The sequence below is a fragment of the Acipenser ruthenus genome, chromosome 55 (genome assembly GCF_902713425.1).
Source record: "Acipenser ruthenus chromosome 55, fAciRut3.2 maternal haplotype, whole genome shotgun sequence".
In the NCBI taxonomy this organism is placed as follows: domain Eukaryota; kingdom Metazoa; phylum Chordata; class Actinopteri; order Acipenseriformes; family Acipenseridae; genus Acipenser; species Acipenser ruthenus.
Genome location: NC_081243.1, coordinates 7,116,119 through 7,188,207, shown reverse-complemented (window position 1 = coordinate 7,188,207; position 72,089 = coordinate 7,116,119). Strand labels below are relative to the sequence as shown.

Here is a 72,089-nt window from a genome sequence, read left to right as displayed (position 1 = left end):
ATGCTCCAGCACTGGTGCCAGCATTTAAACTAGGAGACCCCACAAGCCCAAATATCTCCAGGGAGGGGGCATCCAACATAGTCAATCTATGTAAATACTTCACACCAACAGAGAGTCAAAACAGCCTTTTGAGCAAAGGCCTCTCCTTCATACCCACACCGCAAACTGAAGCAAAACAGAAGCAGACACTGCGAGCAGAAACACAAGACTACCATAGGAGGCTAAAAATCGCAACCTTCTTTGAAGAGGAAGGAGACTCAAATCACATACCCTTCCTACCCAAATCCAACTGGGAACCAAATAACAACCAAGTTCCACAGGAAATCACAGAGATTATTCTTGAAGATCTAAAAACAATACACAGCCTGAACCCAGGTAACTACAGAACAGAAGACAACCTAACAGCACCAGAAAGGATTGCACTTAAGGAATTACAAAAACATACCGACATCATTTTCAAACCAGCAGACAAGGGAAGTTCAATAGTAATAATGGATAGAGAAGACTACATCTTTGAAGCCAACAGACAACTAAATAATCAAGAACACTACAGGAAATTAGACGCACCAATTTATCTTGATTCTGCTCAGGAAATTAACACAATAATACAAACACTAACAGACCACAAAATAATTAGTAGAAAACAGGCACACTATCTCAAGGGGGCAGACACACCCAGAGCACGCATTTTTTACATGCTACCAAAAATACACAAATCACCAGACACATGGACTATCCCACACACCATACCACCAGGCAGACCGATAGTATCGGATTGCAACAGTGAATCATATAGAATTGCAGAATACATAGACCACTTTTTAAACCCCCTATCCACCAAACACACTAGCTACCTTAAAGACACATATGACTTCATAGACAAAATTAAAACACTCAAACTACCAGAAACAGCTTTTCTCTTCACAATAGATATAGACAGCTTGTACACAAACATAGAGACCAACGCAGGCATTGCAGCTATCAGGAAATGTCTAAATCTAAATCCGGATCCAACCAGACCAGACGAGGAACTGATCAAACTCCTGGAAATCAGCTTAAGGAAAAACGACTTTGAATTCGACAACCAATTCTACCTCCAAACCAAAGGAACAGCGATGGGGAAACGCTTTGCTCCATCATATGCTAACATCTACATGGCCGATTGGGAAGAAACAATCCTCCCCAGATGCCCACACAGACCAACTCACTATTTCAGGTACCTAGATGACATTTGGGGCACTTGGACACATAGCATGGAGGAATTTACACATTTCATCTCGTTACTTAACACACACCACCAGTCCATCAAGGTAAAATACACCACACATAACAGCAAAGTAAACTTTTTAGACACCACCACTTACAAAGGACCACATTTTTCACAAACACACCAACTAGACACAAAAGTATATTTTAAAGAAACTGACACACACACTCTACTACACAAAACCAGCTATCACCCTAAACACACGTTTAGAGGTTTAATAAAATCACAACTACTCAGATTCCACAGAATTTGCACACAACATACTGACTTCCAGGCAGCTACCAAAGTTTTATTCACAGCACTCAGACAAAGGGGGTACTCCCGTTCCTTCCTCAGAGGAATAAGGAAAACCTTCTTAGAACAAAAGCCTAGAGACAACAAAAAGATTATTCCACTCATAACTACCTACTCACATTTTAGTGTGGCAGCTAATTCACAGATAAAACAAAACCTAACCAACAAATTACAAGACACCAACCTTCTTACAGGACACAAGATCATCTCAGCCTACAGAAAAAACAAAAACTTGACCAACTATTTAGTGTCCAGTAAACTGCCTTCACTTAATCGCAAACCAACAAAAGCATCACGACACTTCAAGCAACTTTCCTCCCTCCGGAGCCAATCCACAGGCATCACATACAACATTCCACAAACCTTTACACAAAACAGCAGGAACTGCATCTACGCAATACAATGCGATACATGCAAAATCATTTACATTGGAGAAACAGGCAACACTATCCGAGTAAGACTAACACAACACATCTATAATATCAAACACAAAAAAGAATCACAAACACCTCTAGTAGCACACTTTCTACAACACAACTTGGAATCTCTGAAAATTACAGGGCTGGAGAGGAACCAGAACTGGACAATCGGAGAAAGGAAATGGAGAGAAAAAGACTGGATCAACAAACTACAAACAACTTTCCCGCTAGGCCTGAACATTAGAATCTCCACGATAGACCTACACTAGAAAAGGAGCTCCAAAACAAAAAAAACAAAGAAAGAAATCCAAAAAGAGCCAGATGGCCAGTGCATCTTTCTTTCCCTGAAAAACCAACCAAGTGTGGAGTTCTCAGGGAAACAAAGTTCCTACCTCAACCTAACCGGCCAGCGCCTCTGACTCAGGAGAAACAGAGGTAAATTTAAAATGTGTTTTTTTAAATGTTTATTTTTTATTTTTTTGCTATAACTTTATTTTCCCACAGAGCTAGACCACAAATTCCAGAGTGACACACACTGAACAAAGGGACTCTGGAAGGTGACCTTAAAAACAAGTAGGGCAATTAGCAGCCATTAGCAGCCATTCAAGGCAACATAATCACCCCCAGCAACCTAATCACCCTCATTAAGGACAGAACAATAGGGGCTTCTAGCCCAGCCCAGAGGGGGTGGAGCCACCCAGACTGGAAACGCATAATACTGCAACCAGCTCATTCAGTTTTCAGAACACCTGATGAAGCCTAATGAAGAGGCGAAACGTTGTGTACACCTAGAAGAATTAGAAATTGAGGAAACCAACAGAGACCAAGGCAAGAGATCCAACAGGACAGGATTCTCTACCATCTCCTGGCTACCCCAACCATAGATTAAATAGGAATTTAGGACTAAACTCATTTTTCTTTTTCAGCAAATAACCTTTTTTTTCCTTTACAGCAGCTAACCAGAAAAACATTTCTCTCTTTTTAGGATATCTTGCAAAAAAAACTAACCCCTTCCTTTCCCAGCTCTTAAATACTGCCGTACCAACTCAGCACTCCGGAAGGGTAAGTATTGATTGTGTTTGTAGTGGAAACCTAACGGTGCCAACATAAGCTACAAACCAATCACTTGCCCACCTCCCATCCCACCTACACAGCACTTCGGAAAGGTAAGTATATATTGTTTTTGTAGTGGAAACCTAACGGTGCCAACAGAAGCTACAAATCAATAATTCTCTCTTTTTTCACACCCACATACACTCCAGGAACACTACAACACATCATCCTAACCACTCTTTCCTTTCAGCATGATGGAATCCTCCATACACCCAGTAAAGACCTTCTACAGAATGATCCAAACAATCCACCATTTGGACAACGTTAATGAAGCTATCATTAACAACAAAGTACCACCAGGAATGCTGAAACAAACCCACCACTTACAATTCTACATCAAACCAGCCCTGCCAACTCCAGCCACGGCAGAACTCTTAGCAGCCAATGCTAAAAATTGGATGCACACAAATCTTCAAATCCTGCAAATACATTACGAAGATACACTCTCCAGAATACAAACAGACCTGCACAAAATACCAACCAGGAACTGGCAGGAACCATTTCAGAAGGCAAAAACTTGGGCCTACAGGAATTTTAGGAAGAAGATCAAGCAGACAACCTTCCAGACAGCCTTTCTAATAGCACAAGAAAATCTGGAGCCACTGCAAGCAACCCAGCAACCCCAGCCGAGCCTTAGCAACAACTCCTTCGCAGTGCTGGCAGACAATGAACCTCTGCCCCAGAGACCTCTACCCAAGAGGCCCAACAAACCACACACCAGCAATGTGGCCACCTACATTTCAGAGGACATAACCAGGATCTCAACCAACCAATCGCAACCAAACAACAACACCAGACAGAGGAGCACCTTAGACCAACCAACAGAAACAGATGAAGACTGGCTGAACGTCAAAGCCCTTACATATGCTGCCCAGCTCAACACACCTACTGGACCCTCTGAACCAACCTCCGACTCCAACCAGACTCCTCCTCCCAACCCTAACCCTAACCCTAACCCTGACTCTAACCCTAACCCTAACCCTAACCCTAACCCTAACCCTAACCCTGACCCTAACCCTAACCCCGACCCTAACCTCAACCCCAACCCTAACCCTAACCCTAACCCTAACCCTAATCCTAAACCTAACCCTAACCCTAACCCCAAATCTAACCGCAACCCTAACCGCACGTCCATCCCCAACCCCTACCCCCGCTGCACCCCCACCTCTAACCCTAACCCACACCACACCCCGACCCAGAGACTACCAGAGAACCGACGACTCAGCAACAGTCCAGCAACACTGCCCAGGAGAACCTACCAGGTTCACAGACACATCAACACGGACAAAAAGAACATAGACTGGAGCCTGCAAACTAACAAGAACATTCTCATCATTGGGGACTCCAATCTCCACAGAATCCCGGACCACACCCAGAGCCAAATACAGATTGAAAGCTACCCCGGAGCAAAATTCCTACATGCAGCCAACCTTCTGGACAAAGCCAAAACAGATAGAGGAGTGACCAAAGTGATCCTATCATTCGGAATCAACAACAAGGACCAGAAAGTCAAAGAGACAGCTATCAAAAACCTACAAAGGATGTACAGGTCAGCAAAGACAACCTTCCCAACTGCAGAAATCAAAGTGCCACTGGTGAACTTCTCACGAGCACTAGACATGCAGGCCCAACGAAACTTGGAAGAACTAAACGGATTCATCTCAGCCAACCTACCACACATACCGCTATTACCAACTGAGAAATTTCAAGCTGGCGGAGACAACATCCACTGGACAACCAACACAGCCAAAGATATGCTCCAGCACTGGTGCCAGCATTTAAACTAGGAGACCCCACAAGCCCAAATATCTCCAGGGAGGGGGCATCCAACATAGTCAATCTATGTAAATACTTCACACCAACAGAGAGTCAAAACAGCCTTTTGAGCAAAGGCCTCTCCTTCATACCCACACCGCAAACTGAAGCAAAACAGAAGCAGACACTGCGAGCAGAAACACAAGACTACCATAGGAGGCTAAAAATCGCAACCTTCTTTGAAGAGGAAGGAGACTCAAATCACATACCCTTCCTACCCAAATCCAACTGGGAACCAAATAACAACCAAGTTCCACAGGAAATCACAGAGATTATTCTTGAAGATCTAAAAACAATACACAGCCTGAACCCAGGTAACTACAGAACAGAAGACAACCTAACAGCACCAGAAAGGATTGCACTTAAGGAATTACAAAAACATACCGACATCATTTTCAAACCAGCAGACAAGGGAAGTTCAATAGTAATAATGGATAGAGAAGACTACATCTTTGAAGCCAACAGACAACTAAATAATCAAGAACACTACAGGAAATTAGACGCACCAATTTATCTTGATTCTGCTCAGGAAATTAACACAATAATACAAACACTAACAGACCACAAAATAATTAGTAGAAAACAGGCACACTATCTCAAGGGGGCAGACACACCCAGAGCATGCATTTTTTACATGCTACCAAAAATACACAAATCACCAGACACATGGACTATCCCACACACCATACCACCAGGCAGACCGATAGTATCGGATTGCAACAGTGAATCATATAGAATTGCAGAATACATAGACCACTTTTTAAACCCCCTATCCACCAAACACACTAGCTACCTTAAAGACACATATGACTTCATAGACAAAATTAAAACACTCAAACTACCAGAAACAGCTTTTCTCTTCACAATAGATATAGACAGCTTGTACACAAACATAGAGACCAACGCAGGCATTGCAGCTATCAGGAAATGTCTAAATCTAAATCCGGATCCAACCAGACCAGACGAGGAACTGATCAAACTCCTGGAAATCAGCTTAAGGAAAAACGACTTTGAATTCGACAACCAATTCTACCTCCAAACCAAAGGAACAGCGATGGGGAAACGCTTTGCTCCATCATATGCTAACATCTACATGGCCGATTGGGAAGAAACAATCCTCCCCAGATGCCCACACAGACCAACTCACTATTTCAGGTACCTAGATGACATTTGGGGCACTTGGACACATAGCATGGAGGAATTTACACATTTCATCTCGTTACTTAACACACACCACCAGTCCATCAAGGTAAAATACACCACACATAACAGCAAAGTAAACTTTTTAGACACCACCACTTACAAAGGACCACATTTTTCACAAACACACCAACTAGACACAAAAGTATATTTTAAAGAAACTGACACACACACTCTACTACACAAAACCAGCTATCACCCTAAACACACGTTTAGAGGTTTAATAAAATCACAACTACTCAGATTCCACAGAATTTGCACACAACATACTGACTTCCAGGCAGCTACCAAAGTTTTATTCACAGCACTCAGACAAAGGGGGTACTCCCGTTCCTTCCTCAGAGGAATGAGGAAAACCTTCTTAGAACAAAAGCCTAGAGACAACAAAAAGATTATTCCACTCATAACTACCTACTCACATTTTAGTGTGGCAGCTAATTCACAGATAAAACAAAACCTAACCAACAAATTACAAGACACCAACCTTCTTACAGGACACAAGATCATCTCAGCCTACAGAAAAAACAAAAACTTGACCAACTATTTAGTGTCCAGTAAACTGCCTTCACTTAATCGCAAACCAACAAAAGCATCACGACACTTCAAGCAACTTTCCTCCCTCCGGAGCCAATCCACAGGCATCACATACAACATTCCACAAACCTTTACACAAAACAGCAGGAACTGCATCTACGCAATACAATGCGATACATGCAAAATCATTTACATTGGAGAAACAGGCAACACTATCCGAGTAAGACTAACACAACACATCTATAATATCAAACACAAAAAAGAATCACAAACACCTCTAGTAGCACACTTTCTACAACACAACTTGGAATCTCTGAAAATTACAGGGCTGGAGAGGAACCAGAACTGGACAATCGGAGAAAGGAAATGGAGAGAAAAAGACTGGATCAACAAACTACAAACAACTTTCCCGCTAGGCCTGAACATTAGAAAATCCACGATAGACCTACACTAGAAAAGGAGCTCCAAAACAAAAAAAACAAAGAAAGAAATCCAAAAAGAGCCAGATGGCCAGTGCATCTTTCTTTCCCTGAAAAACCAACCAAGTGTGGAGTTCTCAGGGAAACAAAGTTCCTACCTCAACCTAACCCTAACCCTAACCCTAACCCTAACCCTAACCCTAACCCTAACCCTAACCCTAACCCTGACTCTAACCCTAACCCTAACCCTAACCCTAACCCTGACCCTAACCCCGACCCTAACCCCAACCCCAACCCTAACCCTAACCCTAACCCTAACCCTAATCCTAAACCTAACCCTAACCCTAACCCCAAATCTAACCGCAACCCTAACCGCACGTCCATCCCCAACCCCTACCCCCGCTGCACCCCCACCTCTAACCCTAACCCACACTACACCCCGACCCAGAGACTACCAGAGAACCGACGACTCAGCAACAGTCCAGCAACACTGCCCAGGAGAACCTACCAGGTTCACAGACACATCAACACGGACAAAAAGAACATAGACTGGAGCCTGCAAACTAACAAGAACATTCTCATCATTGGGGACTCCAATCTCCACAGAATCCCGGACCACACCCAGAGCCAAATACAGATTGAAAGCTACCCCGGAGCAAAATTCCTACATGCAGCCAACCTTCTGGACAAAGCCAAAACAGATAGAGGAGTGACCAAAGTGATCCTATCATTCGGAATCAACAACAAGGACCGGAAAGTCAAAGAGACAGCTATCAAAAACCTACAAAGGATGTACAGGTCAGCAAAGACAACCTTCCCAACTGCAGAAATCAAAGTGCCACTGGTGAACTTCTCACGAGCACTAGACATGCAGGCCCAACGAAACTTGGAAGAACTAAACGGATTCATCTCAGCCAACCTACCACACATACCGCTATTACCAACTGAGAAATTTCAAGCTGGCGGAGACAACATCCACTGGACAACCAACACAGCCAAAGATATGCTCCAGCACTGGTGCCAGCATTTAAACTAGGAGACCCCACAAGCCCAAATATCTCCAGGGAGGGGGCATCCAACATAGTCAATCTATGTAAATACTTCACACCAACAGAGAGTCAAAACAGCCTTTTGAGCAAAGGCCTCTCCTTCATACCCACACCGCAAACTGAAGCAAAACAGAAGCAGACACTGCGAGCAGAAACACAAGACTACCATAGGAGGCTAAAAATCGCAACCTTCTTTGAAGAGGAAGGAGACTCAAATCACATACCCTTCCTACCCAAATCCAACTGGGAACCAAATAACAACCAAGTTCCACAGGAAATCACAGAGATTATTCTTGAAGATCTAAAAACAATACACAGCCTGAACCCAGGTAACTACAGAACAGAAGACAACCTAACAGCACCAGAAAGGATTGCACTTAAGGAATTACAAAAACATACCGACATCATTTTCAAACCAGCAGACAAGGGAAGTTCAATAGTAATAATGGATAGAGAAGACTACATCTTTGAAGCCAACAGACAACTAAATAATCAAGAACACTACAGGAAATTAGACGCACCAATTTATCTTGATTCTGCTCAGGAAATTAACACAATAATACAAACACTAACAGACCACAAAATAATTAGTAGAAAACAGGCACACTATCTCAAGGGGGCAGACACACCCAGAGCACGCATTTTTTACATGCTACCAAAAATACACAAATCACCAGACACATGGACTATCCCACACACCATACCACCAGGCAGACCGATAGTATCGGATTGCAACAGTGAATCATATAGAATTGCAGAATACATAGACCACTTTTTAAACCCCCTATCCACCAAACACACTAGCTACCTTAACCCTTTGCGGTCCATTTATTAATCGCGCGTCAGGCACGCCAGGAATAATTAATTTTCACACGCGCAGTTAATTTTATACGCGCTGTTTAAAAGTATTTTTTTTCACAGTCAAACGGGTTTAAATGGCCCTGCATATCAACAAAGCACACACTAGGCATCTCCAGCCCCTCCCCAGCCTTTTGTTTGCTATAGCGTTCAGCTGTGTAAGAAATAAATAATAATAATAATAATAGTCGTACATACCGATCGATCATCTCCAGATCACTCGTTTTATCACCAAACTCCTCAATAATGCGATCAAAGTCATTATTTTATTACTATAACATCTGAAAAAAGCTCTGCAAATATCCATGATAGTCTCAGTGCGCTGACGCACTTAGCCAGCTTGTTTATTATGGACGCCCATTATCTGATACCTGATACCATGTATGACTATTCATGAAATACGCCTTTTTTTTTTTTTTTTTTTTTTTTCCGACTTGTCTCGGCTCCTGTCGCTACCACTCGGCAATTGAATGGTTTTCTCGGCTTTTTCCGGAGAAAAAACGACTAAACACCCGTTTATTGCGTTGCTATAATGATGTCGGACCCAGTCCGACAAAGGACCTGTGAGGAATAATTGCAATGTCGGACCCAGTCCGACAATGGACCGCAAAGGGTTAAAGACACATATGACTTCATAGACAAAATTAAAACACTCAAACTACCAGAAACAGCTTTTCTCTTCACAATAGATATAGACAGCTTGTACACAAACATAGAGACCAACGCAGGCATTGCAGCTATCAGGAAATGTCTAAATCTAAATCCGGATCCAACCAGACCAGACGAGGAACTGATCAAACTCCTGGAAATCAGCTTAAGGAAAAACGACTTTGAATTCGACAACCAATTCTACCTCCAAACCAAAGGAACAGCGATGGGGAAACGCTTTGCTCCATCATATGCTAACATCTACATGGCCGATTGGGAAGAAACAATCCTCCCCAGATGCCCACACAGACCAACTCACTATTTCAGGTACCTAGATGACATTTGGGGCACTTGGACACATAGCATGGAGGAATTTACACATTTCATCTCGTTACTTAACACACACCACCAGTCCATCAAGGTAAAATACACCACACATAACAGCAAAGTAAACTTTTTAGACACCACCACTTACAAAGGACCACATTTTTCACAAACACACCAACTAGACACAAAAGTATATTTTAAAGAAACTGACACACACACTCTACTACACAAAACCAGCTATCACCCTAAACACACGTTTAGAGGTTTAATAAAATCACAACTACTCAGATTCCACAGAATTTGCACACAACATACTGACTTCCAGGCAGCTACCAAAGTTTTATTCACAGCACTCAGACAAAGGGGGTACTCCCGTTCCTTCCTCAGAGGAATAAGGAAAACCTTCTTAGAACAAAAGCCTAGAGACAACAAAAAGATTATTCCACTCATAACTACCTACTCACATTTTAGTGTGGCAGCTAATTCACAGATAAAACAAAACCTAACCAACAAATTACAAGACACCAACCTTCTTACAGGACACAAGATCATCTCAGCCTACAGAAAAAACAAAAACTTGACCAACTATTTAGTGTCCAGTAAACTGCCTTCACTTAATCGCAAACCAACAAAAGCATCACGACACTTCAAGCAACTTTCCTCCCTCCGGAGCCAATCCACAGGCATCACATACAACATTCCACAAACCTTTACACAAAACAGCAGGAACTGCATCTACGCAATACAATGCGATACATGCAAAATCATTTACATTGGAGAAACAGGCAACACTATCCGAGTAAGACTAACACAACACATCTATAATATCAAACACAAAAAAGAATCACAAACACCTCTAGTAGCACACTTTCTACAACACAACTTGGAATCTCTGAAAATTACAGGGCTGGAGAGGAACCAGAACTGGACAATCGGAGAAAGGAAATGGAGAGAAAAAGACTGGATCAACAAACTACAAACAACTTTCCCGCTAGGCCTGAACATTAGAAAATCCACGATAGACCTACACTAGAAAAGGAGCTCCAAAACAAAAAAAACAAAGAAAGAAATCCAAAAAGAGCCAGATGGCCAGTGCATCTTTCTTTCCTTGAAAAACCAACCAAGTGTGGAGTTCTCAGGGAAACAAAGTTCCTACCTCAACCTAACCCTAACCCTAACCCTAACCCTAACCCTAACCCTAACCCTAACCTACTCACATTTTAGTGTGGCAGCTAATTCACAGATAAAACAAAACCTAACCAACAAATTACAAGACACCAACCTTCTTACAGGACACAAGATCATCTCAGCCTACAGAAAAAACAAAAACTTGACCAACTATTTAGTGTCCAGTAAACTGCCTTCACTTAATCGCAAACCAACAAAAGCATCACGACACTTCAAGCAACTTTCCTCCCTCCGGAGCCAATCCACAGGCATCACATACAACATTCCACAAACCTTTACACAAAACAGCAGGAACTGCATCTACGCAATACAATGCGATACATGCAAAACCATTTACATTGGAGAAACAGGCAACACTATCCGAGTAAGACTAACACAACACATCTATAATATCAAACACAAAAAAGAATCACAAACACCTCTAGTAGCACACTTTCTACAACACAACTTGGAATCTCTGAAAATTACAGGGCTGGAGAGGAACCAGAACTGGACAATCGGAGAAAGGAAATGGAGAGAAAAAGACTGGATCAACAAACTACAAACAACTTTCCCGCTAGGCCTGAACATTAGAATCTCCACGATAGACCTACACTAGAAAAGGAGCTCCAAAACAACAAAAAAAACAAAGAAAGAAATCCAAAAAGAGCCAGATGGCCAGTGCATCTTTCTTTCCCTGAAAAACCAACCAAGTGTGGAGTTCTCAGGGAAACAAAGTTCCTACCTCAACCTAACCCTAACCCTAACCCTAACCCTAACCCTAACCCTAACCCTAACCCTAACCCTAACCCTAAACCCGAGTCGCACTAGTTTTGATGGGCCACAGCTGGAGCTGCGTGCCTGCAACGGAGAGTGGGAGAGCTTGGGAGTGGGACTGCACTTGCATCCCAGTCGGATGCTGGGCTTTGGGACGCTCCATCCTTTTCACCGGCCATGGATGCGGCCAGGGCAGGGGGATGGATGCCTGGGACACAAGCCCAGTGCGGGGAGCTGCACGGCGGTTCGCCGGGGCCCCGCGTCCCGGGTGAACAGCGATTAATACGAAACGCCAGGTGCTATCGTTTCAGGTAGGGCATTAATTAATTAATTAATTAATTAAATGCACGTCCCCCCCGGGTGCACGAGTGTTCTGAGGCCGGGTTGCAGTTCCGCGAGCTCGGGCTGAACACTTGCTCGTCCCCCCCCCCGGTGGAGCTGCACGGCGGAACAGCGATGAATTAATTAAATGCACGTCCCGTGTTCCCCCCGGGAGCACGGGCGTTATGGGTCCGGGGCGGCGGGAGCTGTCCCCGGGGCCGTGGAACCCTGCCCGGGCAAGTGGGAGCAGAGGCCGGGCTGCAGTTCCGCGAGCTCGGGCTGAACACCTGCTCGTCCCCCCCGGGAGCACGGGTGTCATGAGGCCGGGCTGGAGTTCCGCGAGCTCGGCTGAACACCTGCACAAGCGCCGCTGCAGAGACCCGTTAGAAGCAGCCCCGGAGGCCAGCGAAAATAGCCGAGAGTTAAGCCCCCCTCCCCGCCGTGGCTTCGGCAGCATCGTGCCGCTTCAAGACGGACGGGACTCTGGTCATGTCACAATCAATTCACATGACCAGAGGCCCGTCCGACGTGACGTTGCGGACGTCTGCCGAAGACACAGCGGGGAGGGGGGTGCTTAACTCTCGGCTATTTTCGAACTCGGCGAGAAGGCAGCAGGACGCTCCGTTCACGGCTAACTCCCCGCGGTCCCCGCTGACCGATTGGAGCCGGTTTAGCGCTCCAGGCAGTCGGATACTTTAGCGCCTCAGCAGCGGGGGCGACGACCTCTAACATTCCCCGGGGAGCTGCCCGAGTGTAAGGCCGGGACCCCCGTCTGCTGGGGGAAAAAAATACCTGCACGTCCCCCCCGTGTGCACGGGTGTTATGAGCTCGGGCTGAACACTTGCTCGTCCCCCCCGCCCCCGGGGAGCTGCACGGCGGAACAGCGATTAATGAATTAATTAAATGCACGTCCCCCCCCCCCCGGGTGCACGGGTGTTATGAGGCCGTGTTGCAGTTCCGCGAGCTCGGGGGAACACCTGCACACGCGCCGCTGCGGAGGCCCCCCTGTCCTTAACCCTTTCACACCTGGTGTCCATTACAATGTACATCACCTGTTTGAGCGTTTTTCGATAGTTCTAAAAACACCTGCAGTGTTTGAAATCTGATTTTTTTTTTAGCACTTCAAATAAGAGTAACAGCATTTGCGTTGGATTCCCCGGTTTCATAAATATTTTCCACCAGTAGATGGCAGCAGCCCCTAAGAAGTGGAGTCGATAACCATTCAAATACTTGAAAAAGTACATTTGGAAGAGCTTTGAAGCCGTGCAAGCAGATAGAAACACCATTCCAAGGGCTGTAGTATCAGACTAACAGCCTGTAACTGAGCCCAGTGTTTTTAGAGCGATTCCTGCACAATTCAGCTTTTTTCCCATTCAACTAAGGCGACCGCTGCTTTAAGCCTATGGGGCATTTGTAACAGCTTTGGCAGGCTCTCAAAGAATCAGCGAATGTGGTAGGTGGCTGAAAATTGCTACAGAGTACCTGTAGGACATGCAGATAGGTGGTTGAAAAGCACAGGTTGCTGGGCCTTTCGGTTCCGACGCTGCCCCTGTCCTTAAATGCCACTTCTAAGTGCACTGCAGGCCCCTCGAAAAAGTACATTTGGAAGAGCTTTGAAGCCGTGCAAGCAGGTAGAAACACCATTTCAAGGGCTGTAGTATCAGACTAACAGCCTGTAACTGAGCCCAGTGTTTTTAGAGCGATTCCTACAAAATTCAGCTTTATTCCCATTCAACTAAGGCGACCGCTGCTTTAAGCCTATGGGGCATTTGTAACAATTTTGGCAGGCTCTCAAAGAATCAGCGAATGTGGTAGGTGGCTGAAAATTGCTACAGAGTACCTGTATTATATGCAGATAATAAATCTAGAAGCACAGGTTTATGGGGCTTTTGGTTGAAATGCAGCAGCTTGCCTTAGATTGACTCATACCGAGAGATTGCAGCATATTTGATAAGCACCTTTTTAAGTGTTTCTCGGCTGTGCGACCAGATAGAAGCTCCATTTAAATGGTTGTAGTATCAGAGAATTAGTCTCTAACAGTATTCAGTGGCCTTGTAATGAATCCTGCAAAAACTGATTTATAAGAAAAAAAAAAAGATTACTGGCAGATGCAAATTCACTTCTTTTTTTTTATTTCTCTGGAACAGTATGTGCTAGAGAAACCATTCAAACAGTTCCTGCATCAGGGTAATAGGTAGCAATTGTGTACCAAATTTGAGACCAATCCGTTGAAAAACAGAGTTTTTATTCAAAAAAAGCAATTGTGTTTTGTGGATTTCAATGTTATCCTATGGGTTTTCATCAAGTTGCGGTTTGGTGCAAAATTCTTATTTTCCCTATAAATACGAAACGCCAGGTGCTATCGTTTCAGGTAGGGCATTGTTATACAGATAAGGGTGTCATCTACACAACGAGACCGTTCCTGGGTTGTAATTCCACACCTGCACTAAATGGCACGTGTTATTGTGTCTTTTTTTCGGTTTTGGTGAAAACGCCTATACGTTTCAATGGGAATCACATTAAAATTAATATTTCAATAACCGTTGGATAGGTATGATTGCAAGCTACAAAACAACACCGCACTCGAGTTTTTATTCGACTGCTACACTAAATAACGACCTTAAATATGTTTTGTTTACATTTGGCGAAAAAAAGGCCAGTTCGTTTCGATGGGAGTTTTTTTAATATTTAAATAACCACAGGTGGTATCAATTGAATCAAGGTATGCCTGGAAAGGCATTACTGCAAGCTACAAAACAAGACCTTTAGCACGGAAACGCTAAAACCCTAAACCCTAACCCTAACCCTAACCCTAACCCCAACCCTAAACACTATCCGAGTAAGACTAACACAACACATCTATAATATCAAACACAAAAAAGAATCACAAACACCTCTAGTAGCACACTTTCTACAACACAACTTGGAATCTCTGAAAATTACAGGGCTGGAGAGGAACCAGAACTGGACAATCGGAGAAAGGAAATGGAGAGAAAAAGACTGGTTCAACAAACTACAAACAACTTTCCGCTAGGCCTGAACATTAGAAACTCCACGATAGACCTACACTAGAAAAGGAGCTCCAAAACAAAAAAAAACAAAGAAAGAAATCCAAAAAGAGCCAGATGGCCAGTGCATCTTTCTTTCCCTGAAAATCCAACCAAGTGTGGAGTTCTCAGGGAAACAAAGTTCCTACCTCAACCTAACCCTAACCCTAACCCTAACCCTAACCCTAACCCTAACCCTAACCCTAACCCTAACCCTAACCCTTACCCTAACCCTAACCCGATTCTCCAGCATCGCTGCAATACAGTTTGGATAAGGAAGTCCCCAATGTGTTTTCTATCCCACTTTTTTGATTCGTTAATATGATAAATGTCAGATAAACGCAATATCACCAATCATTCTCTCATAATATTATTTGTAACTGACGAGCACTTCAGTGTGAATTGGTGACCACATGTGATCTGGTGTGAGCTGTATGGCATGTGTTTAATCACAGAATAAACAATTCCATTCATAAGAATGCTCGCTGGCACAACGATGATACAAGGGTATTTGACACCGCATATGGATATACTTTTACTGAGGGTAAAATAGTAATACACAAAAACCTTCCGATCATCGCCGCTTTGGAGAATGTTGCGCAGCATCCCGAGCCCTCGGCCGAGAGAGAGAGCTTTAAGTGGGATAGACACTGAGAAACCCTGGGGCACCCGGCCGCGGACCTAGCCCAATTGCATGTTTGTTTTGTTAGTGTGTTATTAGGTTGTTGTATTTGTGGAATATTGCAGGACAATAAGCACCCAGTTGTTAAGTAACAATGCTATTGTGTTTTGTGTTATTTAAATAACCATGTGATGCGGCTAAACAAGAAACCACCTGGTGGCAGGGCTGTTTGATTTTTATATGACAAGTCACAGGTCCACGGCCGTCTAGCTACAACAACATCTGCGACCGCGCTGCCGCGATGATCGACCACTGCCCTGGGGATTTGAGCCCGAGCTCTCCATGCCCCGGGACCGGGTCTCGCTTCAGAAAAGCAACGTGTGCTCTCACTCATACTTTGTCGTGGTCATGGTGTTTGTGCATGTTTACATTATCAATGTCATCGCGTTGCTGCTCTACGTACATTGCAACAACGGCCCCGGGGACAGCTCTGCTGTGGACAACCAGGATTCAGTTAACCCGTCCTTCGGTAACAGCGGGGCGCACCTGCTGCCGCTGCCCGTGAGCCCGGATCCTGGGCAAGAAGACATGTATCTCCCTTGCCTGGAGGGCATCAAGGTATGTGTCCCGATCCGAGATGCTCTGATGAGAATGTTTACATACAGTCATACAGATACAAAGAGAAGCTAGACGAACACGGTACCTCCTGGCTGGCCTCCCTGCGTCCGCCACCCGTCCGCTCCAGCTCATCCAGAACTCTGCTGCCCGCCTGGTGTTCTCTCTGCCTCGCTTCGGCTCACCTCTATTTTAGAAAGAAGGGGCAGATATATTGATTAACGAATCCACAGTCAGAACAATTCAACACAAAAGCAAATTCCATTTTATTAAGCAACAGTTAGTTAATAATTCTAGTATTACACATTTCAAACCTAACACTTACAGAAGGCTTGTGATTTCAGTTGAGCTGGTGCCAAACAAACTCCATGAGCTGAAGACACTCAGCCTGAAACCCCTGCTCTTCGGTGAGGGAGCAGCACAGCGCAGACGCTCACAAGAACAGCGCAGGCGCTCACAAGCACAGCGCAGACTCTCGCAAGCACAGCTCTGGTCCCATATGAGAGAGCTGTACAGTTTGAAACTGCTCTGAAGTAATCCTGTTCTCATTGTTAGTAGCATGTGAGGGTGTAGTGGGGGCACCTTGTTAGTGCTCATTTGTGCAGTGCAGTGATGTGCATGTGAGGGTGTAGCGGGGGCACATTGTTAGTGCTAACCCTGAACCTCTCCCCTAGAGATCTCTGGCTTCCTGTCTGATGAAGAATGTCACCTCCTTATTCACCTGGCCAAGCTGAAGGGGCTGCAGGAGAGCCAGGTGATGATCCCAGAGGGAGGAGACGAGCTGGCAGTGCAGCTGGAGATCAGCCAAGAGGAGATCTTCAATCTGCTGGACCACAACCGGGACGGGCAGCTGCAGCTGCAGGAGGTACTGGGAGCACATCATTGTGCTACACACAGAATATATATACCAGGGAGCAGAGCATTGTGCTACACACAGAATCTATTTATACCAGGGAGCAGAGCATTGTGCTACACACAGAATATATATATATATATACCAGAGCAGAGTTGTGCTACACACAGTCTGCTATATTTCAGCCTGGTTCCAGTTTGATATCACAGTTTGCTGTCTTGTTCTTCCCTGATGCAGGTTCTGACCCATTTGCGTGTCCGGGACGGGATCTGACTCACTCCAGAGAATGTGAGGGAGATCTATGCAGGGCTGAAGGCTGATCCTGATGGGAACGGTGAGGGAAGCGGCAGTCTCTGGTCTTCAGCAGTTAGAAGGATTCACTTCTGGCAGTGGACTTGTGCACATTCTGATTCCTTGAATCCCCCTGAAGGTCCTGCACTGAGTGAGAGAGGGAGCTAGGGGAGAGGGGCAGGGAGCATGATTGTGTGAGAGAGAGCTGGGGGTGGTGAGTGCTCTGTGTTGTGGGGAGTGGTGAGTGCTCTCTGTTGTGGGGAGTGGTGAGTGCTCTGTGTTGTGGGGAGTCGTGAGTGCTCTCTGTTGTGGGAAGTGGTGAGTGCTCTCTGTTGTTGGGAGTGAGTGAGTGGTGAGTGCTCTCTGTTGTTGGGAGTGAGTGATTGGTGAGTGCTGTCTGTTGTTGGGAGTGCTCTCTGTTGTGGGGAGGGGTGAGTGCTCTTTGTTGGGAGTGATGAGTGCTCTGTGTGTTTGAAATGCCCCCAGGGATGCTGAGTGTACAGGAGTTCAAGAAGCTCAATACCATCTGGCCCAGGGGATTTGTTTATTTTAAGAGCTCCTAGTCCCTTTAACACTTCTGCCTCTGTTATGCTAAAGTTATTTAAAATTGGATAGGAACAGGTCGACATGTGGGGCATGTTGTCCATGTCCTCCTTTGTAAAAACCTGTGAAAAGTAATCATTTAATATATTTGCTATTTTTTTTTCTTCATCTATGATTTTGCCATTTGTGTCTCTTAGACATTTAACCTCCTCTTTGAATGTTCTCTTGCTGTTATAATATTGGATTTAGCCCCCTTAGCAATATTGATTTCTATCTCTCTCTTGGCCTTTCTAACTTCCTTTTTGACTTGTGTTTGCAGTTCCAAGTACTCTTTCTGTGTGCTTTGTTTTTGGTCCCATTTAAACGCTCTGTAAAGTGCCTTTTTTCGCTGAATATTTTTTTTAATTGAACTATTAAACCATTTTGGCCATTTTTATTTAGATTTAGATTTGTCTACTTTTGGGATGTAATTGTTTTGTGCCTCTAGTACTACATTTTTAAAAAAACAGCCACCCTTTTTCTGTGGATGTTTTCTCTATTTTACTCCAATCTACTTCTGTTAGTCTCTGTTTCATACCTTCGTAGTTTGCTTTTCTAAAATTGTAAACCTTAGCTTTAGTCATTACTTTTGGGGTTTTGAAAAATATTTCAAATGAGACCATGTTGTGGTCTGAGTTTGCCAATGGCTCTCTGACCTCCTGTTTTAGTTATTCTGTCTTCATTATTTGAAAAGACTAAATCAAGGCATGCCTCCCCTCTAGTCAGTGCCTTGACAAATTGCGTTAGGAAGCAGTCATTTGTCATTTCCACCATTTCAATTTCGTCCGTCGTGCCCCCCATTGGGTTTTCCCATTTTATACAGGGGAAGTTGAAATCCCCCATTAGTATGGCTTCTCCTTTTCTACACGCATTTTGAATGTCATTGTACAACAGATTATTTTGCTCAGCGTCTGAATTTGGCGGTCTATAGCATGCTCCTATTATTATGCCCTTTGAATTTGTGTCCATTATTCTGACCCATATTGATTCTGCATTGTTTTCTTTGTCCTGATTTAACACCTGGGCTTCAAGGCTATTTCTTATGTATAGCGCTACCCCTCCGCCTCTTCTGTCCTGCCTGTCTTTCCTATACAGTGTGTACCCACTAATATTATATTCGTCTCCATCACTCTCAGACAACCAAGTTTCTGTAACACCTATCACATCGTAGTTATTTGTTAGTGCAGTAGCTTCAAGTTCTAACATTTTGTTTCTGAGACTTCTAGCATTAAGATAAATACATTTAATAGTGGTCTTACCTGAGTTGTTGCCCTTGTTTTGATGTAGTCTCCCTTCTGTTTTTTTGTTTTCTCCCCCCTTCCTTTCTAGTTTAAATGCTTCTGTACCACCTGAAGGATCCTTTCTCCGAGTAGATTGGTTCCTTTTCTGTTTAAGTGCAGTCCGTCCCACCTGTATAGATAGTCCTTGTTGTAGAAAGTGCTCCAATGTTCAAGAAAGGTGAAGCCTTCCTGTGTGCACCACGATTTCAGCCATGCATTTTGATTTTGTATTTCCAGCTGTCCATATGGTCCTTTGCAAGGCGCTGGCAGTATCCCAGAAAATACCACAGTTTTGGTCTTGTCTTTTAATTTCCTTCCTAGCTCTCTGAATTTGTTTTGCAGGGATCTCGGCCTGTCTCTTCCAATGTTGTTTGTACCAATGTGGACGACTACTACCGGGTCATCTCCTGTTCGTTCTAGGAGCCTGTCCACATTATCAGTGATGTGCTTGACTGAGGCTCCTGGAAGGCAGCACACTGTTGTAGTAAGGGGGTCCAAACTGCGAACTGAACTTGCTGTGTTTCTCAGTATGGAGTCCCCAACAATCATGACCTCCCTTCTTTTTGCTGCCTGGTCAGCACTGTTTATAGGGTCCTGGGTGTTGTTTCTTTCATTCTCTTGATGTTGGTTTTGGTCATCTAAATGTTGAAGTGGCTCAAATGTGTTGGCTGTCTGGATTTCTGGTGGTTGTGTTTTACGAAGTTTCTTTTTTTCCCTGCTTCTGCCTATCTGAACCCAGCTGTTTCGACTCTCTTCCATCTCCCTGGTGGCTTTCAGTCTGCTAGGGGTGCAGACTTCCATGAATTGTGGGTGTGCCAGCTCCTCAAGCTCCTGTTGCTGTCTCATTTCCTCCATCTCCTTTTCTAGCAGGCTGAATCGCTGAAGCAAGTACTGGATCGTACGGCACTTTACACACACTTGGTTGAGCTCTGTTGGGTTTTCTCGGATTTCCCACATCATGCAGTTGTCACAGATTACTGGCTTGAAGACCTTTTTTTTTTTTTTTAGTTTAGTTTAGCTTCTGCAGCTGTCAACCTGCTTTCAAACTGCTTCTAACTGCGTTGTACTTGTCCACAACAGTACTTCTCCCACGAAGTTGCTTCCACACGCTGTCGCTGGGGAGTCTGCCTGCCTTTTTATTCATAATGTATACAAAGATTGTATGAGGACAGTGCGAAGCTCTGTGTGTGTTTGATGTATTCTGCAGCTAGCCTGCCCTTGTGTACTGCATGCTGTGATGGTGGAGGAGATTGTGTGGTCCAGTGTTTAAAGAAAGGGGCTTGTAACCAGGAGGTCTCCGGTTCAAATCCCACCTCAACTACTGACTCATTGTGTGACCCTGAGCAAGCCACTTAACCTCCTTGTGCTCCGTCTTTCGGGTGATGCGTAATTGTAAATGACTCTGCAGCTAATGCATAGTTCACACACCCTAGTCTCTGTAAGTCGTCTTGGATAAAGGCGTCTGCTAAATAAACAAATAATAATAATAATAATAATAATAATAATAATAATAATAATAATAATAATAATAATAATAATAATAATAATAATAATAATAATGGAGGCTGTGCTGCTGAAGCGTGTGCTGCTTTATGTTCCAGTCTCTGATTCAGAATGATGTGGATCTGCTGGATACCCGAAAGGACTGTGACAAGGGTAACCTGCGTTTGAAGCCCAGCCAGGGCACCGCCCTTCTGTGGTACAACTACCTGTCTGACGGGAAAGGTACAGAGACCAGGAACACTGTGGATGGATGGATGCATGCATGCATGCACTCTACCTGTGTGTGTGGATGGATGGATGGATGGATGGATGGATGGATGGATGGATGGATGGATGCATGCATGCACTCTACCTGTGTGTGTGTGTGGATGGATGGACAGATGGATGGATGGATGCATGCACTCTACCTGTCCTTCTGATCATTGGAGAGAGTCTGAACTGCAGCACAGGCAGCAATTGAAAGATCATTGGAGAGAGTCTGAACTGCAGCACAGGCAGCAATTGAAAGATCATTGGAGAGAGTCTGAACTGCGGCACAGGCACCAACTGAAAGATCATTGGAGAGAGTCTGAACTGCAGCACAGGCAGCAATTGAAAGATCACTGGAGAGAGTCTGAACTGCAGCACAGGCAGCAATTGAAAGATCATTGGAGAGAGTCTGAACTGCAGCACAGGCAGCAATTGAAGATCATTTGAGAGAGTCTGAATTGCAGCACAGGCAGCAATTGAAAGATCACTGGAGAGAGACTGAACTGCAGCACAGGCAGCAATTGAAAGATCATTGGAGAGAGTCTGAACTGCAGCACAGGCAGCAATTGAAAGATCATTGGAGAGAGTCTGAACTGCAGCACAGGCAGCAATTGAAGATCATTGGAGAGAGTTTGAACTGCAGCACAGGCAGCAATTGAAAGATCATTGGAGAGAGTCTGAACTGCAGCACAGGCAGCAATTGAAAGATCACTGGAGAGAGACTGAACTGCAGCACAGGCACCAACTGAAAGATCATTGGAGAGAGTCTGAACTGCAGCACAGGCAGCAATTGAAGATCATTGGAGAGAGTCTGAACTGCAGCACAGGCAGCAATTGAAGATCATTGGAGAGAGTCTGAACTGCAGCACAGGCAGCAATTGAAAGATCACTGGAGAGAGACTGAACTGCTGCACAGACACCAACTGAAAGATTATTGGAGAGAGTCTGAACTGCAGCATGGCCAGCAATTGAAGATCATTGGAGAGAGTCTGAACTGCAGCACAGGCAGCAATTGAAAGATCACTGGAGAAAGTCTGAACTGCAGCACAGGCAGCAATTGAAAGATCATTGGAGAGAGTCTGAACTGCAGCACTGGCAGCAATTGAAAGATCACTGGAGAGAGACTGAACTGCAGCACAGGCACCAACTGAAAGATCATTAGAGAGAGTCTGAACTGCAGCACGGCCAGCAATTGAAAGCCAGGTAGGAGCAACAACTTCTCAGCTATTGCACTATTTAAATACTTACACATCCCAAAGTAAAGCAAGAAATCAAATTTAATGATTTAAACATTTAGACCCACAAATGCCGAGATCAAATAAATCCCATAGTTTTTATTACAAGTATCGAGGTTAGAACTTAAAGGTATTTAGGGAGTTTTACAGACACGGGTAAAGACCCCCCCCCCTTTTAAATTGTCTCACTTTCATTTAAAAGCAGAAGCAACTCCTTTATTAATGTAAATACAGTGGTGCAGAATGGTTGTAATAAAGTGCCCAGCATTAAATACTTTATTGTTCATTATACAGTAGCTTTAAGTTTAGAGGCTTATTAACACATCGCAATCTCGTATGTACGTTCTGCTTGTAAATCAAACAGCAAGGCTTGGCCAAGTTAGTTGTTTAACAGAGAAAAAAATAATTCAATTTTACTATTAACACGTTGTGATTGAGATACATGAATGGCTTCTCAGGTTAGAGTTCTGCACGGACCCGATTCCGAGGTGGTTTTCTGGGTGTTCAGTTGGTGTCGCACTGCTGCTTGTGTGCTGTGTGAGAGGAGTGATTTGAAAAAACAACTCACTGTTTTGTGAGAGTTTTATTCTATGGAATAATTATTTAGCTGTATATACAGAAAGGTCAAAAGTAACTGAAAAAAACTATATATATAAATATATGTATATATTCATTTATTTAGTTATTATGGCAAATCCGTTACCTCTTCAACCCTCAACACAAGGAAACGACACAGTGGTTGAGCTGAAACCTTACTTTAGTTTTATAATTGATTATTTCTAATACATCTTTGAATACTTAATAATACTATTCACCCCTTCAACACATTTTTTTTTAAAAAATGGTCAATAAAAGCAAAAACATCCCTCAAAACAAAATAAAAAAAATATTAGTGGTAAAATGTAACTACATAAACCCTGACATTAGTGTGTGTGTGTGTGTGTGTGTGTGTGTGTGTGTGTGTGTGTGTGTGTGTGTGTGTGTGTGCGTGTAGCAGTGTCTGTGTTTATTGAGTTCAGGTTACCTTGTGTAGCTGCTCCAGACTCTCACTGTGTGTGTGTGTGTGTGTGTGTGTGTGTGTGTGTGTGTGTGTGTGTGTGTGTGTGTGTGTGTGTGTGTGTCACTGCCTCGGCAGGGCTGAAGTGTTTTCTTTGTGTAAACTGTTACATAATCTTTGAATACATTTATGCTTTGCATTGCCATATGTCACGGTTTAATGTTTTCTTTCCATTTTTCAGATTTTGTTGGATTAGCTGTGTGGTGTAGTGGTTAGGGCTCTGGACTCTTGACCGGAGGGTCATGGGTTCAATCTCAGGTGGGGGACACTGCTGCTGTACCCTTGAGCAAGGTACTTTACCTAGATTGCTCCAGTAAAAACCCAACTGTATAATTGGGTAATTGTATGTACAAATAATGTCATATCTTGTAACAATTGTAAGTCGCCCTGGATAAGGGCATCTGCTAAGAAATAAATAATAATAATAATAATAGCTGACAAGCTTTGATTTATAACTAATAAAAAATACTGTGGAAAGGAAACTGAATTCACGTTTACATTGGAAATGCTTCAGTTCATGTTTATTTGTTAGTGTTCTTTTTGATTAAGATGAATATTAGAAACGATGATGTTTCTTAAGAGAGCAGAGGAATTATGTAGCCATCTAAAACTGTACTGATAAATAAGGATTCCCCTAGATATTTGTGGTCTTATGCTGCCATCTAGTGGAGTAATAAGGTTATGTATCATGTGGTAAGGAGATGTGGAAGCTGTGTGTTGTGTGACCCCGCGAAAAAGAATAAAATGAGTTTCTCCATTGTTGAGTTCACTTCGCAAGCCTGGCTGCCTTTATTTTTGTTTTATTCTGTCAGTAAGTTTATTCATTGGCTCGAACGCTACAGTAACAATGAACACAAAAATATTAAAAAGCAATACATCTCAATAATAATAATAATAATAATAATAATAATAATAATAATAATAATAATAATAATAATACAGCTCTCTAGCTTCATATTGATTATTTTAGTTCTGGCAGCACTGTCCTTATTTACCAATAAATTCTTATGTTTTGCTTTTTAAAAGACTAAAAGGATGACTTCAATAAGTTAGAAAGAAAGTAAGAAAGAAAGAAAGAAAAAAGAAAGAAAGAACACTGTGTCCAGCACAGAGAGCCCTGAGTGACTCTCACACCTGAAAGAACACTGTGTCCAGCACAGAGAGCCCAGAGTGACTCTCACACCTGAAAGAACACTGTGTCCAGGACAGAGAGCCCCGAGTGACTCTCACACCTGAAAGAACACTGTGTCCAGCACAGAGAGCCCTGAGTGACTCTCATACCTGAAAGAACACTGTGTCCAGCACAGAGAGCCCTGAGTGACTCTCATACCTGAAAGAACACTGTGTCCAGCACAGAGAGCCCAGAGTGACTCTCACACCTGAAAGAACACTGTGTCCAGGACAGAGAGCCCAGAGTGACTCTCACACCTGAAAGAACACTGTGTCCAGCACAGAGAGCCCTGAGTGACTCTCACACCTGAAAGAACACTGTGTCCAGCACAGAGAGCCCAGAGTGACTCTCACACCTGAAAGAACACTGTGTCCAGGACAGAGAGCCCCGAGTGACTCTCACACCTGAAAGAACACTGTGTCCACCACAGAGAGCCCCGAGTGACTCTCACACCTGAAAGAACACTGTGTCCAGCACAGAGAACACCGAGTGACTCTCACACCTGCAGACCAGCATGGGGGAGCGCGGTGCTGGATGGAGTTGCAAAGTTTCAAAGTAAAGAAAATATATGCAGTGCAGTGATCATGCTGTGTTCGTATAAGTATATGAAGTGCAGTGATCATGCTGTGTTCGTATAAATATATGAAGTGCAGCGATCAGGCTGTGTTTGTATAACCAAGCCGCAAATATACTTTGCTCTGGTTTTGTTTTTTCATTTCTTTAACTGAGCTGCTCACATTGCAGTAGTTAAAACATCTGATTTGATTAGCAGGGCTGCAGCACACTCCTGTTGTTACTGCAGAGAGATTTGAATGTCTCCATGGCAACAGGTTTCCAGTACAGGTCATGTGTTGAGCAAGTTGGTTTCTACAGAATTAGCAATACTGATACAGGGTGCAAATAGGTCCAAATAGAGCATCAAACTCCACTGGCTCTACAATGGTGGCAGGGGGATTTTAAACCATGTTCTTAACCTTAATAGATCATCAGTAGTGCCAAGACTGGTACAGCATTCAGTGTGATACCTGTGTGGACAGTCACCATTGGAGAAATCCACTGAACAGGTACAATGCAGAGCAGATATCCCACCCAGTCATTGTGCATTATACATGGATAAGGACTGGAGTGCCATTGCTATGGATTTGTTGGGTATGCAAAAATTTCAAAGCTCTCCGATTTTAAATTTAGGCCCAAGAAGACCTAGACGAACACGGTACTGTATCTTCATAGCCTTGTGAATCTAGACGAACACAGCACTGTATCTTCACAGCCTTGTGAATCTAGACGAACATGGTACTGTATCTTCATAGCCTTGTGAATCTAGACGAACACGGCACTGTATCTTCATAGCCTTGTGAATCTAGACGAACACAGCACTGTATCTTCACAGCCTTGTGAATCTAGACGAACACGGTACTGTATCTTCATAGCCTTCTGAATCTAGACGAACACAGCACTGTATCTTCATAGCCTTGTGAATCAAGACGAACACGGTACTGTATCTTCATAGCCTTGTGAATCTAGACGAACACGGTACTGTATCTTCATAGCCTTGTGAATCTAGACGAACACGGTACTGTATCTTCATAGCCTTGTGAATCTAGACGAACACGGAACTGTATCTTCATAGCCTTGTGAATCTAGACGAACACAGCACTGTATCTTCACAGCCTTGTGAATCTAGACAAACACGGTACTGTAACTTCATAGCCTTCTGAAGAACATTGTATAGAGCGCCCTCTATACAACAATCATACAAAATAAACCTGCACTTCACACACAGCACCCTCGATACAACAATCACAAAATAAACCTGCACTTCACACACAGCACCCTCGATACAACAATCATACAAAATAAACCTGCACTTCACACACAGCACCCTCGATACAACAATCACAAAATAAACCTGCACTTCACACACAGCACCCTCGATACAACAATCACAAAATAAACCTGCACTTCACACACAGCGCCCTCGATACAACAATCATACAAAATAAACCTGCACTTCACACAGAGCACCCTCGATACAACAATCACAAAATAAACCTGCACTTCACACACAGCACCCTCGACACAACAATCACAAAATAAACCTGCACTTCACACACAGCACCCTCGATACAACAATCATACAAAATAAACCTGCACTTCTCACACAGCACCCTCGATACAACAATCATACAAAATAAATCTGCACTTCACACACAGCACCCTCATTACAACAATCATACAAAATAAACTTGCAATTCACACACAGCGCCCTCATTACAACAATCATACAAAATAAACCTGCACTTCACACACAGCACCCTCATTACAACAATCATACAAAATAAACCTGCACTTCACACACAGCGCCCTCGATACAACAATCATACAAAATAAACTTGCACTTCACACACAGCACCCTCGATACAACAATCACAAAATAAACCTGCACTTCACACACAGCACCCTCGACACAACAATCACAAAATAAACCTGCACTTCACACACAGCACCCTCGATACAGCAATCACAAAATAAACCTGCACTTCACACACAGCGCCCTCGATACAACAATCATACAAAATAAACTTGCACTTCTCACACAGCACCCTCGATACAACAATCATACAAAATAAACCTGCACTTCACACATAGCACCCTCGATACAACAATCATAAAAAATAAACTTGCACTTCACACACAGCACCCTCGATACAACAATCACAAAATAAACCTGCACTTCACACACAGCACCCTCGATACAACAATCACAAAATAAACCTGCACTTCACACACAGCACCCTCGATACAACAATCACAAAATAAACCTGCACTTCACACACAGCACACTCGATACAACAATCACAAAATAAACCTGCACTTCACACACAGCGCCCTCGATACAACAATCACAAAATAAACCTGCACTTCACACACAGCGCCCTCGATACAACAATCACAAAATAAACCTGCACTTCACACACAGCACCCTCGATACAACAATCATACAAAATAAACCTGCACTTCACACACAGCTCCCTCGATACAACAATCACAAAATAAACCTGCACTTCACACACAGCGCCCTCGATACAACAATCACAAAATAAACCTGCACTTCACACACAGCACCCTCGATACAACAATCACAAAATAAACCTGCACTTCACACACAGCGCCCTCGATACAACAATCACAAAATAAACCTGCACTTCACACACAGCGCCCTCGATACAACAATCACAAAATAAACCTGCACTTCACACACAGCACCCTCGATACAACAATCATACAAAATAAACCTGCACTTCACACACAGCGCCCTCGATACAACAATCACAAAATAAACCTGCACTTCACACACAGCACCCTCGATACAACAATCACAAAATAAACCTGCACTTCACACACAGCACCCTCGATACAACAATCATACAAAATAAACCTGCACTTCACACACAGCACCCTCGATACAACAATCATACAAAATAAACCTGCACTTCACACACAGCGCCCTCTATACAACAATCATACAAAATAAACCTGCACTTCACACACAGCACCCTCAATACAACAATCACAAAATAAACCTGCACTTCACACACAGCGCCCTCGATACAACAATCACAAAATAAACCTGCACTTCACACACAGCACCCTCGATACAACAATCATACAAAATAAACCTGCACTTCACACACAGCACCCTGGACACAACAATCATACAAAATAAACCTGCACTTCACACACAGCACCCTCGATACAACAATCACAAAATAAACCTGAACTTCACACACAGCGCCCTCGATACAACAATCATACAAAATAAACCTGCACTTCACACACAGCGCCCTCGATACAACAATCATACAAAATAAACCTGCACTTCACACACAGCGCCCTTGATACAACAATCACAAAATAAACCTGCACTTCACACACAGCACCCTCGATACAACAATCATACAAAATAAACCTGCACTTCACACACAGCACCCTCATTACAACAATCATACAAAATAAACCTGCACTTCACACACAGCACCCTCGATACAACAATCACAAAATAAACCTGCACTTCACACACAGCACCCTCAATACAACAATCATACAAAATAAACCTGCACTTCACACACAGCACCCTCGACACAACAATCATACAAAATAAACCTGCACTTCACACACAGCACCCTCGATACAACAATCACAAAATAAACCTGCACTTCACACACAGCACCCTCGATACAACAATCACAAAATAAACCTGAACTTCACACACAGCGCCCTCGATACAACAATCATACAAAATAAACCTGCACTTCACACACAGCACCCTCAATACAACAATCATACAAAATAAACCTGCACTTCTCACACAGCACCCTCGATACAACAATCATACAAAATAAACCTGCACTTCACACACAGCACCCTCGATACAACAATCACAAAATAAACCTGCACTTCACACACAGCGCCCTCGATACAACAATCACAAAATAAACCTGCACTTCACACACAGCACCCTCGATACAACAATCACAAAATAAACCTGCACTTCACACACAGCACCCTCGACACAACAATCATACAAAATAAACCTGCACTTCACACACAGCACCCTCGATACAACAATCACAAAATAAACCTGCACTTCACACACAGCACCCTCGATACAACAATCACAAAATAAACCTGCACTTCACACACAGCACCCTCGATACAACAATCATACAAAATAAACCTGCACTTCACACACAGCGCCCTCGATACAACAATCATAAAAAATAAACCTGCACTTCACACACAGCACCCTCGATACAACAATCACAAAATAAACCTGCACTTCACACACAGCACCCTCGATACAACTATCACAAAATAAACCTGCACTTCACACACAGCACCCTCGATACAACAATCATACAAAATAAACCTGCACTTCACACACAGCACCCTCGACACAACAATCATACAAAATAAACCTGCACTTCACACACAGCACCCTCAATACAACAATCACAAAATAAACCTGCACTTCACACACAGCACCCTCGATACAACAATCATACAAAATAAACCTGCACTTCACACACAGCACCCTCGATACAACAATCATACAAAATAAACCTGCACTTCACACACAGCGCCCTCGATACAACAATCATACAAAATAAACCTGCACTTCACACACAGCGCCCTCGATACAACAATCATACAAAATAAACCTGCACTTCACACACAGCACCCTCGATACAACAATCATACAAAATAAACCTGCACTTCACACACAGCACCCTCGATACAACAATCACAAAATAAACCTGCACTTCACACACAGCACCCTCGATACAACAATCACAAAATAAACCTGCACTTCACACACAGCACCCTCGATACAACAATCATACAAAATAAACCTGCACTTCACACACAGCACCCTCGATACAACAATCATACAAAATAAACCTGCACTTCACACACAGCACCCTCGATACAACAATCATACAAAATAAACCTGCACTTCACACACAGCGCCCTCGATACAACAATCATACAAAATAAACCTGCACTTCACACACAGCACCCTCAACACAACAATCACAAAATAAACCTGCACTTCACACACAGCGCCCTCGATACAACAATCATACAAAATAAACCTGCACTTCACACACAGCACCCTCGATACAACAATCACAAAATAAACCTGCACTTCACACACAGCACCCTCGATACAACAATCATACAAAATAAACCTGCACTTCACACACAGCACCCTCAACACAACAATCACAAAATAAACCTGCACTTCACACACAGCGCCCTCGATACAACAATCATACAAAATAAACCTGCACTTCACACACAGCACCCTCGATACAACAATCACAAAATAAACCTGCACATCACACACAGCACCCTCGATACAACAATCACAAAATAAACCTGCACTTCACACACAGCACCCTCATTACAACAATCATACAAAATAAACCTGCACTTCACACACAGCACCCTCGACACAACAATCACAAAATAAACCTGCACTTCACACACAGCACCCTCGATACAACAATCACAAAATAAACCTGCACTTCACACACAGCGCCCTCGATACAACAATCATACAAAATAAACCTGCACTTCACACACAGCGCCCTCGATACAACAATCATAAAAAATAAACCTGCACTTCACACACAGCACCCTCGATACAACAATCACAAAATAAACCTGCACTTCACACACAGCACCCTCGATACAACAATCACAAAATAAACCTGCACTTCACACACAGCACCCTCGATACAACAATCATACAAAATAAACCTGCACTTCACACACAGCACCCTCGACACAACAATCATACAAAATAAACCTGCACTTCACACACAGCACCCTCAATACAACAATCACAAAATAAACCTGCACTTCACACACAGCACCCTCGATACAACAATCATACAAAATAAACCTGCACTTCACACACAGCACCCTCGATACAACAATCATACAAAATAAACCTGCACTTCACACACAGCGCCCTCGATACAACAATCATACAAAATAAACCTGCACTTCACACACAGCGCCCTCGATACAACAATCATACAAAATAAACCTGCACTTCACACACAGCACCCTCGATACAACAATCATACAAAATAAACCTGCACTTCACACACAGCACCCTCGATACAACAATCACAAAATAAACCTGCACTTCACACACAGCACCCTCGATACAACAATCACAAAATAAACCTGCACTTCACACACAGCACCCTCGATACAACAATCATACAAAATAAACCTGCACTTCACACACAGCACCCTCGATACAACAATCATACAAAATAAACCTGCACTTCACACACAGCACCCTCGATACAACAATCATACAAAATAAACCTGCACTTCACACACAGCGCCCTCGATACAACAATCATACAAAATAAACCTGCACTTCACACACAGCACCCTCAACACAACAATCACAAAATAAACCTGCACTTCACACACAGCGCCCTCGATACAACAATCATACAAAATAAACCTGCACTTCACACACAGCACCCTCGATACAACAATCACAAAATAAACCTGCACTTCACACACAGCACCCTCGATACAACAATCATACAAAATAAACCTGCACTTCACACACAGCACCCTCAACACAACAATCACAAAATAAACCTGCACTTCACACACAGCGCCCTCGATACAACAATCATACAAAATAAACCTGCACTTCACACACAGCACCCTCGATACAACAATCACAAAATAAACCTGCACTTCACACACAGCACCCTCGATACAACAATCACAAAATAAACCTGCACTTCACACACAGCACCCTCGATACAACAATCATACAAAATAAACCTGCACTTCACACACAGCACCCTCGATACAACAATCATACAAAATAAACCTGCACTTCACACACAGCACCCTCGATACAACAATCATACAAAATAAACCTGCACTTCACACACAGCGCCCTCGATACAACAATCATACAAAATAAACCTGCACTTCACACACAGCACCCTCAACACAACAATCACAAAATAAACCTGCACTTCACACACAGCGCCCTCGATACAACAATCATACAAAATAAACCTGCACTTCACACACAGCACCCTCGATACAACAATCACAAAATAAACCTGCACTTCACACACAGCACCCTCGATACAACAATCATACAAAATAAACCTGCACTTCACACACAGCACCCTCAACACAACAATCACAAAATAAACCTGCACTTCACACACAGCGCCCTCGATACAACAATCATACAAAATAAACCTGCACTTCACACACAGCACCCTCGATACAACAATCACAAAATAAACCTGCACTTCACACACAGCACCCTCGATACAACAATCACAAAATAAACCTGCACTTCACACACAGCACCCTCATTACAACAATCATACAAAATAAACCTGCACTTCACACACAGCACCCTCGACACAACAATCACAAAATAAACCTGCACTTCACACACAGCACCCTCGACACAACAATCACAAAATAAACCTGCACTTCACACACAGCGCCCTCAATTCAACAATCACAAAATAAACCTGCACTTCACACACAGCGCCCTCAATACAACAATCATACAAAATAAACCTGCACTTCACACACAGCACCCTCGATACAACAATCATACAAAATAAACCTGCACTTCACACACAGCACCCTCGATACAACAATCACAAAATAAACCTGCACTTCACACACAGCGCCCTCAATTCAACAATCATACAAAATAAACCTGCACTTCACACACAGCGCCCTCGATACAACAATCACAAAATAAACCTGCACTTCACACACAGCACCCTCGACACAACAATCATACAAAATAAACCTGCACTTCACACACACCACCCTCGACACAACAATCACAAAATAAACCTGCACTTCACACACAGCGCCCTCAATACAACAATCATACAAATTAAACCTGCACTTCACACACAGCACCCTCAACACAACAATCACAAAATAAACCTGCACTTCACACACAGCGCCCTCGATACAACAATCACAAAATAAACCTGCACTTCTCACACAGCGCCCTCGATACAACAATCATACAAAATAAACCTGCACTTCACACACAGCGCCCTCGATACAACAATCACAAAATAAACCTGCACTTCACACACAGCGCCCTCGATACAACAATCATACAAAATAAACTTGCACTTCACACACAGCGCCCTTGATACAACAATCATAAAAAATAAACCTGCACTTCACACACAGCACCCTCGATACAACAATCACAAAATAAACCTGCACTTCACACACAGCGCCCTCGATACAACAATCATACAAAATAAACCTGCACTTCACACACAGCGCCCTCGATACAACAATCATACAAAATAAACCTGCACTTCACACACAGCACCCTCGATACAACAATCATACAAAATAAACCTGCACTTCACACACAGCGCCCTCGATACAACAATCATACAAAATAAACCTGCACTTCACACACAGCGCCCTCGATACAACAATCACAAAATAAACCTGCACTTCACACACAGCGCCCTCGATACAACAATCACAAAATAAACCTGCACTTCACACACAGCGCCCTCGATACAACAATCATACAAAATAAACCTGCACTTCACACACAGCACCCTCGATACAACAATCACAAAATAAACCTGCACTTCACACACAGCACCCTCGATACAACAATCACAAAATAAACCTGCACTTCACACACAGCGCCCTCGATACAACAATCATACAAAATAAACCTGCACTTCACACACAGCACCCTCGATACAACAATCACAAAATAAACCTGCACTTCACACACAGCACCCTCGACACAACAATCACAAAATAAACCTGCACTTCACACACAGCACCCTCGATACAACAATCATACAAAATAAACCTGCACTTCTCACACAGCACCCTCGATACAACAATCATACAAAATAAATCTGCACTTCACACACAGCACCCTCATTACAACAATCATACAAAATAAACTTGCACTTCACACACAGCACCCTCGATACAACAATCACAAAATAAACCTGCACTTCACACACAGCGCCCTCATTACAACAATCATACAAAATAAACCTGCACTTCACACACAGCACCCTCATTACAACAATCATACAAAATAAACCTGCACTTCACACACAGCGCCCTCGATACAACAATCATACAAAATAAACTTGCACTTCACACACAGCACCCTCGATACAACAATCACAAAATAAACCTGCACTTCACACACAGCACCCTCGACACAACAATCACAAAATAAACCTGCACTTCACACACAGCACCCTCGATACAGCAATCACAAAATAAACCTGCACTTCACACACAGCGCCCTCGATACAACAATCATACAAAATAAACTTGCACTTCTCACACAGCACCCTCGATACAACAATCATACAAAATAAACCTGCACTTCACACATAGCACCCTCGATACAACAATCATAAAAAATAAACTTGCACTTCACACACAGCACCCTCGATACAACAATCACAAAATAAACCTGCACTTCACACACAGCACCCTCGATACAACAATCACAAAATAAACCTGCACTTCACACACAGCGCCCTCGATACAACAATCACAAAATAAACCTGCACTTCACACACAGCGCCCTCGATACAACAATCACAAAATAAACCTGCACTTCACACACAGCGCCCTCGATACAACAATCACAAAATAAACCTGCACTTCACACACAGCGCCCTCGATACAACAATCACAAAATAAACCTGCACTTCACACACAGCACCCTCGATACAACAATTATACAAAATAAACCTGCACGTCACACACAGCTCCCTCGATACAACAATCACAAAATAAACCTGCACTTCACACACAGAGCCCTCGATACAACAATCACAAAATAAACCTGCACTTCACACACAGCACCCTCGATACAACAATCACAAAATAAACCTGCACTTCACACACAGCGCCCTCGATACAACAATCACAAAATAAACCTGCACTTCACACACAGCGCCCTCGATACAACAATCACAAAATAAACCTGCACTTCACACACAGCACCCTCGATACAACAATCATACAAAATAAACCTGCACTTCACACACAGCGCCCTCGATACAACAATCACAAAATAAACCTGCACTTCACACACAGCACCCTCGATACAACAATCACAAAATAAACCTGCACTTCACACACAGCACCCTCGATACAACAATCATACAAAATAAACCTGCACTTCACACACAGCACCCTCGATACAACAATCATACAAAATAAACCTGCACTTCACACACAGCGCCCTCTATACAACAATCATACAAAATAAACCTGCACTTCACACACAGCACCCTCAATACAACAATCACAAAATAAACCTGCACTTCACACACAGCGCCCTCGATACAACAATCACAAAATAAACCTGCACTTCACACACAGCACCCTCGATACAACAATCATACAAAATAAACCTGCACTTCACACACAGCACCCTGGACACAACAATCATACAAAATAAACCTGCACTTCACACACAGCACCCTCGATACAACAATCACAAAATAAACCTGAACTTCACACACAGCGCCCTCGATACAACAATCATACAAAATAAACCTGCACTTCACACACAGCGCCCTCGATACAACAATCATACAAAATAAACCTGCACTTCACACACAGCGCCCTTGATACAACAATCACAAAATAAACCTGCACTTCACACACAGCACCCTCGATACAACAATCATACAAAATAAACCTGCACTTCACACACAGCACCCTCATTACAACAATCATACAAAATAAACCTGCACTTCACACACAGCACCCTCGATACAACAATCACAAAATAAACCTGCACTTCACACACAGCACCCTCAATACAACAATCATACAAAATAAACCTGCACTTCACACACAGCACCCTCGACACAACAATCATACAAAATAAACCTGCACTTCACACACAGCACCCTCGATACAACAATCACAAAATAAACCTGCACTTCACACACAGCACCCTCGATACAACAATCACAAAATAAACCTGAACTTCACACACAGCGCCCTCGATACAACAATCATACAAAATAAACCTGCACTTCACACACAGCACCCTCAATACAACAATCATACAAAATAAACCTGCACTTCTCACACAGCACCCTCGATACAACAATCATACAAAATAAACCTGCACTTCACACACAGCACCCTCGATACAACAATCACAAAATAAACCTGCACTTCACACACAGCGCCCTCGATACAACAATCACAAAATAAACCTGCACTTCACACACAGCACCCTCGATACAACAATCACAAAATAAACCTGCACTTCACACACAGCACCCTCGACACAACAATCATACAAAATAAACCTGCACTTCACACACAGCACCCTCGATACAACAATCACAAAATAAACCTGCACTTCACACACAGCACCCTCGATACAACAATCACAAAATAAACCTGCACTTCACACACAGCACCCTCGATACAACAATCATACAAAATAAACCTGCACTTCACACACAGCACCCTCGATACAACAATCATAAAAAATAAACCTGCACTTCACACACAGCACCCTCGATACAACAATCACAAAATAAACCTGCACTTCACACACAGCACCCTCGATACAACAATCACAAAATAAACCTGCACTTCACACACAGCACCCTCGATACAACAATCATACAAAATAAACCTGCACTTCACACACAGCACCCTCGACACAACAATCATACAAAATAAACCTGCACTTCACACACAGCACCCTCAATACAACAATCACAAAATAAACCTGCACTTCACACACAGCACCCTCGATACAACAATCATACAAAATAAACCTGCACTTCACACACAGCACCCTCGATACAACAATCATACAAAATAAACCTGCACTTCACACACAGCGCCCTCGATACAACAATCATACAAAATAAACCTGCACTTCACACACAGCGCCCTCGATACAACAATAATACAAAATAAACCTGCACTTCACACACAGCACCCTCGATACAACAATCATACAAAATAAACCTGCACTTCACACACAGCACCCTCGATACAACAATCACAAAATAAACCTGCACTTCACACACAGCACCCTCGATACAACAATCACAAAATAAACCTGCACTTCACACACAGCACCCTCGATACAACAATCATACAAAATAAACCTGCACTTCACACACAGCACCCTCGATACAACAATCACAAAATAAACCTGCACTTCACACACAGCACCCTCGATACAACAATCACAAAATAAACCTGCACTTCACACACAGCACCCTCGATACAACAATCATACAAAATAAACCTGCACTTCACACACAGCGCCCTCGATACAACAATCATACAAAATAAACCTGCACTTCACACACAGCACCCTCGATACAACAATCACAAAATAAACCTGCACTTCACACACAGCACCCTCGATACAACAATCATACAAAATAAACCTGCACTTCACAAACAGCACCCTCAACACAACAATCACAAAATAAACCTGCACTTCACACACAGCGCCCTCGATACAACAATCATACAAAATAAACCTGCACTTCACACACAGCGCCCTCGATACAACAATCACAAAATAAACCTGCACTTCACACACAGCGCCCTCGATACAACAATCACAAAATAAACCTGCACTTCACACACAGCGCCCTCGATACAACAATCATACAAAATAAACCTGCACTTCACACACAGCGCCCTCGATACAACAATCACAAAATAAACCTGCACTTCACACACAGCACCCTCGATACAACAATCACAAAATAAACCTGCACTTCACACACAGCACCCTCGATACAACAATCACAAAATAAACCTGCACTTCACACACAGCACCCTCGATACAACAATCATACAAAATAAACCTGCACTTCACACACAGCACCCTCGATACAACAATCATACAAAATAAACCTGCACTTCACACACAGCACCCTCGATACAACAATCATACAAAATAAACCTGCACTTCACACACAGCACCCTCGATACAACAATCACAAAATAAACCTGCACTTCACACACAGCACCCTCGATACAACAATCACAAAATAAACCTGCACTTCACACACAGCACCCTCGATACAACAATCATACAAAATAAACCTGCACTTCACACACAGCACCCTCGATACAACAATCATACAAAATAAACCTGCACTTCACACACAGCACCCTCGATACAACAATCATACAAAATAAACCTGCACTTCACACACAGCGCCCTCGATACAACAATCATACAAAATAAACCTGCACTTCACACACAGCACCCTCAACACAACAATCACAAAATAAACCTGCACTTCACACACAGCGCCCTCGATACAACAATCATACAAAATAAACCTGCACTTCACACACAGCACCCTCGATACAACAATCACAAAATAAACCTGCACTTCACACACAGCACCCTCGATACAACAATCATACAAAATAAACCTGCACTTCACACACAGCACCCTCAACACAACAATCACAAAATAAACCTGCACTTCACACACAGCGCCCTCGATACAACAATCATACAAAATAAACCTGCACTTCACACACAGCACCCTCGATACAACAATCACAAAATAAACCTGCACTTCACACACAGCACCCTCGATACAACAATCACAAAATAAACCTGCACTTCACACACAGCACCCTCATTACAACAATCATACAAAATAAACCTGCACTTCACACACAGCACCCTCGACACAACAATCACAAAATAAACCTGCACTTCACACACAGCACTCTCGATACAACAATCACAAAATAAACCTGCACTTCACACACAGCACCCTCGATACAACAATCATACAAAATAAACCTGCACTTCACACACAGCGCCCTCGATACAACAATCATAAAAAATAAACCTGCACTTCACACACAGCACCCTCGATACAACAATCACAAAATAAACCTGCACTTCACACACAGCACCCTCGATACAACAATCACAAAATAAACCTGCACTTCACACACAGCACCCTCGATACAACAATCATACAAAATAAACCTGCACTTCACACACAGCACCCTCGACACAACAATCATACAAAATAAACCTGCACTTCACACACAGCACCCTCAATACAACAATCACAAAATAAACCTGCACTTCACACACAGCACCCTCGATACAACAATCATACAAAATAAACCTGCACTTCACACACAGCACCCTCGATACAACAATCATACAAAATAAACCTGCACTTCACACACAGCGCCCTCGATACAACAATCATACAAAATAAACCTGCACTTCACACACAGCGCCCTCGATACAACAATCATACAAAATAAACCTGCACTTCACACACAGCACCCTCGATACAACAATCATACAAAATAAACCTGCACTTCACACACAGCACCCTCGATACAACAATCACAAAATAAACCTGCACTTCACACACAGCACCCTCGATACAACAATCACAAAATAAACCTGCACTTCACACACAGCACCCTCGATACAACAATCATACAAAATAAACCTGCACTTCACACACAGCACCCTCGATACAACAATCATACAAAATAAACCTGCACTTCACACACAGCACCCTCGATACAACAATCATACAAAATAAACCTGCACTTCACACACAGCGCCCTCGATACAACAATCATACAAAATAAACCTGCACTTCACACACAGCACCCTCAACACAACAATCACAAAATAAACCTGCACTTCACACACAGCGCCCTCGATACAACAATCATACAAAATAAACCTGCACTTCACACACAGCACCCTCGATACAACAATCACAAAATAAACCTGCACTTCACACACAGCACCCTCGATACAACAATCATACAAAATAAACCTGCACTTCACACACAGCACCCTCAACACAACAATCACAAAATAAACCTGCACTTCACACACAGCGCCCTCGATACAACAATCATACAAAATAAACCTGCACTTCACACACAGCACCCTCGATACAACAATCACAAAATAAACCTGCACTTCACACACAGCACCCTCGATACAACAATCACAAAATAAACCTGCACTTCACACACAGCACCCTCGATACAACAATCATACAAAATAAACCTGCACTTCACACACAGCACCCTCGATACAACAATCACAAAATAAACCTGCACTTCACACACAGCACCCTCGATACAACAATCATACAAAATAAACCTGCACTTCACACACAGCACCCTCAACACAACAATCACAAAATAAACCTGCACTTCACACACAGCGCCCTCGATACAACAATCATACAAAATAAACCTGCACTTCACACACAGCACCCTCGATACAACAATCACAAAATAAACCTGCACTTCACACACAGCACCCTCGATACAACAATCACAAAATAAACCTGCACTTCACACACAGCACCCTCATTACAACAATCATACAAAATAAACCTGCACTTCACACACAGCACCCTCGACACAACAATCACAAAATAAACCTGCACTTCACACACAGCACCCTCGACACAACAATCACAAAATAAACCTGCACTTCACACACAGCGCCCTCAATTCAACAATCACAAAATAAACCTGCACTTCACACACAGCGCCCTCAATACAACAATCATACAAAATAAACCTGCACTTCACACACAGCACCCTCGATACAACAATCATACAAAATAAACCTGCACTTCACACACAGCACCCTCGATACAACAATCACAAAATAAACCTGCACTTCACACACAGCGCCCTCAATTCAACAATCATACAAAATAAACCTGCACTTCACACACAGCGCCCTCGATACAACAATCACAAAATAAACCTGCACTTCACACACAGCACCCTCGACACAACAATCATACAAAATAAACCTGCACTTCACACACAGCACCCTCGACACAACAATCACAAAATAAACCTGCACTTCACACACAGCGCCCTCATTACAACAATCATACAAATTAAACCTGCACTTCACACACAGCACCCTCAACACAACAATCACAAAATAAACCTGCACTTCACACACAGCGCCCTCGATACAACAATCACAAAATAAACCTGCACTTCACACACAGCGCCCTCGATACAACAATCATACAAAATAAACCTGCACTTCACACACAGCGCCCTCGATACAACAATCACAAAATAAACCTGCACTTCACACACAGCGCCCTCGATACAACAATCATACAAAATAAACTTGCACTTCACACACAGCGCCCTTGATACAACAATCATAAAAAATAAACCTGCACTTCACACACAGCACCCTCGATACAACAATCACAAAATAAACCTGCACTTCACACACAGCGCCCTCGATACAACAATCATACAAAATAAACCTGCACTTCACACACAGCGCATTCGATACAACAATCATACAAAATAAACCTGCACTTCACACACAGCACCCTCGATACAACAATCATACAAAATAAACCTGCACTTCACACACAGCGCCCTCGATACAACAATCATACAAAATAAACCTGCACTTCACACACAGCGCCCTCGATACAACAATCACAAAATAAACCTGCACTTCACACACAGCGCCCTCGATACAACAATCACAAAATAAACCTGCACTTCACACACAGCGCCCTCGATACAACAATCATACAAAATAAACCTGCACTTCACACAAAGCGCCCTCGATACAACAATCACAAAATAAACCTGCACTTCACACACAGCACCCTCGATACAACAATCACAAAATAAACCTGCACTTCACACACAGCACCCTCGATACAACAATCACAAAATAAACCTGCACTTCACACACAGCACCCTCGATACAACAATCACAAAATAAACCTGCACTTCACACACAGCACCCTCGATACAACAATCATACAAAATAAACCTGCACTTCACACACAGCACCCTCGACACAACAATCATACAAAATAAACCTGCACTTCACACACAGCACCCTCAATACAACAATCACAAAATAAACCTGCACTTCACACACAGCACCCTCGATACAACAATCATACAAAATAAACCTGCACTTCACACACAGCACCCTCGATACAACAATCATACAAAATAAACCTGCACTTCACACACAGCGCCCTCGATACAACAATCATACAAAATAAACCTGCACTTCACACACAGCACCCTCGATACAACAATCATACAAAATAAACCTGCACTTCACACACAGCACCCTCGATACAACAATCACAAAATAAACCTGCACTTCACACACAGCACCCTCGATACAACAATCACAAAATAAACCTGCACTTCACACACAGCACCCTCGATACAACAATCATACAAAATAAACCTGCACTTCACACACAGCACCCTCGATACAACAATCATACAAAATAAACCTGCACTTCACACACAGCACCCTCGATACAACAATCATACAAAATAAACCTGCACTTCACACACAGCGCCCTCGATACAACAATCATACAAAATAAACCTGCACTTCACACACAGCACCCTCAACACAACAATCACAAAATAAACCTGCACTTCACACACAGCGCCCTCGATACAACAATCATACAAAATAAACCTGCACTTCACACACAGCACCCTCGATACAACAATCACAAAATAAATCTGCACTTCACACACAGCACCCTCGATACAACAATCATACAAAATAAACCTGCACTTCACACACAGCACCCTCAACGCAACAATCACAAAATAAACCTGCACTTCACACACAGCGCCCTCGATACAACAATCATACAAAATAAACCTGCACTTCACACACAGCACCCTCGATACAACAATCACAAAATAAACCTGCACTTCACACACAGCACCCTCGATACAACAATCACAAAATAAACCTGCACTTCACACACAGCACCCTCATTACAACAATCATACAAAATAAACCTGCACTTCACACACAGCACCCTCGACACAACAATCACAAAATAAACCTGCACTTCACACACAGCACCCTCGACACAACAATCACAAAATAAACCTGCACTTCACACACAGCGCCCTCAATTCAACAATCACAAAATAAACCTGCACTTCACACACAGCGCCCTCAATACAACAATCATACAAAATAAACCTGCACTTCACACACAGCGCCCTCGATACAACAATCATACAAAATAAACCTGCACTTCACACACAGCACCCTCGATACAACAATCACAAAATAAACCTGCACTTCACACACAGCACCCTCAATTCAACAATCATACAAAATAAACCTGCACTTCACACACAGCGGCCTCGATACAACAATCACAAAATAAACCTGCACTTCACACACAGCACCCTCGACACAACAATCATACAAAATAAACCTGCACTTCACACACAGCACCCTCGACACAACAATCACAAAATAAACCTGCACTTCACACACAGCGCCCTCAATACAACAATCATACAAAATAAACCTGCACTTCACACACAGCACCCTCAACACAACAATCATACAAAATAAACCTGCACTTCACACACAGCGCCCTCGGTACAACAATCACAAAATAAACCTGCACTTCACACACAGCGCCCTCGATACAACAATCATACAAAATAAACTTGCACTTCACACACAGCGCCCTTGATACAACAATCATAAAAAATAAACCTGCACTTCACACACAGCACCCTCGATACAACAATCACAAAATAAACCTGCACTTCACACACAGCGCCCTCGATACAACAATCATACAAAATAAACCTGCACTTCACACACAGCACCCTCGATACAACAATCATACAAAATAAACCTGCACTTCACACACAGCGCCCTCGATACAACAATCATACAAAATAAACCTGCACTTCACACACAGCGCCCTCGATACAACAATCACAAAATAAACCTGCACTTCACACACAGCGCCCTCGATACAACAATCACAAAATAAACCTGCACTTCACACACAGCGCCCTCGATACAACAATCATACAAAATAAACCTGCACTTCACACACAGCGCCCTCGATACAACAATCACAAAATAAACCTGCACTTCACACACAGCACCCTCGATACAACAATCACAAAATAAACCTGCACTTCACACACAGCACCCTCGATACAACAATCACAAAATAAACCTGCACTTCACACACAGCACCCTCGATACAACAATCATACAAAATAAACCTGCACTTCACACACAGCACCCTCGATACAACAATCATACAAAATAAACCTGCACTTCACACACAGCACCCTCGACACAACAATCATACAAAATAAACCTGCACTTCACACACAGCACCCTCAATACAACAATCACAAAATAAACCTGCACTTCACACACAGCACCGTCGATACAACAATCATACAAAATAAACCTGCACTTCACACACAGCACCCTCGATACAACAATCATACAAAATAAACCTGCACTTCACACACAGCGCCCTCGATACAACAATCATACAAAATAAACCTGCACTTCACACACAGCACCCTCGATACAACAATCATACAAAATAAACCTGCACTTCACACACAGCACCCTCGATACAACAATCACAAAATAAACCTGCACTTCACACACAGCACCCTCGATACAACAATCACAAAATAAACCTGCACTTCACACACAGCACCCTCGATACAACAATCATACAAAATAAACCTGCACTTCACACACAGCACCCTCGATACAACAATCATACAAAATAAACCTGCACTTCACACACAGCACCCTCGATACAACAATCATACAAAATAAACCTGCACTTCACACACAGCGCCCTCGATACAACAATCATACAAAATAAACCTGCACTTCACACACAGCACCCTCAACACAACAATCACAAAATAAACCTGCACTTCACACACAGCGCCCTCGATACAACAATCATACAAAATAAACCTGCACTTCACACACAGCACCCTCGATACAACAATCACAAAATAAACCTGCACTTCACACACAGCACCCTCGATACAACAATCATACAAAATAAACCTGCACTTCACACACAGCACCCTCAACGCAACAATCACAAAATAAACCTGCACTTCACACACAGCGCCCTCGATACAACAATCATACAAAATAAACCTGCACTTCACACACAGCACCCTCGATACAACAATCACAAAATAAACCTGCACTTCACACACAGCACCCTCGATACAACAATCACAAAATAAACCTGCACTTCACACACAGCACCCTCATTACAACAATCATACAAAATAAACCTGCACTTCACACACAGCACCCTCGACACAACAATCACAAAATAAACCTGCACTTCACACACAGCACCCTCGACACAACAATCACAAAATAAACCTGCACTTCACACACAGCGCCCTCAATTCAACAATCACAAAATAAACCTGCACTTCACACACAGCGCCCTCAATACAACAATCATACAAAATAAACCTGCACTTCACACACAGCGCCCTCGATACAACAATCATACAAAATAAACCTGCACTTCACACACAGCACCCTCGATACAACAATCACAAAATAAACCTGCACTTCACACACAGCGCCCTCAATTCAACAATCATACAAAATAAACCTGCACTTCACACACAGCGCCCTCGATACAACAATCACAAAATAAACCTGCACTTCACACACAGCACCCTCGACACAACAATCATACAAAATAAACCTGCACTTCACACACAGCACCCTCGACACAACAATCACAAAATAAACCTGCACTTCACACACAGCGCCCTCAATACAACAATCATACAAAATAAACCTGCACTTCACACACAGCACCCTCAACACAACAATCACAAAATAAACCTGCACTTCACACACAGCGCCCTCGATACAACAATCACAAAATAAACCTGCACTTCACACACAGCGCCCTCGATACAACAATCATACAAAATAAACCTGCACTTCACACACAGCGCCCTCGATACAACAATCACAAAATAAACCTGCACTTCACACACAGCGCCCTCGATACAACAATCATACAAAATAAACTTGCACTTCACACACAGCGCCCTTGATACAACAATCATAAAAAATAAACCTGCACTTCACACACAGCACCCTCGATACAACAATCACAAAATAAACCTGCACTTCACACACAGCGCCCTCGATACAACAATCATACAAAATAAACCTGCACTTCACACACAGCACCCTCGATACAACAATCATACAAAATAAACCTGCACTTCACACACAGCGCCCTCGATACAACAATCATACAAAATAAACCTGCACTTCACACACAGCGCCCTCGATACAACAATCACAAAATAAACCTGCACTTCACACACAGCGCCCTCGATACAACAATCACAAAATAAACCTGCACTTCACACACAGCGCCCTCGATACAACAATCATACAAAATAAACCTGCACTTCACACACAGCGCCCTCGATACAACAATCACAAAATAAACCTGCACTTCACACACAGCACCCTCGATACAACAATCACAAAATAAACCTGCACTTCACACACAGCACCCTCGATACAACAATCACAAAATAAACCTGCACTTCACACACAGCACCCTCGATACAACAATCATACAAAATAAACCTGCACTTCACACACAGCACCCTCGATACAACAATCACAAAATAAACCTGCACTTCACACACAGCGCCCTCGATACAACAATCATACAAAATAAACCTGCACTTCACACACAGCACCGTCAATACAACAATCACAAAATAAACCTGCACTTCACACACAGCACCCTCGATACAACAATCATACAAAATAAACCTGCACTTCACACACAGCACCCTCGACACAACAATCATACAAAATAAACCTGCACTTCACACACAGCACCCTCAATACAACAATCACAAAATAAACCTGCACTTCACACACAGCACCCTCGATACAACAATCATACAAAATAAACCTGCACTTCACACACAGCACCCTCGACACAACAATCATACAAAATAAACCTGCACTTCACACACAGCACCCTCAATACAACAATCACAAAATAAACCTGCACTTCACACACAGCACCCTCGATACAACAATCATACAAAATAAACCTGCACTTCACACACAGCACCCTCGATACAACAATCATACAAAATAAACCTGCACTTCACACACAGCGCCCTCGATACAACAATCATACAAGATAAACCTGCACTTCACACACAGCGCCCTCGATACAACAATCATACAAAATAAACCTGCACTTCACACACAGCACCCTCGATACAACAATCATACAAAATAAACCTGCACTTCACACACAGCACCCTCGATACAACAATCACAAAATAAACCTGCACTTCACACACAGCACCCTCGATACAACAATCACAAAATAAACCTGCACTTCACACACAGCACCCTCGATACAACAATCATACAAAATAAACCTGCACTTCACACACAGCACCCTCGATACAACAATCATACAAAATAAACCTGCACTTCACACACAGCACCCTCGATACAACAATCATACAAAATAAACCTGCACTTCACACACAGCGCCCTCGATACAACAATCATACAAAATAAACCTGCACTTCACACACAGCACCCTCAACACAACAATCACAAAATAAACCTGCACTTCACACACAGCACCCTCGATACAACAATCATACAAAATAAACCTGCACTTCACACACAGCACCCTCAACACAACAATCACAAAATAAACCTGCACTTCACACACAGCGCCCTCGATACAACAATCATACAAAATAAACCTGCACTTCACACACAGCACCCTCGATACAACAATCATACAAAATAAACCTGCACTTCACACACAGCACCCTCGATACAACAATCACAAAATAAACCTGCACTTCACACACAGCGCCCTCAATTCAACAATCATACAAAATAAACCTGCACTTCAACCACAGCGCCCTCGATACAACAATCACAAAATAAACCTGCACTTCACACACAGCACCCTCGACACAACAATCATACAAAATAAACCTGCACTTCACACACAGCACCCTCAACACAACAATCACAAAATAAACCTGCACTTCACACACAGCGCCCTCGATACAACAATCATACAAAATAAACCTGCACTTCACACACAGCACCCTCGATACAACAATCACAAAATAAACCTGCACTTCACACACAGCACCCTCGATACAACAATCACAAAATAAACCTGCACTTCACACACAGCACCCTCATTACAACAATCATACAAAATAAACCTGCACTTCACACACAGCACCCTTGACACAACAATCACAAAATAAACCTGCACTTCACACACAGCACCCTCGACACAACAATCACAAAATAAACCTGCACTTCACACACAGCGCCCTCAATTCAACAATCACAAAATAAACCTGCACTTCACACACAGCGCCCTCAATACAACAATCATACAAAATAAACCTGCACTTCACACACAGCACCCTCGATACAACAATCATACAAAATAAACCTGCACTTCACACACAGCGCCCTCGATACAACAATCACAAAATAAACCTGCACTTCACACACAGCACCCTCGACACAACAATCACAAAATAAACCTGCACTTCACACACAGCACCCTCGATACAACAATCACAAAATAAACCTGCACTTCACACACAGCACCCTCAACACAACAATCACAAAATAAACCTGCACTTCACACACAGCGCCCTCAATTCAACAATCATACAAAATAAACCTGCACTTCACACACAGCGCCCTCGATACAACAATCACAAAATAAACCTGCACTTCACACACAGCACCCTCGACACAACAATCATACAAAATAAACCTGCACTTCACACACAGCACCCTCGACACAACAATCACAAAATAAACCTGCACTTCACACACAGCGCCCTCGATACAACAATCATACAAAATAAACCTGCACTTCACACACAGCGCCCTCGATACAACAATCACAAAATAAACCTGCACTTCACACACAGCGCCCTCGATACAACAATCATACAAAATAAACTTGCACTTCACACACAGCGCCCTTGATACAACAATCATAAAAAATAAACCTGCACTTCACACACAGCACCCTCGATACAACAATCACAAAATAAACCTGCACTTCACACACAGCGCCCTCGATACAACAATCATACAAAATAAACCTGCACTTCACACACAGCGCCCTCGATACAACAATCATACAAAATAAACCTGCACTTCACACACAGCGCCCTCGATACAACAATCACAAAATAAACCTGCACTTCACACACAGCGCCCTCGATACAACAATCACAAAATAAACCTGCACTTCACACACAGCGCCCTCGATACAACAATCACAAAATAAACCTGCACTTCACACACAGCGCCCTCGATACAACAATCATACAAAATAAACCTGCACTTCACACACAGCGCCCTCGATACAACAATCACAAAATAAACCTGCACTTCACACACAGCACCCTCGATACAACAATCACAAAATAAACCTGCACTTTACACACAGCACCCTCGATACAACAATCACAAAATAAACCTGCACTTCACACACAGCACCCTCGATACAACAATCATACAAAATAAACCTGCACTTCACACACAGCACCCTCGATACAACAATCACAAAATAAACCTGCACTTCACACACAGCGCCCTCGATACAACAATCATACAAAATAAACCTGCACTTCACACACAGCACCGTCAATACAACAATCACAAAATAAACCTGCACTTCACACACAGCACCCTCGATACAACAATCACAAAATAAACCTGCACTTCACACACAGCACACTCGATACAACAATCACAAAATAAACCTGCACTTCACACACAGCACCCTCAACACAACAATCATACAAAATAAACCTGCACTTCACACACAGCGCCCTCGATACAACAATCACAAAATAAACCTGCACTTCACACACAGCGCCCTCGATACAACAATCACAAAATAAACCTGCACTTCACACACAGCGCCCTCGATACAACAATCATACAAAATAAACTTGCACTTCACACACAGCGCCCTTGATACAACAATCATAAAAAATAAACCTGCACTTCACACACAGCACCCTCGATACAACAATCACAAAATAAACCTGCACTTCACACACAGCGCCCTCGATACAACAATCATACAAAATAAACCTGCACTTCACACACAGCGCCCTCGATACAACAATCATACAAAATAAACCTGCACTTCACACACAGCACCCTCGATACAACAATCATACAAAATAAACCTGCACTTCACACACAGCGCCCTCGATACAACAATCATACAAAATAAACCTGCACTTCACACACAGCGCACTCGATACAACAATCACAAAATAAACCTGCACTTCACACACAGCGCCCTCGATACAACAATCACAAAATAAACCTGCACTTCACACACAGCGCCCTCGATACAACAATCATACAAAATAAACCTGCACTTCACACACAGCGCCCTCGATACAACAATCACAAAATAAACCTGCACTTCACACACAGCACCCTCGATACAACAATCACAAAATAAACCTGCACTTCACACACAGCACCCTCGATACAACAATCACAAAATAAACCTGCACTTCACACACAGCACCCTCGATACAACAATCATACAAAATAAACCTGCACTTCACACACAGCACCCTCGATACAACAATCACAAAATAAACCTGCACTTCACACACAGCACCCTCGACACAACAATCACAAAATAAACCTGCACTTCACACACAGCACCGTCAATACAACAATCACAAAATAAACCTGCACTTCACACACAGCACCCTCGATACAACAATCACAAAATAAACCTGCACTTCACACACAGCACCCTCGATACAACAATCACAAAATAAACCTGCACTTCACACACAGCACCCTCAACACAACAATCATACAAAATAAACCTGCACTTCACACACAGCGCCCTCGATACAACAATCACAAAATAAACCTGCACTTCACACACAGCGCCCTCGATACAACAATCATACAAAATAAACCTGCACTTCACACACAGCACCCTCGATACAACAATCACAAAATAAACCTGCACTTCACACACAGCGCCCTCGATACAACAATCATACAAAATAAACCTGCACTTCACACACAGCACCCTCGATACAACAATCACAAAATAAACCTGCACTTCACACACAGCACCCTCGATACAACAATCATACAAAATAAACCTGCACTTCACACACAGCACCCTCGATACAACAATCACAAAATAAACCTGCACTTCACACACAGCACCCTCGATACAACAATCACAAAATAAACCTGCACTTCACACACAGCACCCTCGACACAACAATCATACAAAATAAACCTGCACTTCACACACAGCGCCCTCAATACAACAATCATACAAAATAAACCTGCACTTCACACACAGCACCCTCGATACAACAATCATACAAAATAGACCTGCACTTCACACACAGCACCCTCGACACAACAATCATACAAAATAAACCTGCACTTCACACACAGCACCCTCGACACAACAATCACAAAATAAACCTGCACTTCACACACAGCGCCCTCAATTCAACAATCACAAAATAAACCTGCACTTCACACACAGCGCCCTCGATACAACAATCATACAAAATAAACCTGCACTTCACACACAGCACCCTCAATACAACAATCATACAAAATAAACCTGCACTTCACACACAGCACCCTCAATACAACAATCACAAAATAAACCTGCACTTCACACACAGCGCCCTCGATACAACAATCACAAAATAAACCTGCACTTCACACACAGCGCCCTCGATACAACAATCATACAAAATAAACCTGCACTTCACACACAGCACCCTCGATACAACAATCACAAAATAAACCTGCACTTCACACACAGCACCCTCGATACAACAATCATAAAAAATAAACCTGCACTTCACACACAGCACCCTCGATACAACAATCATACAAAATAAACCTGCTCTTCACACACAGCACCCTCGACACAACAATCACAAAATAAACCTGCACTTCACACACAGCGCCCTCGATACAACAATCACAAAATAAACCTGCACTTCACACACAGCACCCTCGATACAACAATCACAAAATAAACCTGCACTTCACACACAGCACCCTCGATACAACAATCATACAAAATAAACCTGCACTTCACACACAGCGCCCTCGATACAACAATCATACAAAATAAACCTGCACTTCACACACAGCACCCTCAATACAACAATCATAAAAATGATTACATGTAAATGCAAAACAATAAACAAAATAAGCACACCTCTAAACTGTATGTATTATTATTATTATTATTATTTATTTCTTAGCAGACGCCCTTATCCAGGGCGACTTACAATCGTAAGCAAATACATTTCAAGTGTTACAATACAAGCAATACAATAAGAGCAAGAAATACAATAACTTTTGTTCAAGTGTGACAAACCACAATTCAATAATACAGCAGATAATAGTGATAGTTACATCAGGATATGATTAAATAGTGATAGTTTGTGACAGAAATACAATGAGTTCTGATGATAAATCTTCCTCCCGACCTGTGAGGGTGCTAAAGAATGGGAGGAGAAGTATCTGGAAGGCCTGGCCTGACAGTTCGTTTCCGGGACCGGGAAGTCGGTTAGCCTGGAAAGAAGCGAGACTGTTGTAAGACCGTATTGATTTGACAGGTAAACGAGGGGCAGCTGCAAGTAATAAGGCAGCTGCAACCGTTTACCTAGATATCATGCAGGATTACATATAGGGACCAGGGTAACGCTGTTCTTTTCCTTCGTTTGGGTTAACGTGAGGAGAGAAGGACTGAGAGAGGAACTCAGAAATATAAAGAGAGAAATAAGTGTTACGTGTTGTGTGTTATTTCTGTCTGTCTGTAATTGTCTGTCTTTTTCGCACCACTAGACAGTTAAAGCACACCTCCGGAGCTGTCGCCACGAAAGCACTATCCGGAGCACCACTGCACAGAGCACCTGCACGTTTGAATTCACCCAGGACTGGTGACCGTGCCTTTGTTTTCTGTTCAGGACTCTGGTATTATTTACGCTCCCTGCGCTTTACACATTGTTGTGTACTGCCGGAGATTTATTATTTGACGGTCGCCAGACCTGGAAACAGCACAATAAACACTTATTCACAAAATTACCGTTGTCTGCCTGTCACTCCTGCATCGCTTCACTGCTAAACCTGTTCCCCTTACCAGCCACTTTGCCCCACGTGGTGTCAGGGTGGGATCATGGATCGCAACGCACTGGCAGAGCTTCTGCAGGCGCTGGAGAGCAGACGCGATGCAGAGGAGAGAAGGAGTGAGGAGCGCTACACAGCGCTCATTGAACGGGTAGGGCTGGCCGTTGCTGCAGCGACGACCCCTACCACAAGACCGCTGATGTCGCCCCCGAAGGCACGGGCACTGAAGATGTTGGTGGAGGATGACCCGGAGGCGTATTTGGTGGCGTTCGAGCGGCTGGCTACCGCGGCGTCTTGGCCGCGGGAGTTCTGGGCCAGCCAGCTTGGACCCTGCCTGATCGGGGAGGCTCAGGCAGCCTACCAAGCTATGAGTGACCATCACACCACCGAGTACAACCTGGTCAAACATGCTATCCTCCGCCGCCTGAATATCACTACCGAGACCCACCGGGCGTGGTTTAGGGAGTACCGCAGAGCCCCGGAGACACGCCCCAGGGTGGTTGCAGAGCGGTTGTGCGACCACATAGTGCATTGGCTGACCCCCGGGAAGAAGACCGCCCAGAAGATGGGGGAAGCCATTGTGGTAGAGCAGTTCTGCCATGTGGTCAGCACCGAGACCCAGGTGTGGATACGGCGCCACAACCCCGACACCCTGGAGGAGGCGGTCAAATTGGCGGAGGACTTCGAAGACTCCCTGACTTCTGCCCGGGTCAGAATCCTGTCCGCCCCTGCCCTTCGGAGCAGCCTACCTCTCCCTCCCTCTCCTCCAACACCACCACCACCACCCTTGTTCCCGGGACCCAGACCTCCTAGAGCACCGACCCCATTTGGCCCCCTTGCCTCCTCCCATGGAGACCAAGGTTTGCCCCCAGCTGGGGTAGAGGTGCTGCCCCTGCCCCATTGCCATACCAGCAGCGGGACAGATTTCTGACCTATGCCCCCTCTGTCCCTCCTATCTGTTTTAGGTGCCACCAGCCGGGACATGGACATGGCCAGGTCATGCCCTGCTGCCATGGAGTGTGACGTGGCCGCGTGCAATTGAGCACCTGAAACTGGTAAGCGTGGGGAAAATGGTCGGGAGGGGCCTTGTTTGATTAATGTTGTTTTAGGGAATGTGAAAACCCACGCCTTAGTGGACACAGGGTGTGAGCAAACCTTGATTAGGACAGCTCTCCTGGGCGGTATATCGTGGCGGCCACGAGGTCAGGTGGCCATCTCCTGTATCCATGGGGACACGGCGGCATACCCCACATTAAAAGTATATTTATCGGTAGGACCGATAAAACGTCACCTTGTAGTCGGGGTGGCGGAAAGGTTGCCACACCCAGTTATTCTGGGCCAAGACCATGAAATGGGAGGGAGCGTTGTTGAGACAAGACTGGGGTCTGGCGGGAGAGTGCTGCAATGGTAACAAACGCCAGTCGAAGGGAGTGGGAACGCAGTGTGACCGAGAGAGCGAGGTTACTGGGCCGACTAGGGCAGAGGTCATTCCAGCCCCTCTCAAAGTACCGGACCCGTGGTACTCAAGCGCGGACCTAGTGTGGGGCCAACAGAACGACCCGTCACTGGTGCACGCTTGGGGGCAGGTCCGGTCCATTGAAGGTAAGGATGTTGATGGTGCTGGGGTGCTAGTATATCCACATTTCAGTATCAAGGGGCAATTACTGTATAGGGTAACCCTAGCCACGGGCACAGGACAGCCTGTAACACAATTGTTGGTTCCCCCATCTTGTCGGACCGAGGTCATGAGGCTGGCGCATGATATCCCTTTTGCGGGGCACCTCGGAGCTGAGAAGACGAGGGAACGAATATTGGCTCGATTCTATTGGCTCGGTCTTCATACTGATGTGTCAAGATATGTAGCCACATGCCCAGACTGCCAGCGAGTAGCGCCGGGTCGAGTGCGCCCCGCCCCTTTGGTCCCACTGCCGATTATTTCCACTCCTTTCGAGCGCATTTCAATGGACATAGTGGGCCCTCTGCTACCTTCTGACTCCGGGTATATGCATATATTAGTGGTGGTGGATTATGCAACGCGATATCCGGAGGCAGTTCCATTGAGGTCCACTAGTGCCGCTGCAATAGCCACCGAGTTAGCAAAGATTATGGCTAGAGTAAGGATCCCCAAGGAGATTTTGACTGATCACGGGACTAATTTTTTGTCCAATACGTTACAGCAGGTGTACAAAATATTGAAAATACGTCCCATCAGGACGTCCGTTTATCATCCACAATCGGACGGTCTGGTTGAACGTTTTAATCAGACCTTAAAGTCGATCCTGAGGCGATTCGTAACACAAGAGCAGAAACATTGGGCATCGCTTCTTCCCTACCTCCTTTTTGCGATGAGAAAAGTGCCGCAGAGCTCAACGGGATTCTTCCCCTTTGAGCTCCTGTACGGCCGGCAGCCTCATGGCATTCTCAACCTGCTGATAGAGGGGTGGGAGGAGCACAAAGGCTCGACTAAAAATGTGGTGAAGTATGTGCTCCTACTAAGAGATCGCCTGGATTTGGTCGGTCGTTTGGCCCAGGACAACCTCAGATCGGCTCAGCACCGACAGCAGCAGCACTACAACAAAAATGCATGAATTCGAAACTTTCGACCAGGGGACAAGGTAATACTGCTACTTCCCTCATCAGAATCAAAACTGTGTGCTAAATGGCAGGGGCCGTATGAGGTGATTCGGGCTATAGGGAAAGTAAATTATGAAATTAGACAGCCCGATCTCCGGAATGAACGTGAAATTTACCATGTTAATTTGTTAACCTCTTACGCCCTCCTGTCCCGCGGGCAGAACATGGAACTGCAATTACACATTATATTTCATAAATCATTTGTAATATTATTACAAAAGCAAAAGAGAAAAAAAGCTGACTCAATATCAAAATCGTTGTTTTCCTACTGTCAAACAGCGAAGGAATTTTTCGAATCCGTCATTTCACCACTGAGATATCCCCTTGGAAATGTGACTTGTATCACATGCTTCTAAAACAGCTGAAATCGACTAGCTGTGCGTTTTGCAGCTCTGGTCTTACAGCTGTCTGATGATGGTGAAACCTCCCTGATTACGTTGTAAGTGAGGTCACAAGATGTCCAATCATACCTTCACTTTGTTTGTAGCCCAATCCATTACAGAGTAATCGATCTGCACAGTAAATATACCCATATCTATTGCAACCGAGCGCGCAGCATTACGCACAACGGATCACGGTTTTATAACATTTTCTGATCATTTTTCAATTTATAAAATTTGTAAAATCGAACAAAATGTCGAGCAGTGTTCCAAAGCATCCTAACAAAGTAGATTCAGTCTTTCTGAAGTTTTGGAAGAGATGGATAGGAGTGAAAGTGACGGCGAAAATGATCAACTTTCTGGTTTGGAGAGCGCTGATTCAGTTTCTGAAGCAGCATTTGAAGATGGATTGGATCCTCTTCAGGATTTGTAAGTATAATGGATCCACACTACATATTATTATTATTATTATTATTATTATTAATTATATATATATATATATATATATATATATATATATATATATATATATATATATATATATATATATATATATTTATGATTATTATTATTATTATTATTATTATTATTATTATTATTATTATTATGCATAATTTTCAATATGCATTTTTTACTGTAAGTATGTTATTAGATAATGCAACCATTTGACTCTCAAGGGACTGGGTGCATTTGTGTGTTGCGTGCGTGGGTAAATGTTGGTGTATAGTCAATGGTACACAGGGATATAAACGGGTCTGTGTTTCACGTGTATTTAAAAAGTGTAGATTTGTATTTAGGCACGAGGAGGGCACAAATCACTTCACGTGCTGGTTAAATGTAATATGTGAGCACGGGGTTGCAAAGAATTAATTCACGTGCTGGGATTCAAGTGAATAATTAATTAGTAATTGAATCCCAGCACAACAGTATATATAGATGCACGTTTCTTTCAGTCGGGGTTGGGTGTTCGGTGAGTGGAGAACGGGATTGGAGACGGAGGTAATTGTAAATTGTAAACGTAAATAGTTAGAGTATCTGCTCACCGTGTTTGTTTGTCTGTGTAGTCCGTTTTGTTTGTCTATTTATTTTGGCCTCAAGTGCCATGTGCTGTGTTTTGTTGTTTCAAACCTTTTATTTTCTGTTCTGTTATTAAATGCTGAGCGAAAGCATTCGCTCAGCTTCACCAAACCCCAAATCTCTGTCTGTTTATTTCCTGCATCTGGTCTGACGCCACCCACTCCGGCCGTCTTTGTGACAGGGACACATAGAAATAACGTTTTTTTAATAATTTTTTAGCAACACCATGTCTCACCATGCTCTATACAGTCTCTGATCTTTACATGCAATAAAAGTTGCAAGAAATAATTGTTGCTTCCTGACCGTTTTTATTATTTTCTCATTGATGTTCACTGATTTATTGCATGAGAGTGTTTAGCAAACTTTTTTTATATATATATATATAATTCCATGATTACAAGGCGTGGTGTTACTCACCTAGAGACAGCGTAGGTTTTCTTATCCTTTCAAGATAAGCTGTCTGCCTCCCCCAACAGTCACTCACCCAGTTCCTTTGTTTACCACATGTCAATCAAAGTAAAGATGAAAGGAACTGAGGTGTTTTTAGTCTGGCAGCTTGATTTGAGAGCAGCCAAGTTCTCTGCAGTCTCATTATTATTAGTATTATTATTGTAGACATTTGGCAGACACCTTTATCCAATAATCAATGTTCACCTCTCAGCAGTGCAAATACTGTGCTTGAATCTGTTGCTCATTGATACCGATAATGGAAATGTTATTCTAATTTTCAATTCATTTCACTTTTTATTTTCAGTGAGGACACTGAAGAAAACCCTCCCCCCTCAACAAGTGAGAGTTTTGATGTTTCTCAGCAGAAAAAGAGACAATCCATTCCCACCCCTCTCCCTTATACCACCTCAAGCATGCCTGCAAGACCAGTTGAGAGCAGGCGGGCAAGCACACCCACCCCCACAACCTCAGACCCTGAGGAGAGGTGGAAATTTGTAACTGAGGATGACGTTGAACCTATGCAGCACGGCTTCTGTCCTGCACGAGCACCTGGAGTACAACTGGATACTTCAAAAAAGTATTCCCCTCTAGATCTCTTCCAGCTTTACTTCAGCATGAACGTCGTTCAATCTTTGTGTACAAACACAAATAAAAATGGAGAAAAGCAGCAGGCCCAGGGGAAAAAATACCAGTGGGGTCCAGTTTCAATCAAGGACCTCTACCAGTTTTTAGGAATCCGAATTTTCATGGGGCTACTGACAACTTCCACCGTGAGGGATTACTGGAGTCCACGTAGGCCTTATGGAATCCCATTCTGTCACACTGATGTCCAGGAAGAGATATGAAGCCATCGCTTGGACTCTGCACATAAGTGACCCAGAGGAAGATAAAGAGAATGATCAGAAGAAAAGAACTCCACAACACGATTGCCTCTTCCGTCTCAGACCCCTATTGGATTCCCTCCTCCTGTCCTGCAAGACATACTACCACCCCCGACAGAACCTTTCAATTGATGAACGCATGGTGGCCTCAAAAGCCAGGATTGGGTTCAAGCAGTACATGAAAGCAAAGCCGACAAAATGGGGCTTCAAGCTGTTCGTGCTGGCTGATGCCCACAACGGGTACACATGAGATTTCAACATCTACACAGGAAAATCCAAATCAGATTCTGGGAAAGGACTGAGTTATGACTTCGTGTCACAAAGACGGCCGGAGTGGGTGGCGTCAGACCAGAAACAGGAACACAAACGACAGAGAGATGGGGTTTTGGTGAGGCTGAACGTGTGATCGCGCTCAGGATTTAATCAACAGAACAGAAAATAAAAGGTTTGAACAGACAAAAACACGGGACACGGCACTTGCGCCAAAATAAACAGACATACAAAACGACTAAACACTAACACACAGGTGAAACGGAGACAAACAAACACGGTGAGTGAAAACACTAAACTATTCTTCTTATTATTATTATTACCTCCGTCTCCAATCCCGTTCTCCACTCACTGAACACCTAACCACGACTGAATGAAAATGTGCATCTATATATACTGTTGTGCTGGGATTCAATTACTAATTAATTATTCACTTGAATCCCAGCACGTGAATTAATTCTGTGCAACCCCGTGCTCACATATTACATTTAACCAGCACGTGAAGTGATTTGTGCTCTCCTCGTGCCTAAATACAAATCTACACTTTTTAAATATACGTGAAACACAGACCCGTTTATATCCCGTGTATCAATCTATACACCAACATTAACACACGCACGCAACATACAAATGCACACAGGGACGGGGCACATTGCCACACTTCGTTATGAACCTCATAAAGGTGTCATACTTAGGCACAGGGTACCATGTGTATGTTGACAATTTCTACACCAGCACAACACTGTTTCAGGACCTTTACAAGCTCAAATTTGGAGCATGTGGGACCATTAGAGAAAATCGTCAGGGCTTCCCACGGACAAAAGAAAACGCCATTCCTAAAAAAGCTGATAGGGGACAATTCGCTGGATACGAAGCGACAAACTGCTGTACACCAAGTGGATGGATACATGTGAAGTGACGATGTGCAGTTCCATTCATAAAGTGTACACAGGAGACAATGTCCAGAGACGGGTAAGGAATGAAGATGGGACTTGGAGAACGCGGAATGTTCCTGTTCCTTCTCCTGAAAAGGCCTACAAACATGGGAGGGGTGGATTTGTCAGATGCCCTTATGAAGTATTACAACATGGCACAGAAAACCAAAAAGTGGTACAAGAAAATGTTTTATCATTTCATTGACATTGCTGTTGTCAACAGTTTTCTACTCCATAAGGAATTGGCACAGGCTGCAAATACAAAGGCACTTTCACACAAAACGTTTAGAGAGGAGCTATGCAAGCAGCTGGTGGACATCGGGCTTGTGGAGCAGGAGGCCAGTGCATGTACAGATAAACTCTGTGTCCCTGTAGCCATTACAGAGGGCAAGGAACTCGACCCCTCCATGAACGCCTCCTTTGGGCGTAGATACTGTGCTTTGTGCAATGAAGGGAAACTCAGGAACAAAACGCCCTGGAAATGCGAAGCCTGTGATGTGCCATTATGTGTCATTTAGACAGAAACTGCTTCAAGAAATGGCACATGCGTTAGGAAAAAAAGACTTTATAGCAATAGGGATGAAAGTCATTTATTTTGTTCAGTTCATGTTTGTTTTTTTCAGGTTTTAGCACTTTGTGGTTGTAAGTAGTTCATTTGTTCATTTTGTTCAGTTCGGGGTGTTATTAGGTTTTTGTTCAGTTGTATTCATTGTTTGAAAAAAAAATGATTTGAAGTAAACACTTTTTGAAAAAAGAAATCTCTTCATTATTTTGCTTCTTGACATTTACATACTTTCAAGCGAGTAACAAAAATACAGAATCAAGTATTGAAAATTCAGAGCTACAAAACAGTCTCAGTAGAAACATTCTCCTGCACAAACACAGTTATGTGAGAGCAATGTGCCTGACAGTTGTGGCATATGGATTGAGAGTATTTGTCATGCATACTCATCATGGATACATTTCGGGCACCCCAAAGCTCCCCAAAAAGGCAAACTTTTGAAAGAAATATTGGACAAAAAAAGGGGGGATTACAAAATCTAATTCATGTGGCAATGGATAGCATGTGAGGTGCCAGAAGTTCACATCCCTTTTAGAACTTGCTCAAGTAACTAGTGTATCACTGGACAAAAAGATTTACACAATGTTCTTTTTTGGAGAGGTTTGGGGACCCTTTGTAAAAACCCCTGTAGAATTTGATCCCTTTATTCAACTAGTTCCAAATTTTTACCCAGTATATTAGACATGTTGGTGAAGCACAAAATCTGGCTCTTTTCATATGCTACAAGTTGAAAAAATGACTATAGAACATAAAAAAATGAAAAGCGTTTGTTGTTTTTTTATGTATTTTTTCTGGATATCTCCTTCCAGTGTGGTACTGAGTAAGACTTTTATCACACCTGAGGTTTTAGTCTTGATGCCCAAGGGGTTACCTTAAATTCAAGCCCTGAACCATGCCTGTGCTGTTTATACTTTGGAAGATATTGTGATTTATTTAAGGGCACAGCCCCCCAGGCGGAAATTGTCTGTGAGGGGCTGGGGTTTTAAAAGGTTAAAGCCCTGGCAGGCAAGAGAGGTCTTATTTATAGCCCCAGGCAATAAGGAGGATGATTTAGGCCCCTGTCCAGAGACCCCGAGCACAGGAGCGATTTCAATGGGGGAACAATTGGGTCCGGATCAGCAAAGAGAGCTGCGTAAGCTTATTGAGGAGTTCAGCGATGTTTTTTCTGACGTGCCCAGCAGAACCAACTTAGTTGAATATGACATTATCTCTCCACCAGGTGTCACAGTGCGAGAGAGACCGTACCAGATCCCGGAAAGTCGACGAAGTGGCGTTCGCAAAGAGGTATGGGATATGCTCAAGCTTGAGGTGATTGAACCTTCCAGGAGCGAGTGGTGCAGTCCTATTGTCATAGTGGCTAAGAAGGACGGCACCAACTGCTTCTGCGTGGATTTCAGAAAGGTAAACGATATTGCTAAGTTCGATGCATATCCCATGCCTCGGGTTGACGAACTTTTAGACAGACTGGGAAAAGCGATGTTCATTTCCACTCTGGACCTGATGAAGGGATACTGGCAAATCCCTTTAACCCGTAGCTCCAGAGAAAAAAACGCATTTTCAACACCAGAAGGGCTGTTCCACTTTAAAACCATGCCATTTGGGCTACATGGTGCGCCCGCTGCCTTTCAGAGACTGATGGACCAGGTTTTACGCCCACATCATGAATATGCAGCAGCGTATATTGGTGATGTGGTGATTTACAGCTCCACCTGGCGAGAGCATTTGGCTAGGGTTGCAGCCGTCCTTCAGTCTCTAAGGGCAGCCCGGCTGACAGCTAACTTGAGGAAATGTGCATTTGCCAAAACAGAGACTCAATATTTGGGATTTTTAATGGGAAATGGAAGGGTGAGACCTGTGGTCACCAAAATCCAGGCTTTGGTTGATGCAGCGATCCCCAAAACCAAGACTCAGGTGAGGTCACTGCTGGGATTAGCCGGTTACTACCGCCGCTTCATCCCCGAGTACGCCACAGTGGTTAACCCGTTAGTCGACCTCACCAAAAAGAGTGCTTCAAATTTAATTAAATGGTCAGCTGAGTGTCAGGGGGCATTTGATACGATTAAGCATAAACTTTGCCAGGCCCCCACTCTTATTACCCCAGATTTCACCAAGAGATTCATCCTCCACACAGACGCATCGGATGCAGTCTTCTCCCACAAAGTAGCTGGAGTAGAACACCCAATATTGTACCTAAGCAAAAAAATGTTACCTCGGGAATGTAACTACTCCGTAGTCGAAAAAGAGTGTTTGGCCATTAAATGGGCCACTCGCTCTTTACGATACTTCCTGCTGGGACACTCATTTGATCTGGTCACAGACCACACCCCACTCAAGTGGTTAAGCACAATGAAGGACAACAATGCCCAGATAACTCGGTGGTATCTGGCATTGCAGCCCTTCATGTACCATATGGTACACCGTGCAGGGAAAGACCACCAAAATGCAGATTATTTTTCCCGGGAGGGGAGAGTAATGGGAAAGGTAGATTTAGCCGAGTGTTCCTTTGGCTCCACTCTGAGCGGTGGGGTATGTGACAGAAATACAATGAGTTCTGGTGATAAATCTTCCTCCCGACCTGTGAGGGCGCTAAAGAACGGGAGGAGAAGTATCTGGAGGGCTGGCCTGACAGTTTGTTTCCGGGACCGGGAAGTGGGCCAGCCTGGAAAGAAGCGAGACTCTGCTGTAAGACCGTATTGATTTGACAGGGACATGCGGGATTACATATAGGGGCCAGGGTAACGCTGTTCTTTTCCTTCGTTTGGGTTAACATGAGGAGAGAAGGACTAAGAGAGGAACTCTCAGAAATATAAAGAGAGAAATAAGTGTTACGTGTTGTGTGTTATTTCTGTCTGTCTGTAATTGTCTGTCTTTTTCGCACCACTAGACAGTTAATGCACACCTCCGGAGCTGTCGCCACGAAAGCACTATCCGGAGCACCACTGCACAGAGCACCTGCACGTTTGAATTCACCCAGGACTGGTGACCGTGACTTTGTTTTCTGTTCAGGACTCTGGTATTATTTACGCTCCCTGCGCTTTACACATTGTTGTGTACAACAATTATTTGACGGTCGCCAGACCTGGAAACAGCGCAATAAACACTTATTTACAAAATTACCGTTGTCTGCCTGTCACTCCTGCATCGCATCACCGCTACACCTGTTCCCCTTACCAGCCACTTTGCCACATAGTTACATAAGGATATGATTAAATACAAAATACTACAGGTTAAACACTTGGCAGATTACAGTATTCTGAAGAACAGGATTAAATGCAGTAAAATATGGGGCAGATTAGAGCAAAATAAAGCACATTTAAATGAAGGGTGATAGTGTCCCAGGATACAAACAGAGGAGTTCTACAGGTGCTGTTTGAAGAGGTGAGTCTTGAGGAGGCGTCGGAATGTGGTCAGGGACTGGGCAGTCCTGACATCTGTAGGAAGGTCATTCCACCACTGCGGAGCAAGGGTGGAGAAGGAGCGGGCTCGGGAGGCAGGGGAGCGTAGTTGAGGTAGAGCTAGTCTTCTAGTGCAGGCGGTGCGGAGAGGTCGAGTGGGGGTGTAGGGAGAGATGAGGGTCTGGAGGTAACTGGGTGCAGTCTGGTCAAGGCATTTGTAGGCTAGTACAAGAGTCTTGAGCTGGATGCAAGCGGTGATCTGGAGCCAGTGGAGCGAGCGTAGTATTGGAGTAGCGAGGGCGAAGTGAGGCAGAGAGAACACCAGGCGGGCAGCAGAGTTCTGGATGAGCTGGAGCGGACGGGTGGGAGGCCAGCCAGGAGGGAGTTGCAGTAGTCTCTCCGGGAGAGTACCAGGGCCTGGACCAGGAGCTGGGTAGCCTAGTTGGTGAGGAAGGGTCGGATTCTTCGGATGTTGCTCAGGAAGAATCGGCAAGTGCGTGCCAGAGTAATTAATAAACTGCTGTTTAAAGCGGCGGCACTCGTTTCCTTTATCAAGCTCATAGAAAAGTCGACACAAGTACACTGCAGCGAGCCTCATGCAAACACACTGCAGGGAGCCTCACGCAAGTACACTTCAGCGAGCCTCACGCAAGCACACTGCAGGGAGCCTCACGCAAGTACACTTCAGCGAGCCTCACGCAAGCACACTGCAGCGAGCCTCATGCAAACACACTGCAGGGAGCCTCACGCAAGTACACTTCAGCGAGCCTCACGCAAGTACACTGCAGTGAGCCTCACGCAAGCACACTTCAGCAAGCCACACGCATGTACAATGCAGCGAGCCTCATGCAAGTACACTGCAGCGAGCCTAACGCAAACAAACTGCAGCGAGCCTCACGCAAGCACACTTCAGGGAGCCTAACGCAAACACACTGCAGTGAGCCTCACGCAAACACACTGCAGGGAGCCTAACGCAAACACACTGCAGTGAGCCTCACGCAAACACACTGCAGGGAGCCTCATGCAAGCACACTTCAGCGAGCCTCACACAAGTACACTGCAGTGAGCCTCACGCAAGCACACTTCAGCGAGCCTCACGCAATCACACTTCAGCGAGCCTCACGCAAGCACACTGCAGCGAGCCTCATGCAAACACACTGCAGGGAGCCTCACGCAAGTACACTTCAGCGAGCCTCACGCAAGTACACTGCAGTGAGCCTCACGCAAGCACACTTCAGCAAGCCACACGCATGTACAATGCAGCGAGCCTCACGCAAGTACACTGCTGCGAGCCTCACGCAAACACACTGCAGCAAGCCTCACGGAACTACACTTCAGCGAGCCTCACGCAAACACACTGCAGCAAGCCTCACGCAAGCACACTTCAGCGAGCCTCATGCAAGCAAACTTCAGCAAGCGTCACGCTAGCACACTGTAGCTAGCCTCACGCAAGCACACTACAGTGAGCCTCACGCAAACACACTGCAGGGAGCCTCAAGCAATCACACTTCAGTGAGCCTCACACAAGTACACTGCAGCGAGATTCACACTAGCACACTGCAGCGAGCCTCATGCAAGCAAACTTCAGCAAGCCTCACGCTAGCACACTGCAGCGAGCCTCACGCAAGCACACTTCAGGGAGCCTAAAGCAAACACACTGCAGTGAGCCTCACGCAAACACACTGCAGGGAGCCTCATGCAAGCACACTTCAGCGAGCCTCACACAAGTACACTGCAGTGAGCCTCACGCAAGCACACTTCAGCGAGCCTCACGCAATCACACTTCAGCGAGCCTCACGCAAGCACACTGCATCGAGCCTCATGCAAACACACTGCAGGGAGCCTCACGCAAGTACACTTCAGCGAGCCTCATGCAAGTACACTGCAGTGAGCCTCACGCAAGCACACTTCAGCAAGCCACACGCATGTACAATGCAGCGAGCCTCACGCAAGTACACTGCAGCGAGCCTCACGCAAACACACTGCAGCGAGCCTCACGCAAACACACTGCAGCAAGCCTCATGCAAACACACTGCAGGGAGCCTCACGCAAGTACACTTCAGCGAGCCTCATGCAAGTACACTGCAGTGAGCCTCACGCAAGCACACTTCAGCAAGCCACACGCATGTACAATGCAGCGAGCCTCACGCAAGCACACTTCAGCGAGCCTCACGCAAGCACACTTCAGCGAGCCTCATGCAAGCAAACTTCAGCAAGCGTCACGCTAGCACGCTGCAGCTAGCCTCACGCAAGCACACTGCAGTGAGCCTCACGCAAACACACTGCAGGGAGCCTCAAGCAAGCACACTTCAGTGAGCCTCACACAAGTACACTGCAGCGAGATTCACACTAGCACACTGCAGCGAGCCTCATGCAAGCAAACTTCAGCAAGCCTCACGCTAGCACACTGCAGCGAGCCTCACGCAAGCACACTTCAGGGAGCCTAACGCAAACACACTGCAGTGAGCCTCACGCAAACACACTGCAGGGAGCCTCATGCAAGCACACTTCAGCGAGCCTCACACAAGTACACTGCAGTGAGCCTCACACAATCACACTTCAGCGAGCCTCACGCAAGCACACTGCAGCGAGTCTCATGCATACACAATGCAGCGAGCCTCACGCAAGCACACTTCAGCGAGCCTCACGAAAGCAAACTTCAGCGAGCCTCACTCAAGTACACTGAAGCGAGCCTCACGCAAGCACACTTCAGCGAGCCTCATTCAAGCAAACTTCAGCGAGCCTCATGCAAGTACACTGCAGCGAGCCTCACGCTAGCACACTGCAGCGAGCCTCACGCAAGCACACTTCAGCGAGCCTCACACAAACACACTGCAGCGAGCCTCACGCTAGCACACTGCAGCGAGCCTCACGCAAGCACACTTCAGCGAGCCTCACACAAACACACTGCAGCGAGCCTAACGCAAGTACACTGCAGTGAGCCTCACGCAAGCACACTTCAGCGTGCCTCACACAAACACACTTCAGCGAGCCTCACGCAAGCACCATTCAGCGAGCCTCACGCAAGCACACTGCAGCGAGCGTCATGCAAGTACACTGCAGCGAGCCTCACGCAAGCACACTTCAGCGAGCCTCACGCAAGCACACTTCAGCGAGCCTCAAGCAAACACACTGCCGCGAGCCTCACGCAAACACACTGCAGAAAGCGTCATGCTAGCACACTGCAGCTAGCCTCATGCAAGCAAACTTCAGCAAGCCTCACGCTAGCACACTGCAGCGAGCCTGACGCAAGCACACTTCAGCGAGCCTCATGCAAGCACACTGCAGCGAGCCTCATGCAAGCACACTTCAGCGAGCCTCACGCAAGTACACTGCAGCGAGCCTCACGCTAGCACACTGCAGCTAGCCTCACGCAAGCAAACTTCAGCAAGCGTCACGCTAGCACACTGCAGCTAGCCTCACGCAAGGACACTGCAGTGAGCCTCACGCAAACACACTGCAGGGAGCCTCAAGCAATCACACTTCAGTGAGCCTCACACAAGTACACTGCAGCGAGATTCACACTAGCACACTGCAGCGAGCCTCACGCAAACACACTGCAGCAAGCCTCACGCAAGCACACTTCAGCGAGCCTCATTCAAGCAAACTTCAGCAAGCGTCACGCTAGCACACTGCAGCTAGCCTCACGCAAGCACACTGCAGTGAGCCTCACGCAAACACACTGCAGGGAGCCTCAAGCAATCACACTTCAGTGAGCCTCACACAAGTACACTGCAGCGAGATTCACACTAGCACACTGCAGCGAGCCTCATGCAAGCAAACTTCAGCAAGCCTCACGCTAGCACACTGCAGCGAGCCTCACGCAAGCACACTTCAGGGAGCCTAACGCAAACACACTGCAGTGAGCCTCACGCAAACACACTGCAGGGAGCCTCATGCAAGCACACTTCAGCGAGCCTCACACAAGTACACTGCAGTGAGCCTCACGCAAGCACACTTCAGGGAGCCTAACGCAAACACACTGCAGGGAGCCTCACGCAAGTACACTTCAGCGAGCCTCATGCAAGTACACTGCAGTGAGCCTCACGCAAGCACACTTCAGCAAGCCACACGCATGTACAATGCAGCGAGCCTCACGCAAGTACACTGCAGCGAGCCTCACGCAAACACACTGCAGCGAGCCTCACGCAAACACACTGCAGCAAGCCTCACGCAAGCACACTTCAGCGAGCCTCACGCAAGCACACTTCAGCGAGCCTCATGCAAGCAAACTTCAGCAAGCGTCACGCTAGCACGCTGCAGCTAGCCTCACGCAAGCACACTGCAGTGAGACTCAAGCAAACACACTGCAGGGAGCCTCAAGCAAGCACACTTCAGTGAGCCTCACACAAGTACACTGCAGCGAGATTCACACTAGCACACTGCAGCGAGCCTCATGCAAGCAAATTTCAGCAAGCCTCACGCTAGCACACTGCAGCGAGCCTCACGCAAGCACACTTCAGGGAGCCTAACGCAAACACACTGCAGTGAGCCTCAAGCAAACACACTGCAGGGAGCCTCATTCAAGCAAACTTCAGCAAGCGTCACGCTAGCACACTGCAGCTAGCCTCATGCAAGCAAACTTCAGCAAGCGTCACGCTAGCACACTGCAGCTAGCCTCATGCAAGCACACTTCAGCGAGCCTCACACAAGTACACTGCAGTGAGCCTCACACAATCACACTTCAGCGAGCCTCACGCAAGCACACTGCAGCGAGCCTCACGCAAACACAATGCAGCGAGCCTCACGCTAGCACACTGCAGCGAGCCTCACACAAGCACACTGCAGCGAGTCTCATGCATACACACTACAGCGAACCTCACGCAAGCACACTTCAGCGAGCCTCACGAAAGCAAACTTCAGCGAGCCTAACTCAAGTACACTGAAGCGAGCCTCACGCAAGCACACTTCAGCGAGCCTCATTCAAGCAAACTTCAGCGAGCCTCACGCAAGTACACTTCAGCGAGCCTCACACAAGTACACTGCAGTGAGCCTCACACAATCACACTTCAGCGAGCCTCACGCAAGCACACTGCAGCGAGCCTCACGCAAACACAATGCAGCGAGCCTCACGCTAGCACACTGCAGCGAGCCTCACACAAGCACACTGCAGCGAGTCTCATGCATACACACTACAGCGAACCTCACGCAAGCACACTTCAGCGAGCCTCACGAAAGCAAACTTCAGCGAGCCTAACTCAAGTACACTGAAGCGAGCCTCACGCAAGCACACTTCAGCGAGCCTCATTCAAGCAAACTTCAGCGAGCCTCACGCAAGTACACTGCAGCGAGCCTCACGCTAGCACACTGCAGCGAGCCTCACGCAAGCACACTTCAGCGAGCCTCACACAAACACACTGCAGCGAGCCTCACGCAAGCACACTGCAGCGAGCCTCACGCAAGCACACTTCAGCGAGCCTCACACAAACACACTGCAGCGAGCCTAACGCAAGTACACTGCAGTGAGCCTCACGCAAGCACACTTCAGCGTGCCTCACACAAACACACTTCAGCGAGCCTCACGCAAGCATCATTCAGCGAGCCTCACGCAAGCACACTGCAGCGAGCGTCATGCAAGTACACTGCAGCGAGCCTCACGCAAGCACACTTCAGCGAGCCTCACGCAAGCACACTTCAGCGAGCCTCAAGCAAACACACTGCCGCGAGCCTCACGCAAACACACTGCAGAAAGCGTCATGCTAGCACACTGCAGCTAGCCTCATGCAAGCAAACTTCAGCAAGCCTCACGCTAGCACACTGCAGCGAGCCTGACGCAAGCACACTTCAGCGAGCCTCATGCAAGCACACTGCAGCGAGCCTCATGCAAGCACACTTCAGCGAGCCTCACGCAAGTACACTGCAGCGAGCCTCACGCTAGCACACTGCAGCGAGCCTCACGCAAGCACACTGCAGCGAGCCTCACGCAAGCACACTTCAGCGAGCATCACACAAACACACTTCAGCGAGCCTCACGAAAGCAAACTTCAGCGAGCCTCACTCAAGTACACTGAAGCGAGCCTCACGCAAGCACACTTCAGCGAGCCTCATTCAAGCAAACTTCAGCGAGCCTCACGCAAGTACACTGCAGCGAGCCTCAAGCTAGCACACTGCAGCGAGCCTCACGCAAGCACACTTCAGCGAGCCTCACACAAACACACTGCAGCGAGCCTCACGCTAGCACACTGCAGCGAGCCTCACGCAAGCACACTTCAGCGAGCCTCACACAAACACACTGCAGCGAGCCTCACGCAAGTACACTGCAGTGAGCCTCACGCAATCACACTTCAGCGAGCCTCACACAAACACACTTCAGCGAGCCTCACGCAAGCACCATTCAGCGAGCCTCACGCAAGCACACTGCAGTGAGCGTCATGCAAGTACACTGCAGCGAGCCTCACGCTAGCACACTGCAGCGAGCCTCACGCAAGCACACTTCAGCGAACATCACGCAAGTACACTGCAGCGAGCCTCACGCTAGCACACTGCAGCGAGCCTCACGCAAGCACACTGCAGCGAGCCTCACGCAAGCACACTTCAGCGAGCATCACACAAACACACTGCAGCGAGCCTCACGCAAACACAATGCAGCGAGCCTCACGCTAGCACACTGCAGCGAGCCTCACACAAGCACACTGCAGCGAGTCTCATGCATACACACTACAGCGAGCCTCACGCAAGTACACTTCAGCGAGTCTCATGCATACACACTACAGCGAGCCTCACGCAAGCACACTTCAGCGAGCCTCACGAAAGCAAACTTCAGCGAGCCTCACTCAAGTACACTGAAGCGAGCCTCACGCAAGCACACTTCAGCGAGCCTCATTCAAGCAAACTTCAGCGAGCCTCACGCAAGTACACTGCAGCGAGCCTCACGCTAGCACACTGCAGCGAGCCTCACGCAAGCACACTTCAGCGAGCCTCACACAAACACACTGCAGCGAGCCTCACGCTAGCACACTGCAGCGAGCCTCACGCAAGCACACTTCAGCGAGCCTCACACAAACACACTGCAGCGAGCCTCACGCAAGTACACTGCAGTGAGCCTCACGCAAGCACACTTCAGCGTGCCTCACACAAACACACTGCAGCGAGTCTCATGCATACACACTACAGCGAGCCTCACGCAAGCACACTGCAGCGAGCGTCATGCAAGTACACTGCAGCGAGCCTCACGCTAGCACACTGAAGCGAGCCTCACGCAAGCACACTTCAGCGAGCCTCATTCAAGCAAACTTCAGCGAGCCTCACGCAAGTACACTGCAGCGAGCCTCACGCTAGCACACTGCAGCGAGCCTCACGCAAGCACACTTCAGCGAGCCTCACACAAACACACTGCAGCGAGCCTCACGCAAGTACACTGCAGTGAGCCTCACGCAAGCACACTTCAGTGTGCCTCACACAAACACACTTCAGCGAGCCTCACACAAGCACCATTCAGCGAGCCTCACGCAAGCACACTGCAGCGAGCGTCATGCAAGTACACTGCAGCGAGCCTCACGCTAGCACACTGCAGCGAGCCTCACGCAAGCACACTTCAGCGAGCCTCAAGCAAACACACTGCCGCGAGCCTCACGCAAACACACTGCAGAAAGCGTCATGCTAGCACACTGCAGCTAGCCTCATGCAAGCAAACTTCAGCGAGCCTCATGCAAGCACACTGCAGCGAGCCTCATGCAAGCACACTTCAGCGAGCCTCACGCTAGCACACTGCAGCGAGCCTCACGCTAGCACACTGTAGCGAGCCTCACGCAAGCAAACTTCAGGGAGCCTCACGCAAGCAAACTTCAGGGAGCCTCAAGCAAACACACTGCCGCGAGCCTCAAGCAAACACACTGCCGCGAGCCTCACGCAAACACACTGCAGAAAGCGTCATGCTAGCACACTGCAGCTAGCCTCATGCAAGCAAACTTCAGCGAGCCTCATGCAAGCACACTGCAGCGAGCCTCATGCAAGCACACTTCAGCGAGACTCACGCTAGCACACTGCAGTGAGCCTCACGCAAGCACTCTGCAGCGAGCCTCACGCAAGCACACTTCAGCGAG

At 44.9% G+C, this 72,089-nt stretch overlaps 1 pseudogene; it reads left to right on the top strand.

The window, feature by feature from the left end:
- Window positions 1–16,219: 16,219 nt before the first annotated feature.
- On the top strand, window positions 16,220–59,135 carry LOC117962838 (transmembrane prolyl 4-hydroxylase-like; annotated as a pseudogene).
- Window positions 59,136–72,089: the final 12,954 nt, after the last annotated feature.